The 60,948-nt window shown below is 49.5% G+C and overlaps 4 protein-coding genes across 13 annotated transcripts in view; 2 read left to right on the top strand and 2 right to left on the bottom strand.

Moving 5' to 3' along the window:
* Nucleotides 1–8,327: 8,327 nt before the first annotated feature.
* Znf615 (zinc finger protein 615) lies at nucleotides 8,328–22,362 on the top strand. 2 transcript variants are annotated; one of them, XM_070000828.1, is made up of 5 exons: nucleotides 8,328–8,399; nucleotides 10,952–11,049; nucleotides 11,753–11,873; nucleotides 13,044–13,172; nucleotides 14,253–22,362. In XM_070000828.1, exons 2-5 carry the CDS (start codon nucleotides 11,032–11,034, stop codon nucleotides 15,812–15,814), a joined length of 1,830 nt encoding a protein of 609 aa, XP_069856929.1. In that variant the 5' UTR covers nucleotides 8,328–8,399; nucleotides 10,952–11,031; the 3' UTR covers nucleotides 15,815–22,362. The 2 variants fall into 2 exon arrangements, with proteins under 2 accessions (XP_069856929.1, XP_069856930.1); XM_070000829.1 differs by lacking the exon at nucleotides 8,328–8,399 and having other exon boundaries at nucleotides 10,651–11,049.
* A 1,457-nt stretch (nucleotides 22,363–23,819) lies between these two features.
* Nucleotides 23,820–34,846, top strand: LOC138812720 (zinc finger protein 665-like). Its single transcript, XM_070000827.1, has 8 exons — nucleotides 23,820–23,872; nucleotides 24,979–25,025; nucleotides 25,921–26,048; nucleotides 26,125–26,207; nucleotides 26,902–27,022; nucleotides 28,506–28,634; nucleotides 30,520–30,648; nucleotides 31,014–34,846. Exons 4-8 carry the CDS (start codon nucleotides 26,190–26,192, stop codon nucleotides 32,003–32,005), a joined length of 1,389 nt encoding a protein of 462 aa, XP_069856928.1. The 5' UTR covers nucleotides 23,820–23,872; nucleotides 24,979–25,025; nucleotides 25,921–26,048; nucleotides 26,125–26,189; the 3' UTR covers nucleotides 32,006–34,846.
* A 3,972-nt stretch (nucleotides 34,847–38,818) lies between these two features.
* On the bottom strand, nucleotides 38,819–49,343 carry LOC138812717 (zinc finger protein 347-like). 7 transcript variants are annotated; one of them, XM_070000820.1, is made up of 7 exons: nucleotides 48,223–49,343; nucleotides 45,197–45,398; nucleotides 45,038–45,120; nucleotides 44,229–44,349; nucleotides 43,356–43,484; nucleotides 41,601–41,735; nucleotides 38,819–41,273 (listed from the first exon to the last, which is right to left on the bottom strand). In XM_070000820.1, the coding sequence occupies exons 1-7, from the start codon at nucleotides 48,433–48,435 to the stop codon at nucleotides 40,573–40,575; spliced, it is 1,584 nt and encodes a 527-aa protein (XP_069856921.1). In that variant the 5' UTR covers nucleotides 48,436–49,343; the 3' UTR covers nucleotides 38,819–40,572. The 7 variants fall into 7 exon arrangements, with proteins under 7 accessions (XP_069856921.1, XP_069856922.1, XP_069856918.1 ...); XM_070000821.1 differs by adding an exon at nucleotides 46,857–46,999 and having other exon boundaries at nucleotides 38,819–41,735; nucleotides 49,087–49,343; XM_070000817.1 differs by having other exon boundaries at nucleotides 38,819–41,735.
* Nucleotides 49,344–49,436: 93 nt separating this feature from the next.
* Nucleotides 49,437–60,948, bottom strand: part of LOC138812718 (zinc finger protein 665-like) — a 12,911-nt gene continuing 1,399 nt past the window's right edge. Inside the window, exons 1-6 of one of the 3 annotated variants that reach the window (XM_070000825.1) lie at nucleotides 57,094–57,691; nucleotides 55,957–56,055; nucleotides 54,908–55,028; nucleotides 53,911–54,039; nucleotides 51,566–51,694; nucleotides 49,437–51,200 (exon numbers count right to left, since the gene is read on the bottom strand). In XM_070000825.1, coding sequence (XP_069856926.1) covers nucleotides 50,218–51,200; nucleotides 51,566–51,694; nucleotides 53,911–54,039; nucleotides 54,908–55,028; nucleotides 55,957–55,974 — 1,380 coding nt within the window. In that variant the 5' untranslated portion in view covers nucleotides 55,975–56,055; nucleotides 57,094–57,691 and the 3' untranslated portion in view covers nucleotides 49,437–50,217. Of the gene's footprint in view, nucleotides 51,201–51,565; nucleotides 51,695–53,910; nucleotides 54,040–54,907; nucleotides 55,029–55,956; nucleotides 56,067–57,093; nucleotides 57,692–60,948 lie in introns of those variants that run through there. The other 2 variants (XM_070000824.1, XM_070000826.1) reach the window with 2 other exon arrangements.

The following is a 60,948-nucleotide window of genomic DNA, read 5'->3' as shown; positions in this document are numbered from 1 at the left end:
CTAGCCTTGAGCCAAAGAAGCTCAGGGACAGGCCCTGAGTTCAAGCCCAGGACTGGCACAAAAAAAAAAGTCTCAGCTATATACACTTTCTATATTTACCAAATGCTTACATCACATTGTTTCAGGACCCACCACGCCCACAAGTGCAGATAGAACCTAGCCTTCCTCATACTATTTCAAACAACCCTTATCCACCATTCTCCCTCAGATAAGCCCCCAGGCACAAAGCAGAGAAAAAGACTTCCTCAAATAAAAGGCAAGTACTTGCAGCCCTGAGGGTTGGAGCCAATGGCCAGAGCCTTTGCTCACACCTTGCTAGCTCCTGCCACCTTAGGGTCTGCAACATCTCCCCCTTTTTATTTTTTAAATTGAGCAAGTATCTGTCAGCCTGGACCTGGGCAAAGGAGTGGCCCATACATCTCAGGAAGAATGGCAGGGAAAGGAATAGCAAAACCACAAATAGCAAAATGTCCAAGAAATACCAAAAGGAATGCTGTCACACATTTCCTCAGTTGAATCCCTGCAGGGAATGGAGAACTAATGCAGCCTAGTCTTCAGGGTCTGTTATCTTTAGGATGGAGTGGCCAACAGCAAATATCTGTCCCTAAAGCTGCATCAAGGCAAAGCTCAAATTATCTGAGGACCAGAGTCCTTGAATATGTTGCTGGATATTGATCCAAGTCACATTTCCATTCTATTGAAGAAGGGCAGCACAGATGTATTGATAATTAGCATGACATGTTATTTTTAACTGAGTCTTTAGCAGTGTTACCTGGTTATTAACATACATCATTCCATAATTTTTATCCACTCCCACGTGGATCCCAAGGGCACTAGAAACATTTCAAGTTAAAGTAGGAACATGTTATATGTGTGTATGTATGTGTATATGTGTATATATGGTTTGGGTAAGGGCCACGGCAGAAGCAGTAGCACTGGCAATAAGTGATATGGTAGCAATAATGCTGGCAACCAATATTCCCCTCAATAGCAAAGTGAAGCCCCAAATCATTATACCATGGTTCCATCAACTTAACAGGCAAGATAAGGGAGTTCATAGTAACAAATGCTGTTCATGCTCCAAAATGTCCAGGATAACTTATACAGTTAGTAAGAACCACAATTGTTCCTGCAAGAGGCATGAAATGCCCCCCATCCTTAACCACACTCTGCCCAACTACCAACATGAATGGATGCATGACATAGGCTTGCACAATAAATGATACAAACCCATGGAGCAGGATAGGTCTCTGAATCAGCAGTACAGGAAGGTGAGAGGCATTAGTACAAGTGGGCCTTAAGGCAGCAGCCAGTCTCCAGATGTCAGGATGAGCTTGTGCATGTGGGCAGACCAAGATGGTGGCCCACAAGACACCATTGATCACTCCTCTGAGACCAGACCTTCAGTTCATGGTGTTGAACTTCCACCACTGGAACAGTAGACAAGATGTTGAATCCACAGGCTGTACAAGGTGGTTGATGATCAGCAGCTGCAAGACCCTCCTGGCATAGTGGAATCCATGCGGGGTGCACACCATCTCCTGCCAAAGCAACTCTAGAAGTGTTATGCATAAGCTCCATTTTTTTTCATCCATACACCTTTTCCTCCCAGAGGAACTCAGAGTCATAATCTATCCCTGAATACCTTACTACACGTGTACATTGCCCATGGATATGCAAATAGGTGGGCTAGCAGACAGCCCAGTCCATTCTATTGGCCTAGAATATAGCTCCAGAAATCCAGCACTCTCTCCCACAAAGAGCCCTGTGGTATTAGGATACATTCTCATGAATGGCTCCTCCCTTGACACTGGACAGGCAATTGGAGTCAGGCATGTAGGCCCAGTGTACCTCAGCTGAAACTTGGGCACAGGTTATTAATGCTAGCATAGCCACAAATAGGGTTTCAGGTGTGAGGGCCCTTCCTGCCCCAACAACTATCTCTTGACCCCTGGAGGTTAGAGCCCTCCCTCCGCCTGTGGGTCATTCTCTGGAGTGACCGAAGTAATCTCAGCATAGCAGACCAGCCAGCCTGGAATCCACCTCGGCGCTTCCACGTCCTGTGGAAAAACACAAGCAGACCTTCAGGAGATTGGGACCATTCCAGACTCCAGTCAAAGGATCCTTCCATAGCACCATTGCCGTGGGCATAGCAGCTCCCTCCCAATGGTGCTCCACAGCATTGAAGCCATCCTGTTGAGACATTTAAAACAAAAATGGATAAAGATACAAGGATACATGGTGAAATCTGGGTAGCTAATTCCCCATATATATATATTTAATTATTTTTTATTTTTTGTCAGTTGTGGAACTTGAGTTCTGGGCCTGGGCACGTCCCTCAGCAATTTAGCTCCAGGCTCGCATTCTACCACTTGAACCACAGCACCACTTCTGGTTTTCTGGTGGCAATTGAAGATGATAGTCTCACGGACTCTCCTGCCCAAGGGCTGGCTTTGAACCGCAATCCTCAGATCTCAGCCTCCTGAGTAGCTAGGATGAGCTGATGCCAGGCCTGATTTCTTTTTCTTTTCTTTCTCTCTCTCTCTTTTTTTTGTCAGTCATGGGGCCTGCACTCTGGGTCTGGGCGCAGTCCTTCAGCTCTTCAGCTCAAGGCTAGCACCCTACCCCTTGAGCCAAAGCGTCACTTCCAGCTTTTTCTGCTTATGCGGTGCTGAGGAATCGAACACAGGGCCTCATGTAAGGCAAGCACTCAACCATTGAGCCACCTTCCCAGTCCCCCTGATTTCTTTTTAATAACAAAAATAGTGGTGTTCTAGGAACTAGTGGAAGGCTTAATATGGCCTTGTGACAGTTGCCCAAGAATCAGATACTTGGCAGCTTCAAGTTTTTCCTTAGGCAAAAGCCACTGATCTACCCATATGGGTGTTGATGTCTTCCAACATATAGGTTCTGCGTGTCAAGCTGCCATTATCAGTGGCCCTGTAGAAAATCCAAGCCCTGTCTGTTTGGGTTTGCAATAGGCTGGTAAGGTTCCAACCTTCCTTTCCCTTGTAGTGCTAGACCTGACATCCCATCATGCCCTTGATGAAGCATTTGTTGAGTAACAATTGGGCTGGGACTGTGGACATAAGCACCCATCTGAGGCAACACATCACCACCCTACAGATTTACTGGAAGATCAGGCAAAACAAAAGGCTGAAAGATACCCAAATGACTTTCCTTGGTCAGCCACCATAACATGGCAGAACTTTTGTGAGTGACTTTGGACATGCCTGTACCCTGCAGCAGGGTGAGGCTACCTTCTTTTGGCCAGGAGGGAGGCCAGTATGGGCCAGATATAACAGAAACATCAGCTCCGGTGCCAACAGAGCCTGTAAAAATCTCCCCTCCTATGTAGAGTTCTAACTCAGGTCACTCTTGTCCAATTTCTAAGCTAAAAGGCCTTATCCGAGGAGCCAAAGCCTCGATTTTCCGGGTTAGGGTGAAGAGACTTATTAGGAAGAGGAACTAAAGAAAGCAGAATCAATTGCGCAGTGGGAGTATGGACAGGTACAAGAAAGGTTCCTTTTTTCAAGCCAGCCATAATTTGAATCTCTCCTGAGTAATCATTATCAATAACACCTGGGTAAACAATCAATCCTCTCATAGTCCAGCTGGACCTGCTCAACACCAACCCTACTGTCCCAGGTGGCAAAGGTCCCCAGACCTTGGCAACCAGAGGAAGATCTCCCTCCAAATATACCTAGACCGGTGCTCCCATTAGTCCCCTTCTTGAAGAAGCTGATTCTGGGCAGGTCAGCGGTGTTGTGCAGGACCCACTGCAAGGAAGGGGATCTCCCAGGGATGCCGCTATGGCTTGGGGGGGAGGGACAGGGCTGGCCTCTCATCCCATTTTCCTGCAGAGGTTTGCCATCCTTGTCCATTTTAGAGTGACATACATTGGCCCAATGTCTTCCCTTCTGACACCAAGGATAGACACCTGGGGAGTTGGCTTTTTTTTTTTTTTTTTTTTGGTCGGTCGTGGGGCTTGAACTCTGGGCCTGGGCGCTGTCCCTCAGCTCTTCAGCTCAAGGCAAGCGCTCTACCACTTGAGCTACAGTGCCACTTCCGGTTTTTCTGGTGGTTTATTGGAGATAGGAGTCTCACGGTCTCTCCTGCCCGGGCTGGCTTTGAACCGCGATCCTCAGATCTCAGCCTCCTGAGTAGCTAGGATTACAGGCGTGAGCCACCAGCGCCCGGCAAAACTTACTACATTTGTTTCTTTACCATTTCTTTTTTTTTCTTTTTCTTTTTTGTTTATGTGGTGTTGAGGAATCCAACCCAGGGCCTCAGGTATGCAAGGCAAGCACTCTACCACTGAGCCACCTTCCCAGCCCGGGAGTTGGCTTTTGGTGCCACATTTTGAGGGCATGATTTTGCAAAGTGCCCTTCTTGTTCATATCAGAAGCACCCCCTCTTAGCAGGGCCACTTCCTTTGGTCTCCTGAGGAGTCCAGATCTGCTGATGGAGATGGTGAGGTGGGACCCCCTGAAGGGCAGCAGCTAGAGTCACTCCCTGCACAGAGGAGGGCCCAATCTCAGCACAGGCAAATGGCATCCTCCACGGTCCCTGTTTCCTTCCAGGGCCTAATTGCCGCCTAACATGCAGAGTTGGCATTTTCAAAAGCTACTTGTTGGACCAGCATTGTGCCAGCTTCACCATCAACTACAATGCAGCCTTAAGAAGGCAGGAAATAAAATCTTGAAATGCCTCATGAGGCCCCTGTCTGATCTTAGACAGCTCCTCAGTCCAGGCCCCAGAAGTAGGGAGCTTTTTCCAGGCCCTGTTTGCATATTCATTCACCTGTCCATAAGCAACTCCAGGATAATTGATCTGTTGCTGAACATCAGCATACCCGCACCTACCAGTGTGTCAAATTATGGGGATGTTGGTGCAGTTATTATTTTGCCACCTGATCGGAACTTTCCATCCATTCTGCCTTCCATAACAAGTAATCCCCTCCCCTCCCCCCCTCCCCCCCCCTCCCCCACACACAATGAGGCAGGCCTGAGCAATTGTCTACCAACTCCCTGGGCATAATGCCTTACAGGCCAGATTATCAATCAGGGATAAAGGGAGCAGCTGCCCCATATTGATCAGTAGAAGTCTTGATTTCTTTTAATTCCTTAAAATTTAAAATACCATACTGCCAATTGCCTCCACTTGTAAGACAGGAAAGAGGTGGAAGTCCCCAGTATCCTTCCCCAACTCTGTAGTAGTCAATATAGCCTTTTGGACTGCAGACATAGGTGGCAGAGTCTGAATTAAGAGTGGGTGGTTAGCCGGGCGCTGGTGGATCATGCCTGTAATCCTAGCTACTCAGGAGGCTGAGATCTGAGGATCGTGGTTCAAAGCCAGCCTGGGCAGGAGAGACCGTGAGACTCCTATCTCCAATAAACCACCAGAAAACTGGAAGTGGCACTGTAGCTCAAGTGGTAGAGCTCTTGCCTTGAGCTGAAGAGCTGAGGGACAGCGCCCAGACCCAGAGTTCAAGTCCCATGACCGACCAAAAAACAAAACAAAAAAAAGAGTGGGTGGTTGGGGCTGGGAAGGTGGCTCAGTGGTAGAGTGCTTGCCTTGCATGCCTGAGGCCCTGGGTTCGATTCCTCAGCACCACATAAGCAAAAAGAAAAAAAGCTGGAAGTGGCACTGTGACTCAAGTGGTAGAGCGCTAGCCTTGAGCTGAAGAGCTGAGGGACAGCACCCAGGCCCAAAGTTCAGGCCCCACGACCCGACCCCCCCAAAAAAGAGCGGGTGGTATTGACTTCCCCTTTTATCACAGGGAAGGGGGCTCTACAGGGCTGGGCTTGGGGGTGGCCATGGCCTTGGAGGGTCTCTTTGTCTTCTTTACAGAGAGTGCCACAGACCTGACACAGACTTTCAGTGTGTAAGGTTTTAGACAAGGAAAGAACATGCAGGAGGAGGTAAAGGTAAAGAAATCAAAAGTTTATTGGGGTACACTCTGGGTGGATTCCCTGGTCAGGATCATAGAGGTCACACAGAATCCAGCCAAAAGACACTGAATCATCTTATCTCTATGTAAGCAGCCATCATGACCTTCATCTGTGTCTGATATTGCCAATGAGGGTCCTGTCTGGGAACTGCCTCAGTTCCCATGGGCATGGTTGTATCTGTAAGGTGGATCTTGTCCCAAGAGCCCGGGCAACCTGATAGACTCACTCACGCTCCTCCATGGTAAGAACAGAGGAAAGTATAACATGGAAGTAATGCCAGGTGAGATATTAGACCCTCGGCCCAGTGGGGTCAGATGGCGCATAGGGCGGTGGATGTGCCATAGGTGGGGAGGATAACAGAGTTGAGAGGGTCAGGAGAGAAAGAGAGGGGGGAGAGCTTTTGGAAGGATCTTGCCACATGAGCAAGATTTGAGATGGGGGCAGGAGAGCCAGAGAGAGAGAGATGGGATGGGAGAGTAAGTAGAAGAATCCCTGCACGTAAGGAATCTCAGCCACTTTCCTGTCCGCTCACAGAAATTGTGGAGATCAGTTAGTATTTTGAAATTGAAAGTCCCATTTTCAGGCCAGCACGACTGGGTATCAAGCTGGTACCTAGGCCATTCCCGGTTACAGAGGAAGATGGAGGTTGGGCCTTAGGCCTAGAGCTTCGAGATTAGCCAATAAGGAATCCAGAGGAGTATGTGGGTCTGGTTTGGAATTTTGTTTGGTTTCCCATGGTGCCCAGGCAGCCCAGGGTAAAACTGTTACAGAGAAGAGAGTCCCCCACGCACAGACAGCCTCAAGTAAACAGATGACTTTACTGGGGAGGTGGATAGGATAGCTGACTGGCCAGGGATGCAGCACAGACTCGGGAGCTGAAACTGCAACCCCGAAGAATCCTCAAGCTGGGGTTTTGAAGGGCAAAAGCCATGTGGTCCAGCCTGGCCACACACAGGTGGCCAACAGGATTGCAACACACAGAAAGATTACAGGAGCACACCAAAGCATCTACACCCTTGAAGCAGGAGGTGACCAGTCATGGGATAGTATGCACAATGTTGCAGGGCAGGCGCCATTCTATTTTAGGCAGGGTGTAAGATAAGACCAAAGTCCATGTGCAATATGTTTTAAGGTCTCCCTTTATAGCCTCTCCTCTTTCTCTTTCCTCTCCTCTCCTCTCTCCTCTCTCCAGGTCTGGATCCAGCCCCTGGAGGAGCACACAGACATATAAGAAGAACTTCCCAGCTCTGGGCCTAGCAGCATGGCCATGGCAGCCAGCTGCTGGGCTGTGGGAATCATCTACCTATCTCAGACCACAGGTGGAGTGGTGAGGAATTTCTGTCTTCTCTACCATCTTCTGCGCCTTTCCTTCTATTGGTGCCAGTTAAGACCCTCAGATGCGATCCTGCAGCACCAGCTTGTGGCCAACTCCCTGTTCCCCCTCTTTAGTGGGGTCCCACAGACCATTGCAGCCGTGGGGTTTGGACACTGGCCGAGGGACTTTGGAAGCCAGCTGGTTCTGTATGTGCAGAGGGGGGCAGGAGTGCGTCCATAAGCAGCACGTGCCTCCTGAGCGGGGTCCGGACCGTCAATAGCGCCCCAGAAGTGGTAGAGAGCTTGCTTTAAACTGAAGAGCTGAAGGACAGCGCCCAGGCCCTGGGTTCAGGGCCCACAAACGACCAAAAGAAAAGAACATTAAAAAAAAAATCTAAACACAAGCCAGGCACTAGCGGCTCACATCTGCCATCCTAGCTACTCAGGAGGCTGGGCCAGCCTGGGCAGAACAGTCCATAAAACTCACTTCTCCAATGAACTGCCAAAAAGCGGGAAAAGTGGATTTGTACAAGAGGTAGATGAACAAACTCATGGATCACATCCAGGCCCTGGGTTGAAGACCCTGGACCAGCACCCCCACCCCATACTCACATGCTGACGCCTAGCCACATCTGCTGACCAGGCTGCTGAGCTTGCGTCTCCTCCTTGGGAGGTCAGGCCTCCAGACCCAAGGAAAACACCCGGGGCAGGGAAGAAGCCTTGAGGAGAGAGAGGGCCTGGTTCCTGGCCCCGCCCCCACCATAGCCACACCCACCAACACCATGGACTCCCCTCAGCATCTGACCCCGCCCCTAGCTCCACCACTGCCACTGTCACTCTAAGAAGGGCTCCGCCCACTCCATCTTTCTTGCCTAGACCTGGCTCCGCCCCAAATCATTCTTTTCTGGCCTCGCTCAGTCCCCGCCCACTCCCCGTTTCCCGCCCAGGCCAGGCTCTCGTCCCCCCTCGCCACGCCCCCTTATGGCCCGGACCACCTGCTCAAGTCCTCTCTGGTGTTTGCCCCGCCCACTCTCACGTTTCTCTCTCGCTGCGCGCGCAACTCCCCTCAAAACAGGAAACACGTGGCGTAAGGGGAGATCGCGGTGCGGACCAGGAGTCTCTCAGGGAAGAGTAAGTCTGCGTCCCGGTGTCCGCAGCCCCCACGGCGGGGTCGGGGTCCCCGGAGTTCCCGCGCGGCCCTCCTGCCCGGCGGCCTGGCTCGCCGGCCGGTCCTCCCTGACGTCCGCCGGCCCTGGCGCGGCCCTGGAGCCGCCCCGGCGTCCGGACCCCGGCGTCCCCGCGTCGCTGTTCGAGGGGAGGGTGGGGTGGGCGTGGCCACCCGGCCCTCGGTCCCCGCTTCTGCTCCTCCTGGCCGCGGCCCCGCTCCGGCTCCGACCCGACGCGGGCCTCCGGTCTCTCGCCCCGGCGCCGGGCCCGATCCCCCCCTTCCGGGACCCCGTAACGAGCTGAGGGTCCCCGGGCGCAGACCCCCGGCGCACCCTCGAGGCTCGGGTCCGAGGTCCCTGGCAGGAAAACTTCCTCCGGGGCCCGCGGTGTCGGACCCGAAGCGGCCCCGCGTCGCGGCCGGCGGGGCTCGCGGACCCCACGCGGGCGGGCGCGGTGACTGGGGCTCCCCGGCTCCGCGGCTGGGTCGGCGGAGCGCGAACGGGCGCCGGCCGCTCCTTCCGCCCCGGGGTCTTCTAGGGACGTCTGGGAGCTTGCGCAGCAGGGACCGGCCAGGGCCCCTCCGAACTCTACCCACCTCACCCCTATCCACCTCACCTCACCCCTACCCACCCCACCTCACCCCCACCTACCTCACCCCAACCCTACCCACCTCACCCCTACTGTCCTAAGCTCATGCCTACCCACTGTAATGCCTACGCCGCAGGACCACCACCAAAAAGACCACCGAGAGTCAGACGTTCCGAAATGCAAAAGCAAGGCTTTATTCAGGCTGAGCTGCGGGCTGCAACTTGGGCCTCATCCTACCCACCAACACAGCTACCCACCAACACAGCGGAGCTTAGGAGGACAGCCCCGAGCTGAAATTTCACAGCGTGTTTTTTTTTTTAATCATCCTCACTTTTCTCCTTTATTGGTAGTGTCATAGATGTGAACATACGCATGTGTATACAAACGTGTGTATTTCTAGGTATTCCTGGGTCTCTCACAGAGCGTTTTCTTGGTTTTGGTTTTTTTGGGGGGGCGGGGGGTCCAGTCGTGGGGCCTGAACTCTGGGCCTGGGCACTGTCCCTCAGCTCTTCAGCTCAAGGCTAGCGCTCTACCACTTGAGCCACAGCACCACTTCCAGCTTTTTTGTTTTTGCTTATGTGGTGCTGAGGAATCGAACCCAGGACCTCATGCATGCAAGGAAAGTACTCTACCACTGAGCCACCTTCCCAGCCCTTCACAGGGCTTATAAAGGCAAAACCCACAAAGTTACACAACCAGATGTGTTAACAGGACATTCTAGGGTGATAGGGGGTTATCAGACCATTTGGGCCAGGGCAATAAAGGGCAGTAGGGGGGTTATCAGACCATTTGGGCTATCTGTGAAGTGAGGGAAGTTTGTGGCCACAGATAACTCTGTCCTTGGGATTTATGTGAGCTCTGGCTAACACAGACAGGTCATTTCCTGGAATTTGTTTTCTCTGGGTCACTCATAATTCAACATAAATGACAGAATGGCTCCTGCCTCAAAATGGAGTTACTTTAACTCTTCACCCACCTCACCCTTACTCACCCCTACCCACCCTACCTCACCACACCTTACCTCATCCCTACCCACCTCACCCCACCCCACCAGACCTCACCCTCTACCTGCCCTGTGCTACACTGCTACCCCTCCCCATCCTATCCCTGATGAGGGGTACAGGAAAACCTGAGGCCTGCCTCCTTGCACTTGACCTGTAGGAAGGCTGTGGGAAGGTGAGGGCAAAGGATCATCAGGAGAAAGACTGAGAGGAAATTCAGAAAACAGGAAGAGAAGAGAGTGCCCCCACAGCAGGGACAAAGTAGTAATGGGGTGCAGGCTTTGCATGTTCAATGGCATGAACAGAGAGGAAAGCAAATAGAGAAATGCAGAATGTCCTTCTCCAGAAGGATGCAAGACCTCACATTGGTGGCGGGGTGCAGGAAATGCGGGAGCACTTCCAGGTGGGAGGAGAGGAGAACTATTTGAAATTCTGCAAGCCATTGGCCTGAGGGAAAGAGAGGTCATGGGTTACAAGGAGAGTAGAGGGAGCAGGGTCCATGGTTGTAACCCTAGCCACTCAGGAGGCTGAGATGTGAGGATGGAGGTTAGTGAAGTCAGCCTGAACAGGAAAGATTGGTTTTTGTTTTGTTTTGTTTTGTTTTTTGGTCACAGATGGGACTCAAACTGTGTACTTGGTGCTTTTCCATTCAGTGACTTTGGCTCTTCAACCCTCCCTGAGACTCTTACTTCTAATTAACCAACAGAAATCCAGAGTGGATCTGTGGCTCAAGTGGTAGAGCACCAGCCTTGAGGAAACAAGCTCAGGCACAGAGCCCCGGTCCTGAGTTCCAGCCCCAGGACTGGCATTCCCTACCACCCCATGAGTGGGCAGCACAGGACCTTCATCCCACAGTGAGGTCCTCCCTGCCCAGCTGGGGCACAGGGAGTATGTGTTGGGTGTGAGCATTAAATGGGATATTTTCAGCACTCAGGACTGACTTCTGAAAGTGATATTACCTGCGGAGGAAGCCCAAGGACGAGGAAGAGGAAAGACAAGGAGCAGGGATGGTGGCTGTAACTCAGGTAAAGCCATGTGGCATCTCCTTCCTGTGTATAGAGCTGGCCCGGGTGCTGACTCTGCTGGTTCCTGCCTGCCACGTGTGCTCATGTCCCCCACGCCTTCCCTCAGCCATGTCCCCTCCACTGGGCGTGGGCACAGGAGGGCATCACCCACCAAGTATTCCTGTGTCCTTGCTGAAACCTCACTGCTGGTTTTGTTGTAAACTTTGGGATCTCTCTCTCTCTCTCCTCTCTCCTCCCCCCTGTTTCTCCCCCCCAACCCTGGGCTTGAATTCAGGACCTGGGTGCTGTCTTGAGCTGTTTTGCTCAAGCCTGGTGCTCTAATACTTCAGGTATAACTTAATTGGAGATAAGAGTCTCATACACTTTCAGTTGGCTTTGAACCTTGATCCTCAGATCTCAGCCTCCTGAGAGACTATGATTCTAGGCAAGAGCCCCTCATGTTTATCTGGGTCCTTTTAACACAGCTCCTCATATGTCATCACTTTTCTCAGAAGAATGCAGGGATGTACAATTTCACATAGTTGTTTTCCTTTTGGTGTCATATCAAAGACACCATTACAACCTAACATCCTGAAGCTTCCTTCTGTCCCTGGTGTGTTGATTGCTTTGTCATGGTAGGCATTGATTATAATTCCATGTAATACTTTTTCTGAGTCCATGCATGTGTATATGAAATGCTTTTGGATTTTCTCCTTGTGGACAGTTGACATTTGAGGATGTGGCGGTGGATTTCACCCGGGAGGAGTGGCGGTGCCTGACCCAGGCTCAGCGCACTCTGTACAGGGACGTCATGCTGGACACCTATGGCAACCTGGTCTCTGTGGGTGAGGAAAAGTTGGGAGTCTTTTCTTTCTTTTCCCCTGAATGACTAGAGAGACCCCAGTTCCATGACTAGATGTAAAGCTCTGTGGACTCCAAGACAGAAACGTACTAAAGTAGCCTAAGGACTTTCATACCCATCCTTTGTTCTGCTCCTGTGGTGCATTTCCGTGTACCACAGCTTAAGGAAGCTGATGTGCATGTCAGCTATGGCAGGCTTCTCTCTGCTCTTCTTTGTTCCTTTTTTCCCTTCCCCTTCTTTTTTTTTTTTGGCTGTAGGGCCTGAACTCTGGGTCTGGGTGCTGTCCCTCAGCTCTTCAGCTCAAGGCTAGTGCTCTACCACTTAAGCCACAGCGCCACTTCCAGCTTTTTCTGCTTATGTGGTGCTGAGGAATCGAACCCAGGGCCTCATGTATGCAAGACAAGCACTCTTCCACTGAGCCACCTTCCCAGCCCTCCCTTCCCCTTCTTCCCTTCCTTTTTCCACTCTTCCCTTTTTCCTTTGTACACGCTAGACAGGTCTTCTCATCACTGAGCTTCATTTCAACTACTATGGCAGACCCACACACCAACTGTTATCTTCTTCCTCTTTCTCATTTTTTTTTTCAAGAAAAGTTCCCACAGCCGGGCGCTGGTGGCTCACGCCTGTAATCCTAGCTACTCAGGAGGCTGAGATCTGAGGATCGCGGTTCAAAGCCAGCCCGGGCAGGAAAGACCTCGAGACTCCTATCTCCAGTAAACCACCAGAAAACCGGAAGTGGCGCTGTAGCTCAAGTGGTAGAGCACTCGCCTTGAGCTGAAGAGCTGAGGGACAGCGCCCAGGCCCAGAGTTCAAGCCCCACGACTGACAAAAAAAAAAAAAAAAAAAGAAAAGTTCCCACTTTGTAGCCCTGGGTGGCCTTGAACTTGCCCCTGAACTTCTAAGTGCTGGGATGACACACAGATGACACCACACTCAGCGCACGGCAGACTTTGTATCCATTTTCTCCTCCTTCTGACTCAGTAGTTGTTGTGTGCTGTCTGCACATTAAAGTGTACTCTGAAGTGTTCAGATGGAAGCAGTCTGCTGAATATGTGAACTGTATTTTGCATCCATGTGTGATGTCCCCTTTTCCCCTAAGCGTGGGACTGGGGATTCTGGAAAGGCCACAGCGCATTTGTCTTTCTATAAACAGGAGTCTCCCCTCCCAGCATGAGTGTGATTTTGCCATTGGAGTTTCAGGAAGATCCCTGGGTGGCAAAGAGCCATGTGACAACTCCAGGAGAGCTGAATGGTTGGGAAGGGGCCAAAGGTGTGAGTGCAGGTAAGAGCTCAGATGTGCAGAGAGGGAGCTGGGGAACCTGGGCACAAGTGGAAGTTTTCTGTAGGAAAACCAAAGTGTCTCTGCTGTGAGCCCTAAAGGACTTTAGAATGTCCCCATTTGTGCCCTGTCCTGCAGAGTAATATGCCATTCTGTGTCTCCACTACATTTCCTGTGTTCTTTGAAGCAGTCCCATGCTGACTTTCCAGCTAATGGTGGGTGTGCAGTACCCGGGTGTCTCTTCTGAGTAGTTTAATGGAGATAAGAGTCTCACAGACTTTCTTTCCTGGGCTGGCTTTTTTTTTTTTTTTTTTTTTAATTTTAAAGGGAATTACTTTTTCACTCTATCATGGCTTGCTCTTTTGTTTTTCTTTGAGGAATTTGACTAGCATCTAAATGTAGTCAGCATGCATTGTGCCACACATCTCCTGTTAAGGTTAAATTCTGTTTGCTGTGTGTGGGTGTAGGCAGCTTATTGTATATATTGCAGGTGTTTTTGTCGGGTTTTTTTCCTGGCATTGTTGTATTGTGTTCTTACCTTTTTCTCACCTCTGCTTTGCAATTCAAATTTACCTATTAATTCATTCTGTAAACCGCTTTTGGCTCTGAATCATTACAACATATTGTGTGATGTATGGCATTTATTTGTGCATAGTCAATATGTTGCAAATAGGCTTTTTTTCTGTTTGCTTATAATGTAACCATATGTCTTTTGGCAGTTAGGTGTGTTGGGTGGGGGTGGGAGTTCTGTCTTCTTGATGAGTTCTGTCTCCAGGATGCATGTTTTACTCATAGGTTGAAACAAGGCTTACCTTCTCTTAATAATCTACTTTCCAATGAAAAAGTCCTATTCCTTTTGTGTTCATAAATATTGTATTTTATGGTTCTCAGCATTCATATGGCTCAGGTGTGTGTGTGTGTGTGTGTGTGTGTGTGTGAGAGAGAGAGAGAGAGAGAGAGAGAGAGACAGAGACAGAGACAGAGAGAGAGAGAAAGAGAGAGAGAGAGCTTTGCCTGTGGTATTCTCTTTCAGGGTGAAATACTTAACTCTGATTAATTAGATGGGCATTTTATATCTTGCAGGTACCTCTCCTGGCTGTGTAATTAAAGAATTACCCCTAAAAGCAGGCAGCGGTCATGGAGAAATATCCGGAAGTCAGCCTTGTTCCCTGAAGCATCACAGGCGGATCCACACTGTGGAGAAGTTGCACTGCTGTGCTAAGTGCGGGAAGGCTTTCTGCATGTGTTCCCGTTTCCTGGATCACGAGCAACGGAGCCATAACAGCTCAAAGCCATACCTCTGCACACAGTGTGGGAAGGCTTTCTCCAGACGTTACCGTCTCTTGGATCATGAGCGATGCCATAGTGGCGAGAAGCCCTATGTCTGTGCAGAGTGTGGGAAGGAGTTCAGCCTCATGTCCAGCCTTGCTGTTCACTGCCGGATACACAGTGGGGAGAAGCCATACCGGTGTGGCGAGTGTGGCAAGACCTTTGTTGCGCTCTGTATGCTCACCAATCACCAGACCATGCACAGTGGGACGAAGCCCCACCACTGTGCTGAGTGTGGGAAGGCATTCAGCCAGGCCTCTGGTCTCACTGTGCACCGTAGGACACATACCGGGGAGAGGCCGTACTGCTGTGCCGACTGCGGGAAGGCATTCAGCCGGGCCTACAGCCTCACTGTGCACCGCAGGATGCATACTGGGGAGAGTCCGTTTGTGTGTGGTGTGTGTAGCAAGGCCTTCAACCTGCGCCGCAGTCTCTTGGCACACCAGGCGTTGCACACTGGCTGCAAGCCGTACAGCTGTGCTGAGTGTGGGAAGGGGTTCAGCCACGCTTCTGGCCTTGCCACGCACCGCAGGTTGCACACTGGGGAGAGGCCTCACCGCTGTGCTCAGTGTGGGAAGGGGTTCACGCATAAAACTGAGCTTGTGCGCCACAGCAGGAAGCACACTGGGGAGAGACCATACCACTGTGCCGAGTGTGGGAAGGTATTCAGCCAAGCCTCTGGCCTGGCCGTGCACTGCAGGACACACACTGGAGAGAGGCCGTTCGTGTGTGACGTGTGCAGCAAGGCCTTCAACCTGCGCTCCAGCCTCTCAGCACACCAGGCCTTGCACACTGGCTGCAAGCCATACAGCTGTGCTGAGTGTGGGAAGGCATTCAACCACGCCTCTGGCCTTGCCACACATCGCAGGCTGCACACCGGGGAGAGGCCTCACCGCTGTGCTCAGTGTGGGAAGAGGTTCCTGCAGAAAAGTGGCCTTGTGCGCCACAACAGGACCCACACTGGGGAGAGGCCATACCGCTGTGCCGAGTGCGGGAAGACGTTCACTGTGAAAAGCAACCTCACAGACCACAGCAGGACGCACACTGGGGAGAAGCCATATGCCTGCAGTGTGTGCGGCAAAGCCTTCAGCAAACGTACCTGCCTCAATGCACACCAGACTGTGCACACTGGACTCAAAGCGTACAGGTGTGACAAGTGTGTGAAGGCATATAAGAATGCCTCCGGTCTGGCAGCCCATCGCAGGACACACACCGGAGAGAAGCCATATGCCTGTGACATGTGCAGCAAGGCATTCAGCACACGACAGACCCTCACCAAACACCAGGCTGTGCACAACGGCCGCAAGCCTCATTAGTGTATGGAGTGCAGCAAGGAGATCCGCCGTGTTACCCACCTTGCGCACTGCAGGTCGCAGAGGCCATAGGTGTGCGGTGAGAGAGGCAAACCTGAAATTCCCACTCCCAACCACAGCGGCCACTGGGGTCCACACACCAGCCCTGCAACTGCCAAAATGTGGGAAGACATTTGTGCAGAACATGTGTCTTAGGTGGCACATGGAGTCAGATGTTCAGCTGAAGTTCCAAACTCAGCCATCGCAGGCTTCAGACCCAACAGAAACCTTGGGGTGAACACATCAGGGCAGGATCCATCCTTGTGCAGCCTCTGAGGACTCCTCAACAGAATATAAAAGCAAGGATGACAACTGCAGGCAGGGAGTTCTGCTGAGTGGGCTGTTTCCTGCTGTCACCCCAGAAGAGGATGGAGAGTTCCAGAGCAGCCTGAGCTATATAGCAAGATCCTGATTTTTCTAAACAGTTTGAGAATAGCTGTCACCAAGAGCAGAACACAGAAATTCTTGTCATGCACACAGTAGAAGCTCAAATATGCACCTCAATCAGACGAGAAAGACTTCTTGCTGAAACCATACAGGCCAAGAGCTTGCCTCTACACGGGACAACTGGGATCCATTGGCTCCCTCGTTCTCCACTGTGGACTTCTCTATTCTACCTGCCAGAGAATGCCAAGCTGAGAATAGGTCACAGTGAGATTATTCAAAGTGCAGGTAGGGGGGTGGCAAGTCGCCACTGTCCTTGGGTTTGTAGAACTTCTGTTGGGAGGGGCACTTTTGATTTCAACACCAAAACCGCTGTGGAACAATTCTCTGGGGGAAGGTGAGCTTTGAGCCATCTGGGGGATTCTTCCACCAAGTACCGCCAGGCTACTATATAGGACTGGTTCAGGATGCCCCTTGTGGCCAAAAATAACAGTCTGGGTGGCATAAATTTTACACAAGTTAAAAGTGCCTGTAGAAGGCCATCTGGTTCTAATTGTTGCCCATTGTAGGTGACAAAAAAGTTGTTAAGGGGCTGGGAAGGTGGCTCAGTGGTAGAGCACTTGCCTTGCATGCCTGAGGCCCTGGGTTTGATTCCTCAGCACCACATAAGCAAAAAGAAAAAAGCTGGAAGTGGCGCTTTGGTTCAAGTGGTAGAGGGCTAGCCTTGAGCTGAAGAGCTGAGGGACAGTGCCCAGGCCCAGAGTTCAGGCCCCACGACCAGAAAAAAATTAATTTACCAGGGAAAACATGATCTCCTGACTCCTCTGCCCTTTTCCTAAAGTCTAAAATGTTGCAGAACTAAATCCAGAGTGGAGTCTTAACATGTCTGTCCCGTGTTAAGAATTAAACCTGTCAACAAACCAGCAAGCAAAAGCAAAAACAAACACTGGCATAGAAATTACTAAAGTTTGTTCTCTGATTATATTCAAAAGTATTAGGATACCCTTGAAAATAATCTAGCCCTCCCAAAGAGGGCAATCAATAGAAGGTCAAGGCATCCCTTGACTACCCTGGTCTCAGAGAGTAATACTGGGTCCAGTTTCTCTCTGCTCTAGGCCTCTCAACCAGGAAGTGCACCCCAAACACACAAACTCACCTCTGGAGGCTTTCCCAGGAGATTCTTCTTTATGGGGCCCATTCTGTGGGACTGGAACCCACAGTCTGCTGCCCCAAATGGTTAAGGGCTCTATCCCGGACGAGCCCCCAGCTAAATGTGGGGTCAAGAGAAAGAGTCCACCACTTAAAGCTCAACGATCAGAATTAAGCTTTATTACAGCGGAGCTCTACTGACCAGCCAGGGACGCAGTAAAGACTCGGAACTGCAACTGTGACCCTGCCCTGCCAGAAGGTAGGAGTTTTAAAGAAAAAAAAAAAAATCAAGTGTTGTTTTACAAGGCAAGCAAGTTTCCAAGAATAAACGCAGGTTTTTTGTTTTAAGATTTACAGCACAAAAAACATGATCTTTACACAGACATCTGGGTATTTCTGAGCCAAACAGGACATGGCTCTTGCCCCAATCAGACTGCAGTTTAGCAGAATATTTTTCTCTTATGCAGCAACTTCAGGGAGGAGGGGAAGAGTGAAGTGAGCTCCTGGTCAAGATGGTGTTACTTTGGTCAAGCAAGGCCTCAATAGGGACAGTAAGAGGACATGGAGGAACAAAAGGTGAACAAATGCAGCAGTGTTCCTCACTGGACACTGGAAAATGAACTCTACAACTTGTGGTTGAGGATAGGAGGCAAAACCTGGGAGAGAGTGAGGGAAAGGTAACAATCTACTCATTACCTGACTTGCTTATTTAACTGTAAATCCTCTGAATATCCCCTTCATAATAATTTTTTTCTAAAACCACCGGGTTCTGGTGGCTCACGCCTGTAATCCTAACTACTTAGGAGGCTGAGATCTGAGGATTTCGGTTTAAAGCCAGCCAGGGTAGGAAAGTCCATGAGATGTAATCTCTAATAAACCACTAGAAAACTAGAAGTGGTGCTGTGGCTGAAGTGGCAGAGTGCTTGCCTTCAGCTGAAGAGCTCAGGGACAGCGCCCAGGCCCAGAGTTCAGGCCCCATGACCAAAAAATATTTAAAAAGAAAAGTCAGGAATAGTACCCAGGCACTGAGTTTAAATTCTAAGATGGACACCAGAACAGCAGAAGAACAAACCAGTAACTTCTGTGGTATGATTCATGTGATAAGGAAACCAGAGGGTCATGGTACTTGGCTGCTGAAATTCTGAAAATCTGTTTGGTCTGCTTTTGATAATTGTTTTAAAACAGATTCTGAAATAAGAACTCAGGTACCAGACCCTGTCCCTGATCTTTATTGCTCAAGGCTAGTTAGTGCTTTACCATAGCAGCCACAGCTGGCCTTTTGGTGGTCAATTGGAGATAAGAAGCTCATGCCTTTACTGCATAGGCCGCCTCTGGAACTCAATCTCCAGATCTCTGCCTCCTGAGTAGCTAGGATTACAGGTGAGAGCCTGGCTAAAATCATGTTTTTTTTTCTTAGAATATTAAGAGGTACACCTCCAGGTAATACAGCATTTTTGTTATTGTTTTTGGTCGATCTTGGGGCCCGAACTCTGGGAGTAGGTGCTATCCCTCAGCTCTTCACTCGAGGCTAGCACTCTACCACTTAAGCCACAGCACCACTTTGGCTTTTTCTGTTTATGTGGTGCTGAGGAATTGAACCCAGGGCCTCATGCATGTGAGGCAAGCACTCTACCATTGAGCCACCTTCCAAGCCAGTAATAGAGTTTTATAATCTATTCTTACCAGAACTATTCTTGTACCAAAGACCAGAGTAATTCTCCCTGACATATTTAATGCTTTGGAGAATCGGTGTGTCTGAATTTCAGTTGCTATAATGGGGATTTCTTCTCACACTCTGCTGGATAGGCTCGTGTCAGGGCCTCGGGCAAGTCCCTCTGTGACCCAGTCAGGCCATGTATGACTCTCCCACTTCAAGTTAAGGAGCATTCAGAGAAGAGGTAGTAGTCCATTTGAATAGTAGTTTTCAGCCCAGAATACCTCTGAGACGTTGTTAGCTGCTTTGTAAACAACTATCAGGCTCTCTTAGAATGACAAACTCCTGAGAGAATGCGTATGTTAGGTAAACTCAACACCTTTTTAATAAGGCAGGCATAGTTCAGAATGTCACATATTCCCTGTAACATAAAATTGTCATTCATCAAAAGGCATTTAATGGAAAAATACAAAATCTAATATCAAGTGTCAAACCTTTTTTTTGTTAGTGGTGGTGGGGCTTTAACTTAGGGTCTGGGTACTGTCTCTCAGCTCTATGGCTCAAGGCTAGTGCTCTTTGAACCACAGCTCTACTTCCGGTTATCTGGTGGTTAATTGGAGAGAAGAGTCTCAAGGACTGTCCTGTCCTGGCTGGCTTTGAACCATAATCCTCAGATCTCAGCCTCCTGAGTAGCAAGGATTACAGGCGTTTGCCACCAGTGTCTGGCAATACTTGAAGTCTTATAGTGCAATTGTTACATGTTAACTTCTCAGATATGCAAAGTTCTTTTTTTTTGGGTGGGGGGAGGGAGGTCCGGTTGTGGGGCCTGAACTCTGGGCCTGTGCACTGTACCTCAGCTCTTCAGCTCAAGGCTAGTGCTCTACCACTTGAGCCACAGTGCCACTTCTGGCTTTTTTTTCTTCTGCTTATGTGGTGCTGAGGAATTAAACCCAGGGCATCATGCATGCAAGGCAAGTGCTCTACCACTGAGCCACCTTCCCAGCCCTGCAAAGTTCATTTATAAACTGGGTGTGGTATCGCAATTCCAGGCCAGCCTGGGGAGATAAATCTGAGACACTCTTATCTCCATTTAATAAGGAAAAGAGCCAGAGATGTGTAATGGAGTAAGACAAAGAATCCACCACAGAGAACAAAGTTGGGAGCAGAAGTTTTATTAGAGTGCAGCACAGCCTCGGGAGCTGTAACTGACCTGGAACCAGGGATAAGGCATAGTTTATAAAGGCACAAACTGTAAGCAAGTCAGGGTTGTACATTCCAGAAACAACATATGCACCTGCATCCTTGAAGCAGGGGACAGTTAATCATGGGGAGACACAGTGTCACACACAGCAGGCACAATTTTAATTAGGCGAATGAGATAGGCCCAAAGTGCCTGTGAAATACGTTTTATGGTTTCCCATTACTGCATCTCTCTTTTATTTTCAGTAAGGGGTCAATTTCTTGGCTCAGTTTAATCACGCAGTCTAGGAGACCCTTCCCCCCTACAGGTGGAACGTTGTCTCAAGTGGTAGAGCACCAGCCTTGAGTGAAAAAGCACTGGGACAGAATCCTGAGTTCAAGCTCCAGGACTGGTAGAAAGAGAGAGAGAGAGAAAAAGAAACTATTCATAATGCATATGGGCTATGGAATATTTATTTTTACATTAATGGAAACTTAGACCAAAGTTAAGAAATTATATGGAATCATTTGTAGGGAAATGGATGGACCTAGAACAAACAATGTTAAGTGAGGTAAGCCAAGCTCAGAGACAAACAGCACATATTTTCTCATTTGTGGAAGCTAGAGCTAAGATACATGGGGACATGATAACTCATACGGGTCTCTAGACATCCACACTCAGTGAGACCAAAGGAGGAGACTCAGGAGAACAGAATGCTCAATGCCTATGAGCATATGAAATATTTATCAAGGGTAGGAAATGTGGCTCAGGGGTAGAGTGTTTGCCTAGCATGCATGAAGTCCCGGGTTTGATTCCTTAGTAACACAAACAGAAAAAGCCAGAGGTGGTACTGTGGCTCAAGTGGTAGAACACTAGCCTTGAGCAAAAGAAGTGCAGGAATAGTGCTCAGGCCCTGAGTTCAAGCTCCAGGACTGGCAAAAAAGAAAAAAGGAAATAATATTTATTAAAATGAATTCCAGGTGAAGAGCTAAAGTAACTCCATTTTGAGATTAACCCACCATCTTGTGCTGGGCTGCCCTCAGAGTAACCCCAAGAGGGAGAAAAAAACAGTTCTCGGGAAAACCGCAGGTTGCCACCAACCCTGTCCACCCTTAAGAAACAGAACAATTGCCCAAGTATTCCAGGAACAGAACAGAACAGAATGGTTTTGCAACCATCGAACCATCAAACGTGGACCAATAGTTCAGAAAAAGGGCAGTGCGGTTAGGGTGGACTCAAACCTCGGTACATGGGCCAATAAAAAATGACTATGCAATCTTTATAAATGTTCACCAATCGTGTAACTGCTTGTGTGGAAATCCCCTAAATTTGTTAAATGCTATAAAAGGTTGTGCTGATTTTGTGCTCAGGACCTCTTAGCATCACCCGTTACCAAGTGCGTGGGGGACCAAGCTCAAGCTTGCAAATAAACGACTCTTTTGCTGTTTGCATTGGTTGTGGTGATCCTTCGGGGGTCCCGAGTCCGTGTACAACACAGGAAATGACGAGGTTTTTCTTTTTTTGTCAGTTGTGGGTCTTGAACTCTTGGTTTGGGCGCTGTTCTCAGCTCTTCAGCTCAAGGCTACCCTCTACCACTTGAGCCACAGTATCACTTCTGGTTTTCTGGTGGTTTATTGGAGATGAGTCTCATGAACTTTCCTGCCCAGGCTCGCTTTGAACTGCGATCCTCAGATCTGAGCCTCCTGAGTGTAGAGGCCTAGCTTGACCAAAGTAGTGCCACCTTGACCTAGAGCTCAATTCACTCCTCCCTGAGGTTGCTGCATAAGGGAAAAATATTCTGCTAAATCCCAGTCAGACTGGGGCTAAGGGCCATGTCCTGTTTGGCCAGAAATACCAAATGCTGTCTGTGTCTGGATCCTGTTTTTGTATAGTGAGCCTGTATCATGTTTTTGTACTGTAAATCTTAAAAAAAAATTAACTGCTGCGTTTTATCCCTGGAAATGTACTTGCCTTGCAAAATAACACTTGATGGTGGGGGTTTTTTGCTTTAAAATCCCTGCCTTCTGGCAGCACAGGGTCACAGTCTCAGCTCCCGAGTCTGTGCTGTGTCCCTGGCTGGTCAATTGAGCTCCTCTAAAATAAAGCTTAATTCTTATCTTTGAGCTAATGTGGTAGACTTTTTCCCAACCCATTAACGACGTGAAGCTAGGATTACAGGCATAAGCCACCGCGCCCAGGGAGAAATTTTTTGCTGTTTGTTTTCTTTCCTTTTTGTTCTACTTGTTTATCTGTCTTTGAGAGAGTAAGGGGAGGCACAGAAATGGAGGGACACAGGGTGAACAAAGGCAGCAGTGGTCCTCATTGCACACTATGTGGAAAATGAAGTCTAGAACTTGTGGGTGGGGATGGGAGGCAACATCTGGGAAGAAGGAGGGAAGGGTGGCATTCAACAAGCAATGTCCTTGCCTGACTTCCTCATTGTAACCCTACTGTACATCACCGTTATAGTAACAATTTTTTTTTAAGAACTGTAAAATGAAATCACAGGGTGTAAAATATAAGTGACCTGTGTGCCAGGATTCCTGGCAGCTGGCAGCTAGCTCAGGTTGAGGATAGCGGGCAGTTGCGGCAGAGGAGGAGATCAGAACCTCGCACCTCGCCAGGGTAGGCTTGAAAGACCCCAGACTCCTGGGATACTTTCGTCTGCGGGAAGGTGCCCCAGAAACCAAGACTCCAAACCAGCAGATGCAACAAGCAAGAGGAATTTATTCAGTGTTTGCGCAAACGGACTCTCTGCCCCGTCAGTCAGAGAGCCCCAAGCAGCGGTTGCAAGCATTTTTAAAGGCAAAAACCACAGGATTGGCATAAGACACCAGGTGCTCCGGGATTGGCCCAATTTAAAAATCACCATGTACTCCAGCAATCATTTTGCTAAGTGGGAAATAGCGGGAAATTTGTAACACTCTTCATAAAATGGTTGGCTCAGGGCAAATCTAGGGGGAGCGGTCATCCTGGAGGGGAGTTCACATAGTTACAGGCTTGTGATTGGTTGACATTTGACCTAGTTTGCTGGACTCGCCAGATGGTCCTTATCTTGCGTCCCATTTGGGGAATTTCCAAACAGGAACTTAGAAGAACATACTCGTTTGTTCTTTATCTACGACTACAGACCTTGTCCCAGGGCCAGCATCTGGACTCTGAAACTTTTTACTTATTTCCAGGGAGAGGAAGGGTCAGTACTAGCTCAAGCAAGTTTACAGAAGCAAAATCAGCAGTTAGCAATTGTAAAATGTAACTCTAATTTTTAATCTTTCAGGTTCACCACAGCCACTAACTTATGTCCTGTGATTTTCACTCCTTGTAATAGACATGCTACAGGAAAACTCACCAGAGCTGAGAATGGTCTGCTCAGCACCAGGCTTCCGCCCCTCGCCCTGACTGGGCTCCTCTGCTCCTGACGCTCCTGGCAGGCCCCTTCCACCCGGTCTTTTCTGGCTCCGCCCTTCCCCGCCCACTCGCCCTGTCCCGGTGCAGTCTCATCGCGCCCCGCCCCTGCTGGCCGCGCCCCCACCGTCGTTTGCTCCGCCCATGCCCGCGGTTCTCCCTGGCTGCGCGCGCAGCTCCCCTCAGACCAGGAAGTTCAGTCCGCGGAGAGGAGCTAACTGTCGGGACCACGAGTTTCCTTAAGTGCAGAGTAAGTGCGTTCCGGGTGTGCGGGGCCCCGCGTGGCCCTCCTGCCCGGCGGTCTGGGTCGGCGGCCGGTCCTCACTGACCTCCGCCGGCCCTGGCGCGGCCGTGGCGCCCGGACCCCGGCGGCCCCCCGGCGGCGGGTGCGGCCCAGCTCCGACTCCGACCTGGCGCTGGCCTCCGGTTTCCCGCCCCGGCCTCCGGGCCCGATCCCCCCTTCCGGGACCCCGTAACGAGCTGAGGGGCCCCGGGCGCAGACCCCCGGCGCACCCCCGAGGCTCGGGTCCGAGGTCCCCGGCAGGAGAACTTCCTCCGGGGCCCGCGGTGCCGGGCCCGAAGCGGCCCCGCGTCGCGGCCAACGGGCCGCAGACCCCACGCGGGTGGGCGCTGTGAACGGGGCTCCGGGGCTGTGCGGGCGGCGCCGAGCGCGGACCGCGGAACCTGGGGTCCGCGGAACCCGAGCGGGCGCCGGCTGCTCCTCCCGCCCCGGGATCTTCTAGGGGTTTCTGGAAGCTCGCGCAACGGCGGGGACCGGCCAGGGCCCACCCCGCGACTCTACCCACCTCACCCCTACCCACCTCACCTCTACCCACTGAACCTCACTCCACCCCATCTGACCTCACCCCACCCCATCTGACCTCACTTCATCCCTACCTACGTCCACCACACCTCACCTCACCTCTACCCACCTTACCTCACCCCTACCCACCTTGCCTCACCTCACCCCTACCCACCTCACCCCAACTCACCTCTACTCCACCCGCCTCACCCCTACTGTCCTCACCTCTCCCCTACCCACCTCACCTCACCTTATTGGGGTCCTTGATCAGAGAAACCAGACTGATACAAAGGGAAAGTCAGAGATTTATTTCTCACCAAGCATGGAAAGCTGCACGGACCAGGCAGGGCTGGTTCTGTGGAGAGAGCCACCTGCCCAATCTCACTGGTGGCTTTTATAGGGCAGAACGCACACCACAAGCTGACCATGAGCAGAGCTGCCAGGAGCTGATGTTCATCTTTATTGGTCAGAAATGGGGAGGTTCCGTATGTGCTTTTCACTGATTAGGCATCTCTACTGTTCTGACAGCCCTGTTTTCTGCTCTCCGTTCTCAGGAGCTAGCTGACCAAATCTTATTGGTTTCCTGCACTCCTTTTTCAAAGTAAGTTCCTCTAGGCTGAGTGAGTTCCTTTAAGGGCAGGGTTAGCTTGTGTTTACTGAAAAAAACAACAGAATGGCTGTTTGCACAAAATGAAGACCTTTAGGCTAAGCAGGTCCTAACAACCTCAACTCACCTCACCTCACCCCTACCCACCTCACATCACCCCTACGCACCTCACCAAACCTCTACCCACCTCAACCATACCCAACTCACCTCACCCCTACCCACTTCAGCTTACCCCAACTCACCCTCTAGGCTACCCTGTGCTGCACTGCCACCCCTCCCCATCCTTTCCCTCACTGATGAGGGGTACAGGAGAACCTGGGACCTGCCTCCTTACACTTGAACTGTAGGTGGGGCTGTATGAAGGTGAGGGCAAAGGATCATCAGGAGAAAGACTGAAAGAAAATCAGGAAAACAGGAAGAGAAGAGAGAGCCCCAATAGCAGGTGACAAAGTAGTACCGGGGTGCAGTCTTTGCAAAGATTCAGTGACATGAGCAGAGAGGAAAGCAAATGGAGAAAGGCAGAATCTCCATCTCCAGAAAGATCCAAGACATCACATAGGTAACAGGGTGTAGGAAACCAGAGATTACTTCCAGGAGGGAGGAGAGAACAATTTGAAATTGGGCAGAGCCATTTGGTCCATGGGAAAGAGGAGTCTCTAGTTACAAGGAGAATAGAGGGAGCAGGGCTCAGGGTTGTAACCCTTGCCACTCAGGAGGCTGAGATGTGAGGTTGGAGGGGTTTGACGTCAGCCTGAACAGGAAAGATTGTTTTTTGTTTTTGTTTTGTTTTTTGGTCACAGACTGGGACTCAAACTGTGTACTTGGTGCTTTTTCATTCAGTGACTTTGGCTCTTCAACCCTCCCTGAGACTCTTCTAATTAACCAACAGAAAGCAAGAGTGGAGCTATGCCTCAGGTGGTAGAGCACCAGCCTTGAGGAAACAAGCTCAGGCACAGGGCCCAGGTCCTGAGTTCCAGCCCCAGGACCAGCATTCCCCACCACCCCATCTTCCCCACGGTGAGGTCCTCCCTGGGCTAGGGCTGGAACGCAAGGAGTGCATGTTGGATGTGAGCATTAAACAGCATATTTTCAGCACTCAGGACTGACTTCTGGAAAGTGATATTACCTGAGGAGGAGGAGGAAGGACAAGGAGCAGGGATGGCAGCTGTGACTCAGGTAAAGCCGTGTGGCGTCTCCTTCCTGTGCACAGAGCTGGCCTGGGTGCTGCAAGCCACGTGTGCTCACATCCCCCACGCCTTCCCTCATCCCTGTCCCCTCCACTGGGCATGGGCACAGGAGGGCATCACCTACCAAGTTTTCCTGTGTTCTTGCTGAAACCTCTCTGCTGTTCTTTTCAGCTTTGGGTTCTCTCTTTTCTTCCCCAGTCCTGGGTCTTGAATTCAGGGCCTGGGTGCTGTCCTGAGCTCTTTTGCCCAAAGCTGCTATTCTACCACTTGAGTCCCATTCCCACTTCTGTCTTTTTTGGTAGTTCAGTTAATTGGAGATCAGAGTCTCTTAGACTTTTCTGCTCTACTTGGCTTTGAACTGTGATCCTCAGATCTCAGCCTCCTGAGTGACTAAGATTCTAGGTGTGAGCCACTGGTGCCTGGATGGGTTCTTTTTAACCCAGTGGGTCATATTTCTTCACTTTCTCAGAAGAATGTTTGGATGAGCAATTCCATGTAGGTTTTCCCATTCCATGCCCTATCAAAGACAGCATTATAAACTGTAACATCCTGAAGCTTCCTTCTGTCCCTGGTATGTTGATTGCTGTGTCATGGCAGGCATCTGATTATAATTCCATATAATTCTTTGAGTCTATGGGAGTGTGTGTGTGTGATATGCTTTTGGATTTTCTCCTTGGGGACAGGTGACATTTGAAGACGTGGTGGTGGATTTCACCCGGGGGGAATGGCGGTGCCTGACCCCGGCTCAGCGCGCTCTGTACAGGGACGTCATGCTGGACACCTACAGGAACCTGGTCTTTGTGGGTGAGCACCCCTCCCTTCCTTGCACAAGTCAGGAATTTTACTCTTGGCCTTGGTTTCCCCTGAATGCCTGGACAGTCCCCAGTCTCCATGACTAGATGTAAAACCTCTGTGGACTCAGAGATGGGAACGTGCTAACGTCACCTCCAGACTTTCACACCCTTCCTTTGTCCTGCTCCTGTGATGCATCTCTGTGTCCCACAGCCTAAGTGAGCTCATGTGCATGTCAGCTATGGCAGGCTTCTCTCTCTTCTACTTTGTTTCTTTTTTCCATTCCCCTTCTTCTCTTCCTTTCTCCACTCCTCTTCTTTTTCTTTCCTTTCCCTCTATGGGACTTTGTACATCTAGACAGGACCTCTGTACAGATCCTAGGCAGGTCCTGAGCTACAGCTCAGGCACTAGGGCAAACCCTCCCTTCCTCCATTCTTCCCTCTTTCTTTCCCTCCCTCCCTTCCTTCCTTTCTTCCCCTCCACCTCTTCTTTTTTTTTTTTTTTTTTTAAGAAAAGGTCCCACTTGGGAGCCATGGGTGGCCTTCAACTTGCCCTGAACTTCTTTTTCATTTTTTTTTGGGGGGGGAGGGTCTGGTCGTGGGGCCTGAACTCTGGGCCTGAGCGCTGTCCCTCAGCTCTTCAGCTCAAGGCTAGCGCTCTACCACTTGAGCCACAGCGCCACTTCCGGCTTTTTTCTTTTTGTTTATGTGGTGCTGAGGAATCGAACCCAGGGCTCGGGCATACAAGGCAAGCGCTCTACCACTGAGCCACCTTCCCAGCCCCTCCCCTGAAGTTCTGAATGCTAGGATTACACACAGGTGACATCACACTCATCCCACAGCCGACTTTCAATGGATGGATTTCCTTGTTCTTCTGACTCAGTAGTAAAAAGCTAAAGTAACTCCATTTTAAGATTAACCCCACCAACCTATAGCTGTGCTGCCCTCAGAATAACCCCCAAAGAGGAAGAGTTCTCGAAAAAAAACACAGGTTGCCACCAACCCTGCCCACCTTTAAGAAACAGAGCAATTGCCTGAGTGTTCCAGCAGAAAAAGGGAAGTGTGGTCAAGGTGGACTCAAACCTCAGTATTATGCAATTTTTAACCAATTATGTAACTGCTTGTGTGGAAACCCCCTGAACTTGTGAGCTTGTTTGTTCAATACTATAAAAGCTATGCTAATTTTGTGCTCGGGGCCTCTTAGTGTCACCGGTTACCAAGTGTTTATTGCAGGCTCGAGCTTGCAATAAATGACTCTTTGATGTTTGCATTGATCGTGGTCCCTGGTGGTCTGTGAGGGGGCATCTGAAACTGGGTACTTCAGTAGTTCTAGCATTGCTGTCTGCACATTAAAGTGTGCTCTGAAGTGTTCAGATGGAGGCAGTCTGCTGAATGTGTGAACTATCCTTTGTATCCATGTGTGATGTCCCTTTTTCCTGTAAGCATGGGACTGGGGATTCCAGCAAGACCACAGTGCATTGTTTTTCTATAAACAGGAGTCTCCCCTCCCAGCGTGAGTGTGCTTTCGCTGTTGGAGCTCAGGAAAAAGCCCTGGATGGCACAGAGCCACGTGACAACTCCTAGAGAGCTGAGTGGTTGGGAACGAGCCAAACGTGTGTGCGCAGGTAAGAGCTCAGATGTGCAGCAAAAATGGAGCTGGGGAACCTGGGCACAAGTGGAAGTTTTGTGTAGGAGAACCAAAGTGTCACTGCTGTGAGCCCTAAAGGACTTTAGAATGTCCCCACTTGTGCCCTGTTCTGCAGAGTAATATGCCATTCTGTATCTCCACTGCATTTGATGTGTGCTTTGAAGCGGTCCCAGGCTAGCTCTCAAGCTAATAGTGGGTGTGCAGTACCCTGACATCTCCTATATTCTCTGACTTCATTTCCTTCAGAGCTATGGCTGGACATTCCACTTCATATATTCTGTGCTTTCTCCAACACAAGTTGTTGGGGTTTTGTCTGTCTGTCGTGGGGCTTGAACTCTGGGCCTGGTTGATGTCCCTGAGCTCTTTAGCTCAGATGAGCACTCTGCTGTTTGAGCCACAGCGCCACTTCTGGTTTTCTAGTGGTTTATTGAAGATAGGAGTCTCACAGACTTTTCTGCCCGGGCTGGCTTTGAACCGTGATCCTCAGATCTCAGCCTCCCAAGTAGCTAGGATTTCAGGCATGAGCCACCATTGCCCAGCTTTCCTGAGCTTCTTTTGCTCAAAGCTACCACTCTACTAGTTGAGCCACAGTGCCACCTCTGGCTTTTTCATATGTTACTGAGCAATCAAACCTAGGACTTTGTGAATGCTAGGCAAGCACACTACCACTAAGCCATATTCCCAGCTCTTGTTTTTTTTTTTTTTTTGGCTCCGGTCATGGGGCCTGAATTCTGGGCCTGGGCGCTGTCCCTCAGCTCTTCAGCTCAAGGCTAGCACTCTACCACTTGAGCCACAGCGCCACTTCCGGCTCTTTTCTTTTTGCTTATGTGGTGCTGAGGAATCGAACCCAGGGCCTCAGGCATGCAAGGCAAGGGCTCTACCACTGAGCCACCTTCCCAGCCCTCTTGTTTTCTTTTTTAAAGGGGAAAGGATTTGTTTACTTTATCATGGGTTACTGTTTCTTTTTTTGGTAACTTGCCTAGTACCAAAATGTAATCAGCCTATATTGTGTAATATAAGTGCTAGATATCTCCTGTTCATATTACAGTCTGCTGTGAGTGCCTGTAGGCAATTTAAAACACATATTCCATTGTTTTTGTTTCTTTTCTTTGATTGTACTGAATTACCCACCTCTGCTTTGCAATTGGATATTGCCTGTTAATTTGGCTGTAATGTGCTGTGGGCTGTGAATCATTACAATATACTGGGTGATACGTGTCGTTTATTTGTACATAGTGTGGTATAGATAGCATTTCTTTTCTCTTTGGTTATGATAATCACCATATAGTTTTTGGTAGTGAGGTGTTCCGTGGGTCCCAAGGAAGAATGTCCTGTGTTCCTCTCTGCTCAACTTGATTAGGATGCATGTTTGAAATGAAGCTTATCTTCTCTTTGTTTGTTTGGGTTTTTTTTGGGGGGGGGGTCGGTCATGGGGCTTGAACTCTGGGCCTGGATTGTGTCCTTGAGCTCATTCACTCAAGGCTAGTACTCTACCAGTTTGAGGCATAACTGCACTTCTGGCTTTCTGGTGATTTATTGAGCTAAGAGTCTCACGGACTTTCTTGCCCAGGCTGGCTTTGAACTGTGATCCTCAGATGTCAGGTACCTGAGTAGCTAGGTTTACAGCTCTGAGCCACCATTGCCCAGCTTACCTTCTCTTAATTTGGATTCCATATGATTGACTTTCCAATGAAAGAATCCTCTTCCTTTTGTGTTCCTAAATGTTGGATTTTATGTTTCTCAGAGTTCAAAGGGCTCCTCAGTGTGTGTCTACTATTTGCTATGTGTCTAATATTTGTTCTCTCTCAGTGTGAAATGCTTAACTGTCTGATTAATCAGATGGGAACTTTGTATCTTTGCAGATACCTCTCCTAGATATGTAATTAAAGAATTACCACCCAGTGCGGGCAGCGGTAGGGGAGAAATATCCCAAAGTCATGATGACGGAGGCACTGACGAGTTTTCCTGGGAAGAAGTCCAGAAAGCTCCGCGTGAGTGGGAGTGGGAGTGGGAGTGGAGCGGCACTGAAGGGGTGGACTTACAGAATGTCTTCTGCTAAAGGGGTGCTTGTGGTCGACAGAGAAGAGGCAGTAGTGGGGGAGAGCAGGAGGGTGGGGGTCATGCGGGGAAGCAGCCCACCAGCCTGTGCCTGAACGGCCCCTCCAGGAGCACCTGCGCGGGCTCCCGCCCTACCTGTGTGAAGGGCCAGGGGTGAAGACTGAGGTGGAGAAATCCGCCCTGGCAGAGGCCCCCATGTCTCGCCCTTGGGAGAGCCCCTCCAGTGGGAACATGCACATCGTCCCTGCAGGTGATAATGCCTCCATTTGTTCTTTCTTGCCCTCGCAAACACCTAAAGCACGCACTCGGAGAAAGCGTCACAAATGTGGGGAGTGTGGCAAAGTGTTCCGATACCCCTCAGTCCTGGAGCGGCACCGGCTGAGCCACACTGGGGAGAAGCTGTACCACTGCACCATGTGCTGGAAGGCTTTCTCCACACATTCTCGTCTCTTGGTTCACAAGCAAAGCCATAGTGATGTGAAGCCATATTCTTGTTTGGAGTGCGGGAAGACGTTCTGCAAGGCCAACAGGCTCACTGTGCACCGCATGATGCACACTGGGGAGAAGCCATATGTGTGTGAAAAGTGTGGCAAGGCCTTCCGAGTGCCTGCTACTCTCGCAGCACACCAGGCTATGCACACTGGACACAAGCCCCAGAAGTGCGCCAAGTCTGGGAAGGGGTTCAGCTACGGCTCCAGTCGCTTCCGGCATAGCAGGATGCACACTGGAGACAAGCCATTCCGGAGTGTGTGTGGCCAGGCCTTCATGCGTGGATCCCGTGAAGCACACAAGGCTGTTCACATTGGATGCAAGCCACATAAGTGTGAGGATTGTGGGAAGGTGTTTGGCTACCCTGGCGCCCTACTCCTGCACCGCAGGACACACACTGGGGAGAAGCCGCACCGCTGCACCCAGTGCGGGAAGGCATTTGCACAGAAAAATGACCTGGCGCGCCACCAGAGGACACACACCGGGGAGAGACCGTTCGTGTGCAGTGAGTGTGGGAAAGCCTTTAAATCCCAGACAGAACGCCGCAGCCACCTTGCCATCCACACAGGACATAAGCCCCACCAGTGTACAGAGTGCGGGAAGGCATTTTCCCGGAAGACGAATCTGGTGCGCCACCAACAGATCCACATCAGCGAGGGCCCGTATGAGTGTGACATATGCGGCATGGTGTGCAGCCGGCGCTCCAACTTCACGTGCCATCGTAGGCTTCACACCCAAAAGAAGCCCTGCCAGACAGCAGCAAGGCGTGAGCCATCCAGGCGTAGCCTGCGTAGCCGTTAAAGACTTATTCTCCATGGATTATGAACACAAGGAAGACTGGATGTGACCAAGGTGATGCAGAATGGCGGTCCCTGCCCACAATGACAGTGGCTGTTGTGTAGCAAAGACTACTGACCGGTCTTCTAAGAAGACGAATTCATCTTGATTTTGACATGAAACAAGTATTTCAAAAGTAGAGAATTTGGGGCTGGGAATGTCATTTAGTGGTAGAGGGCTCGCCTAGCATGCATGAAGCCCTGGGTTCGATTCCTCGCTACCACATACACAGAAAAAAATGGAACTGGTTCCTCTGGCTCAAGTGGTAGACCGCTACACTTGAACACAAGAATCTCAAGGACAGTGCCTAGGCCCTGAGTTCAAGCCTAGGACTGGCAAAAAAAAAAAAAAAAGTAGAGAATGTAAGTGAGAGGCCAAAATAAGTTGGCAGTGATTTCAGAAACTCTAAGGAAAACATCTGTTATCTGGAAAACGAGTGTTAGTTCATGTTCCAAGAAAATGTAACAGTAAAAATAACTAAGAAATCAGACCATCCTGATCTGCCCAGGAATTTCAGACCGCCCTGACCAGTTACCTCCCAACTCTGTCAGGACGCAATTTAGGACAGGAAATAGTCCAGGAATAGCACCTTCAGCATTCCTGCGATTGGCCCCATCTACCCCAACCTATAATATGCTTGCTATGTATGATTTATCCTATCCTATAACCGCTAATGACTATACATAGGCGACGGCTCCCTGGTGGTCTTTGGGATGTCTACGGCCTGTTACTTCAGTAATCTGATGTGGAACAAGAACTTTAGGGTCACTCAGTGTTGGAGACTTTCCCAGCAGCTGCCAGGCTCTTGAGTTTAAACCTCAGGACACACACGAGCAGAATAGCATTTTCTTGAGGATGGTTATACAGAACTGCTCCAGTTAAACTTTGCTGCTGCTCTTTTCACAGTGTGTCCATGCTTCAGTCCATAAAATAACCTTTTAAAAAGAAAAGAATTACTGAGCAATTGATGATTTCTATCCAGATGAGTTTTATTTCTTTTCTATCAAATTTTTCCCAACAGAAATTCTTCGTCCCCAGTGCTCTTCTCCACACCGTTAGGGTCCGTGTAGATAAAATAGCAATGGCACATGTGAAACCAGAGCCCAGAACAGGTTTTTATATTGCAAGATGTGGTTGCATAGGAATATTAAACATGACAATGAAGTGCAATTTCAGAATCATGCTGTGCTTCATGAGGCAAAGACATTGAAGACTATATGGGGGAAATGTCCACAAATACCAACCCCACCAGAAAAAAATTCTATTACTTTATTCTCTTATTTGATATTTCTACCTTCATTGCATCCTGGATAGGGAATGTTTCTTCAGTGCTTGATTGGATGTAGTCACATTTTATCTTCAAGATGTTGTCCCATGGAAGTATTTTCTCCATCCATCTGTTTTGGTGTCCATACTTTGTGTCCCTGTGTCTTGTGACTCAATGCTGCGATGAAGATGTAAGTTCAGCTGGGTGCCTGTAATCCTAGCTACTCTGGAGGCTGAGATCTGAGAATCCCAGTTCAAAGCCAGCCTGCAAAGGAAAGTCTGTGAGATTCTTATCTCCAGTTAATTACTCAGAAATATCCGTAAGTGCTGGGAAGGTGGCCCAGTGGTAGAGTGCTTGCCTTGCATGCATGAGGCCCTGGGTTTGATTCCTGAGCACCACATAAGCAGAAAAAGTCAGAAGTGGCTCTGTGGCTCAAGTGGTAGAGCGCTAGCCTTGTGCTGAAGAGCTGAGGGACAGCGCCCAGGCCCAGAGTTCAGGGTGCAGGGTGCGGTGGGAGCTAACTTCCTCTCCTCTTGCCTGTACTGGCAACGTGCAGACTTCAGGAGCCCAGAACTTTCTGGAAGTCTTTTCCCAGGTGACAATTAAGAAGTAAACCTGCTAGCATCTGTGAGGTGATTACTGCGGACTTTGTGCAGCTCCTGTCCAGGATCCCTGGGGCACCAGCGTCCCACACAGGGAGCAGGAAGCCCTGTGGGTGACCCCATGCGGCACTGGCACGACCCATGCAGTCACTGCTTCCCAGAGGAAGCCACAGCTCAGATAGCTGCAACCTCCTGACCTTTCTAGAAAAGAAATGGGGCCACACTAAATATGGGGAGAGGATTTCCAAGACATGCAGGAGGAGGAAGATGCTAGTGACTGCCCTTGGACATGGCTACAATCTCTGCAAAAACACAGGTGACTAGTTGGGACTCAGGTTACAATAAATGGCAACTGGTATGGAGATTTTATATAATGTATAAAGTAAATTATATTACATTGTATTCTCCAGATTACATATGTATATGAATAGAGTAGAGAGAAGAGAGTTGCAGAACAATAATCAAACAGAAAGCTCTAAAACTGATCAAAACAGCCCATGATTGAAAATGACCACAGTCATCCAGCTGCTTCACAGACTGAAACTTACAATTGTGTCATTATCCATTTCTTCTGTGATCAGGGTTTTATTCCATCTTGTTTTATTTGCTGTCCATGTGCTTGAGTAATTTCTGCAGTATATTTTGTTGTTGAGAATGAGTTTCATTCCACTGCAGTCAGGTAGTATGCAAGGAATTGTGTCAATCCTCTTATATTTGTTTGGGTTCGTGTGTCCTATGATATGATCTGTTTTGAAGAATGTTTCATGGGCTGCTGAGAAGAATGTGAATTGGGCCCTCATTGGGTGGAGAACTCTGTAGATGTCTCTTAAGTCTATTTGGGTTATGATGTCATTTAGTTCACAGACTCCTTTGCTTATCTTTTGTTTGGTTGACCTGTCCTTTGGTGAGAGTGGGGTATTAAAATCTCTTGGTCTATTCTGTTCTGGAAGTCCAAAGTTATTTTTTAGAGGTATTTAGGTTCCCCATTATTTGGTGCATAGATATTGACCTCTGTGATTGACTCTTTTTTTTTTTTTTGGGTCCAGTTGTGGGGCCTGAACTCTGGGCCTGGGCACTGTCCCTCAGCTCTTCAGCTCAAGGCTAGCGCTCTACCACTTGAGCCACAGCGCCACTTCCAGCTTTTTTCTTTTTTTTGCTTATGTGGTGCTGGGGAATTGAACCCAGGGCCTCACGCATTGCAAGGCAAGCGCTCTACCACTGAGCCACCTTCCTAGCCCTGACTTTTTTGGGGGGGAGATGGGGGAGCCGGTCGTGGGGCCTGAACTCTGCGCCTGGGCGCTGTCCCTCAGCTCTTCAGCTCTTCAGCTCAAGGCTAGAGCTCTACCACAGCACCACTTCTGGCTTTTTTCTTTTAGCTTATGTGGTGCTGAGGAATTGAACCCAGGGCCTCATGCATGCAAGGCAAGCGCTCTATCACTGAGCCTCCTTCCTCTGTAATTGACTCTTGATGGATCATTTCCTTTATTAATATGTCATGACCTCTTTGTCTCTCAGTACTGATTTTAATAAAAGCTCTATTTTATCAGATTTCATTATGGCTCTCCTGCCTTGTTGCAGATACATTTGCATGGAAGCTCATTTTCCATCCTTCACTTGGAGGTTGATGGATCTGAATGTCTTGGAGAATATAAATGGATGGATATTGTTTTGTTTTTTGTTTGATCACTCTCCTCTTTTTATATTGATTGGGGATTGGAATCCATTAATGTTTAATTATTATAGAGATATGTGTCATGTTTCCTGCCTTTTCATTTCTTGTATTTTGCTACTTTTCCTATCCTTACTAAATAGGTCTTCTATGGGCTTTTGATAAGTTTCCTGGACTTTGGATGCTTTTTTCAGATTGTATACTTTCCTTTAGTATTCTTTGTTATGCTGGTTTAATGTTGATGAATTCCTTTAAGTTTTATCATGGGCAGTTTTAGTTTCGCCATCAAATATAAATGATAGCTTCAGTAGATACACCAGCTCTGTTGGGTCTTCGTCCGTCTTTGGACAGACGAGGTCCAAGGAAAGGTAAGTGCGAAGTGCGGCCGCTGGCCCGTTCCCCAGCCTCCGTTAGCCCAGGAGACAATCAGATGCAGCGGGAAGTCAAGTCAAGCAGGAACTGGTTTATTAACAGGGAGCATCCCCTTTTAAAGCAAAAGACTGCATGGGAGGGGAGGAAATGGAACCAACCAATCACTGAAAGGCCACACGTTATCATGCACCTAAGCTTCCATGAGTTGTTTACACACTGAACCTAAACAAATCCGGCTCTACCCACTCAACTTCCTCTCAGGGATCTTTGCTACCTGTGTTCCCCACAGATTTCCCCACACAGCTCGAGTTGGTACTTCAGGGCTTGAATTATCCCAGTCCATGCTCTCCCTGCATTGAGAGTTTGTGTGGAGAGATCTGCAGTGATTCTGATTATCTTTCCATTGTAATGTATCTCCTTCTCTGATTTATTGGCATTTAAAATCAGTTCCTTGGGCTGGGAAGGTGGCTCAGTGGCTCAAGTGGTAGAGCACTAGCCTTGAGCTGAAGAGCTGAGGGACAGTGCCCAGGCCCAGAGTTCAGGCCCCACGACCGGAAAAAGAAAAAAAAATTCCTTGCTTATTGAATCTAATCTTTTTATGTGGATGTCTAAAAGGGTTTCTTCTCTCTACTAGGGATCCTTTCCACTAGGGGCTCTGTGTGTTTCACTCAGGTGGATGGGATTTTCTCTCCAGATTGAGGAACTTCTTTTCTTTTTTTTCTTTTTTGGTTGGTCATGGGGCTTGAACTCTAGATCTGAGCGCTGTCCCTCAGCTCTTCACCTCAAGGCTAGCGCTCTACCTCTTGAGCCACAGCTCCATTTCCAGTTTCCTGAGTGGTTTATTGGAGATAAGAGTCTCACAAACTTTCTTGCCAGGCCGGCTTTAAACTGTGATTCTCAGAGCTGAGACTCCTGAGTAGCTAGGATTACAGTCGTGAGCCACCAGCACTCGGCTCTTGCAATCTTTCATTGTGATTTATGCATCTGGGCTCAGGGATTGCCAGAGCTGTGTTGTGAACTTGGCATGCTAGCATTTGACAGGTGGCGGCCCATGCATGGCCTGGGCTCCCCCCCCCCCCCCCGCCCCGGGTGAACTAGCACACTGGGTCCCCCAGCCACCAAGCACTTGCAGAAATATGCTGGCCTTGTCCCAGGCCAATGAGCTCTCCGCTGCCAGGTGAGCACTCGGTCCAGTCTTGGGGAGGAAGAGGATGGAGGGTAGGATTCAGGCCTCTGGGTTGGGCATGGAGCTTTTGGGAGGGGTAGGCTTCCGAAGCAGCACGGGTTTGTGTTAACTTCAAACTCGTAATTTTGGTGCTGCCAATAGCCAGTGCTGTGGATGACCCAGGGTCTTAGTGCCTTTCACTGTGAGTCCTGGTGGTCTTTCACTGTAAGCCAACAGGTGGCAGGGGACGGAGGAAGGGGGAGAGCTCTGGCCTCTCTGTATTCTTCCAAGTGTGGTATCCCTTCTTGGGTGGGAAAGAAGGGTCCAAGCCCAAATCTCAGGGTTGCCACTAGCAGTGGTCTTCCATGGGGAAGGGGTCTCCGGCAAGGTACTCAGTGATCTGGAGGTGGTTGTGGGCTGATGGCAGTGATATGAAAGTTCTCTGGTTCTGGACATCCCAGTCACACATTGCTGGTCTGTGTCACCTGGCCAGGTGCCAGGTCTGGGGAAGTTTTCTCTGTCTGGATGCTGCAGTCTCACTGCTTAGGTCCAGGGGTCCCAGTCAGCCATGGTGCTGCTCTTGTGGCCTAGCAGCCTTGTTGGCACTGAATGAGGGGTTAGGGGAAGGTGCTTTGTGGTTTTCCAACCTTGTAGCATACCAGTTGTGAGCGATTTTTCTTTTCTGTTCCTGTTTCTCTATTTGTATACACATTTTTTTTGGGGGGGGGGGGTCCAGTCGTGGGGCCTGAACTCTGGGCCTGGGCGCTGTCCCTCAGCTCTTCAGCTCAAGGCTAGCGCTCTACCACTTGAGCCACAGCGCCACTTCTGGCTCTTTTCTTTTTGCTTATGTGGTGCTGAGGAATCGAACCCAGGGCCTTGAGCATGCAAGGCAAGCGCTCTGCCACTGAGACACCTTCCCAGCCCTGTATGCACATTTTTTTGTTCTCAATCTTGTGGGGAAAAGTATACGTTAAGACCCTAAATCTCTGGATATAGACAGCTAGGGTTTTTCCCTATCACTTCTCTGCCATATTGGCTCCAAGGAGGTACTTTTCAAAAGTATGCCTTAAATTTCAGTTAAGGCCGGTACTGGTGTTTAGCATGTTTTCTTCTCAGGAAGTTGGGGTTTGAGAACCATGGTTCCTGAGCAATCTGAATCTTTTCTCTCACCAGCAAGAACTAGTAGTGGAGGTGTGACTCAAGAGGAAGGGCACCAGCCTTGAGCAAAATAGCTAAGGGATAACATCCAGGCACTCACAAACTCTCCTGCCTGGGTTGGCTTCAAACCACAGCCCTCAGATCTCAGCCTCCTGAGTAACTCTGATGACAGACGTGAGCCACCAGCACCCAAAAATTGTTCTAGTTATTATTAGAAATATCTATAAATTGTATTTCTTATGTAGTATGTTGAATACTGCTTCATGGGAAACATTAGATATGCAACCACACATATTTCAATATAGAAATATGTGCTGGGTGCTGGTTTTACCACTTGTGTGGCATTGCTGTTTTACTACATTGTACCCTCAGTGTGGACAGCACTGGGACAGAGTTTAGAAGTTCCTAAAGCTATGTCAGGTATGATTTCAAATGAACATTCTGGATCCTCAACCTTTATAGAGCCTGTGTCATTGCTTTCGTCAGGAAGAATTAGACAAAAATGAAGGAAAATTTATCTAAAAAAAAATCAGGAATCGTTCAGTACTTTTTTAAAGAAGGTATTTTATTTACTAACACAGGAATACGTTCTGAATAGAGAAGTAGCAAAATTAAATAGCAGCAGTTCTATCTAATCATCCTTGAGAAAATGCTATTCTGTTTTGTGTTCTTGAAGTTTGAACTCAGAGTCTGACACCTGCTAGGGAAGTGCTTGACACTGAGCTACCCCAAAGTTTTCATTCAAGATCTGATGAAATTCCCCACACTAGAAACCGTTTTCTCTTTCATCTCAAGAAGCAAGTAAATTCACCTTATTGGAAAACGGGTCAGCAGTCTTTGCTACAGACAGCCATGGTCGTTTAGTGCAGAGGCCGCCATTCTCCTACATCACTTATGTCACATCTCCAGTCTCCAGTAGCCTAGTGCTCACTTTTCCCACGAACACCGTGCTGTGCTGTTCTCTCTGGCCCCTGTTCAGTCAGTGCGGTGCATTCTTCTAAAGAGCAGTATCAGGGTGGACACACAATGATGGGCGACATCATGCCCCAGCTCCACACCATTCCCGCCCCTCTGCTGTGCACAGCCTTTCATTGATTTCAGAAGGAAGATTCACCTTTCCCTGAGTGTGCATAGAAATAATCCTCACAAGATGGTAGGACCAGCCTTTCAAAAGCCCCACACAGGAAAACCTGCAAGGTGGGCATTTCATCAGCAGAGCTCAGCCCTAAAGGCTGAGAATCTCAGACTTTGGTGAACTCCTTGATTCTGGATGGTCCTGCCCCCTTTACAAATATCTCGTATTCTCGGCTTGGAATTCTTTTGCTGATAGATTGGGAAGAGTCCACAGTGAACAAGAGAGCAGATGGATCCCCTGGTCATCACAAGTAGGTCAGTGTGCTCAGCCTGTACGGGTTCCTCAGAGAAATCTGATGTCCACTGAGTGAGGCTTGCATTTGAGCCTCTGCTGTGTACATGTCACAATTTCCTGTGTTCTGCTCTTGGTGGAAGAAGCATTTTTGTTTTTGTTGCTGTTGTTTGTGGGGCTTGATCTTGGATCCTTGAGCTTTTCTGCTCAAGGCTAGTGCTCTATTGCTTGATCAGCAGCGCCACTTCCGGTTTTCTGGTGGTTAATTAGAGATGAGTCTCACAGATTTTCCTGGCCTGGGTTGGCTTTGAACCGTGATCCTCAGATCTCAGCCTCCTGAGTAGGTAGAATTACAGGTGTGAGCCACTGGCACATGGCTGTGACAGCAATTCTTATAAACTATTAACAAAAGAGTCATGATTCTGGGTGTCAGTGGCTTCATGCCTGTAATCCTAGCTACTGAAGAGTCGGAGATCCGAGGACAGAGGTTCAAAGCCAACCCAGAAAGTGTATGAGACATCTCCAATAAACCACTCAGAAAACCAGAAGTGGTACTGTGGCTCAAGTAGTAGAGCGCTCACCTTGAGCTGAGACAGCACCCAGACCCAAATTCAAGTCCCCAAACCACCACCACCAACAACAAAAAGTCATGATCATGATATACAGCTCAGGCTGCCCTGAAACTCACTATCTACTGGAATTACAGCAGGAAGCACTGCACTTGAAAGCAGGCCTGAACCCCTTGGGAGCAATTTCATGTCACCCTCATGCTTACATTCAGTGGGGACTGACTGAGCCCTGAAGGCCATTCCTAGATTGATGGCACCCTGTTACACTCCCTGGCAGGCCTTCTTTTGTGAGTGAAGCCTATGATGGATAGTCAAGGTGGAACTTCAGCTGGATATCTTGCTACATTTATCACACACATCCCATTATCCACATTCTGCCTCTCCTTGGTGTGTCTTGAGGTGGCGCACAAGGTGCTTGTTCTGTCTGAATACCTTCCCACACTCAGTGCACTGGTAGGGCTTCAAATCCATGTGGATGGTGCGGTGGACTATGAGGTTGGAGTGGGAAGCAAAGGCTTTGCCACAGTCTGGGCACACGTATGGCTTCTCCCCAGTGTGCGTCCTGCGGTGGCGCACGAGCGTTGCTTTCTGCGTGAATGTTTTGCCACACTGGGTGCAGCAGTATGGCCTCGCCCCAGTGTGTACCACCTGGTGCTTAGTGAGGTCCTTGCGACTGGTGAACGCCTTTCCACACGTGTCACACACAAATGGCCTCTCCCCGGTGTGTGTCCTGCGATGTATGACAAGGCTGGAGGACTGACGGTACGCCTTCCCACACACAGAGCACCTGTAAGGCTTCTGGTCGCTGTGCACTGTCTGGTGTTTGCTCAGCTCACCACGCGTGCAGAAGGCCTTGGCACACAAGCCACACACATATGGCCTCTCCACAGTGTGTGTCCTCTTGTGGCACACGAGGCCAGATTTCTGAAGGAATGCCTTCCCGCACGTGGCACAGCAATACGGCCTTGCCCTAGCATGCGTCCTCCAATGCATGGTGAGGCTGGAGTCCTGGCTGAACGACTTGCCACACTCTCGGCACTTGTAAGGCTTTTCCTGAATACGTGCTTTGGGTGTACATGTGCGTAAGGGAGAACATATCAGAACATCATCACAAGCATGGGCAATGTGAGTGTTCCCACTGGAGGGGCTTCCCTGAGGGCAGGACATGGGGGCCCCTGCGAGGGCGGACTTCTCCAGCTCAGTCCTCACCCCTGGCCCTTCACACAGGTACGGTGGGAGCCTGCGCAGGTGCTTCTGGAGGGGCCGTCCCAGCCACGGGCTTGTGGGCTGCTTCCCTGCGTGACCCCCACCCTCCTGCACTCCTCTGCCACTGCCCTCTTTGTGGACCACAAGCACCTCTTTAGCAAGGCCTTGAGCACCACTCCACTCACACTCACGTGGAGCCTTCTGGATTTCCTCGCAGGAAAACTCATCAGTGCCTCCGTCCTCACGACTTTGGGCTATTTTTCCTCTATAGCTGCCGGCATGAGGTAGTAATTCTTTAACTATATATTTAGGAGAGGTACCTGGAAGATACAAAGTTCCATTCTGATTACTCACATAGTTAAGTATTTCATGCTAAAGGAGAGAATGCTATAGAAAATAATTACACAGGCACAGAAAAGCCATGAGAACTCTGAGCACAGAAAATCCAATATGTAGGAACTCAAAAGGATTAGGATTAGCTGGGCTCCCTGGCTCACGCCTCTAATCCTAACTACTCAGAAGTCTGAGATCTAAGGATCACTGTTCCAAGCCAGCCCAAGCAGAACACTCCCTGAGACTCTTATCTCCAATAAACCATTAGAAAACCAAAAGTGGTGCTGTGGCTCAAGTGATAGAGCGCTGGCCTTGAGCTGAAAAGTTCAGGGAAAGCCCCAGGCCCAGAGTTCAAACCCCACCACCAACAAAAAAAAAAGGGTGGGGGGTAAAGATGGCTCAGTTGTAGAGTGCTTGCCTTGTATGCATGAAGCCCTGAGTTCCTCAGCACCACATAAGCAGAAAAAGCTGGAAGTGGCGCTGTGGGTCAAGTGATAGAGCACTAGCCTTGAGCTGAAGAGCTAAGGGACAGCACCCAGGACAAACTTCAGGCCCCAGGACCAAAAAAAAAAAAAAAAAAAAAAAAACTGGGGCTGGAAGGTGGCTCAGTGGTAGAGTGCTTGCCTTGCTTGCATGAAGCCCTGCTTGCATTCCTCAGTACCACATAAGAAGAAAAAGCCAAAAGTGGTGCTGTGTCTCAAGTGGTAGAGTACTAACCTTGAGCTGAAGAGCTCAAGGACAGCCACCAGGCCCAGAATTCAGCCCCACAACCAATCAAAGAAAAAAATTACAGCTGGGCATTGGCAGCTCACACCTGTAATCCTAGTTACTCAGGAGGCTGAAATGTGAGGATCAGGGTTCAAAGCCAGCCTGGGCAGGAAAGTACGTGAGACTCTTATTTCTAATATTTCACCAGAAAACTGGAAATGGCACTGTGGCTAAAGTGGTAGAGTGCTGGCCTTGAGCTGCAGAGCTTAACGACATCAACCAGGCCAAGTTCAAGCCCCACGACCAAAACAAACAAACAAAAACATCTGTTTTTAAAAAGGCACAAAATATAAGAAGTGGAATGTTCAGCCATAGCTCTAGGGGGTGCATCTGAAGGAAATGAAGTCAGAGAATAAAAGAGACACTTCGTTACTGCACACCCACAATTAGCTGGAGAGCCAGCCTAGAGCATGTCAATGGACACAGGAAATGCAGTGGAGACACAGAATGGCATATTACTCTGCAGGACAGCGCACAAGTGGGGACATTCTAAAGTCCTTTAGGGCTCACAGCAGAGACACTTTGGTTTTCCACAGAAAACTTCCACTCAGGTGCTAGAAAGATGGCTCAGTGGTAGAGCTCTTGCCTTGCATGCATGAGGCCCTGGGTTCGATTCCTCAGCACCACATAAGAAAAAAGAAAAAAGCCGAAGTGGTGCTGTGGCTCAAGTGGTAGAGTGCTAGCCTTGAGCTGAAGAGCTGAGGAACAGCGCCCAGGCCCAGAGTTCAGGCCCCACAACTGGACCTTCCCCCCCCCCCAAAAAAAAAGAAAAAGAAAAAAGAAAACTTCCACTCATGCCCAAGTTCCCCAGCTCCAACTCTGCACATCTGAGCTCTTACCTGTGTTCTCACCTTTGGTGCCTTCCCAACCACTCGGCTCTCCTGGAGTTTTCACATGGTTCTGTGCTACCCAGGGCTCCTCCTCGAGCTCCAATGGCAAAATCACACTCACGTTGGGAGGAGAGACTCCTGTTTATAGAAAGACAATGTGCTGTGGCCTTTCCAGAATCCCCAGTTCCACACTCATGGGAAAAGGGAGCATCACACATGGATGCAAAATACAGTTCACACATTCAGCAGACTGCCTCCATCTGAACACTTCAGAGAACACTTTAATGTGCAGACCACACACAACAACTACTGAGTCAGAAGAACTAATAAATGGATACAAAGTCTGCCGTGGGCTGAGTGTGTGGGATCTGTGTATAATCCCAGCACTTAGAGGATCAGTGGCAAGTTCAAGCACAGCCAGGGCTACAAAGAGGGAACTTTTCTCAAAAAAAAATTATGAGGAAGAGAAAGAGGAATAGGGGAGGAGGGGAAGAAAGGAAGGACTGCCATAGTGCTTGATATGTAGCTCAGTGATAATTGGACCTGCCTAGCAGGTACAAAGATCTAGAGAGAGAGGGAAAGGAAAATGAGAAGAGTGGAGAAAAGGAGAGAAGAAGGTGAAGGGAAAAAAGGAACAAAGGAGAACAGTAGACAAGCCTGCAAAAGCTAACATGCACAGGTGCTCACTTAAGCTGTGGGACACAGGATGCAGGACAAAAGAAGGTTATTAAAGTCCGGAGGCCACGTTAGCATGTTTCTGTCCCTGAGTTGGTGGAGCTTTAGGTCTAGTCAAGGAACATGGGGCTCTCCAGGCAGCACTCAGGGGAAACCAAGGCCAAGAGTAAAACTCCCGACTTGTGCAAGGAAGGGAGGGGTGCTCACCCACAAACACCAGGTTCCTGTAGGTGTCCAGCATGACGTCCCTGTACAGACCGCGCTGAGCCGGGGTCAGGCATCGCCACTCCTTCCAGGTGAAATCCACCGCCACATCCTCAAATGTCAACTGTCCACAAGGAGAAAATCCAAAAGCATTTCATACACATCCATACTCAGAAAAAGTATTACATGGAATTATAATCAATGCCTACCATGACAAAGCATCAACACACCAGGGAAACTTCAGGATTTTACAATTTGTAAAAGTTCTTTGATTTGACACCCAAAGCAAAAAAAAAAATCAATCAAACAAACAAAAACGACATGGAATTGTACATCCCAGCATTCTTCAGAGTTAGTGGGGAAGTATGATGAGCACGCCTAGAATCCTAACCAGTCCAGGAGCCCAAGATCTTAGGATCAGGGTTCAAAGCCTACTGGAACAGAAAAGTTCATGAGCATCTTTCCTCCAATGGACTACCAAAAAGGCCAGAAGTGGAGCTGTGACTCAAGTGGTAGAACAGCAGCCTTGGGCAAAAGTGCTCAGGACAGCACCTAGGCCCTGAATTCAAGATGCAGGACTGGGTGCTTGGTGAAGAGGGGGACCAAAAGCTGAAAAGAAAACCAGCAGAGAGATTTCAGCAAGCACACAGAAACACTTGGTGGGTGATGCTGTTCTGTGCCCACACCCAGTGGAGGGGACAGGGCTGAGGGAAGGCGTGGGGGACATGAACACACATGGCAGGCAGGCAAGCACCAGCACACTCAGCCCAGGCCAGCTCTGTGCACAGGAAGGAGACAGCACACAGCTTTACCTGAGTCACAGCCGCCATCCCTGCTCCTTGTCTTTCCTCTTCCTCCTCAGGTAATACCACTTTCCAGAAGTCAGTCCTGAGTGCTGAAAATATCCAGTTTAGTGCTCACACCCAACATGCACTCCTTGTGTTCCAGCCCTAGCCCAGGGAGGACCTCACCGTGGGGAAGATGGTCCTGTTCTCCCCACTCATGGGGTGATGGGGAATGCTGGTCCTGGGAATGGAACTCAGGAACTGGGCCCTGTGCCTGAGCTTGTTTATTCAAGGCTGGTGCTCTACCACTTGAGCCACAGCTCCACTCTTGTTTTTGGCGGTTAATTGAAGCTAAGATTCTCCTGGAGGGGTTGAAGCACCACAGCTCCTGAGCAAAAAAAACATCAGATACCAAGTTTGAGTCCCAGTCTATAATCTAAAAACAACAACAAATGTATGGGACTTTCCTGTCCAGGCTGACTTCAAACCTCCATCCACATATCTCAGCCTCCTGAGTGGCTAGGCTTACAACCATGGGCCCTGCTCCTCTCCTTGTAACCCATGACCCCTCTTTCCCATAGACCAAATAAATGCCTTTGCACACTGCAAATCTTTCTCCTCTCCTTCTATTCAGAAGTGCTCCCACATTTCCTGCACCGCACCACCTATGTGATGTCTTGGATCCTAGAGATGGAGATTCTGAACTTGTCTCTCTGCTTTCCTCTCTGCTGTTCCCTTTGTGGCTTTTGCTCCTTCCACAGATTCTTTGCAAGGCCTTCAGCGCACTCTCTACTTTGCCACCAGCTGTGGGGGCTCGCTCTCCTTTTCCTGTTTTCCTGATTTCTTGTCATTCTTTCCTCCTGATGATCTTTTGCCATTCCCACAGCCCCAGGTACAGGTCTGGTGTAAGGAGGCAGGCCCCAGGTTGCCACTTCCCCACTCCGAGGCTGGCCTGGGGTAGGCTGAGGAAGGGCCAACGCAGGGGAGGGTGGGCCGGGTCTTAGGACCACAGAGATCAGCGATGGGGGAGCTTGGCCAGGGACCGAGCCAGGCCCGCCGGGACCCGGGGCCGGCCTGAGATGGGGACCAGGGGTCGGGGCCCGATGTGGGGGTGGAGCCGACGGTCGGGGCCGCGGGGGTCGCCGCGTGGGCAAGGCTGGGAGTTGGGGCCAGGCCGGGGGTTGAGGAAGGGACAGTGCAGGTACAGGGGGTTCGCGGATGGTACGGGGATGGAAATTCGGGGCTGGAGGGCCGTGGCTGGGACCTTTGTCTGGATGTCTTGGCCTGGGGCCTGGAGGCCGGGGTCTGGGGCTGGAGCGGGTCCCAGAACCCGGGCCGGGCCCCGAAGGTCTAGACGTGGGGCCAAGGGTAGGGGTCGAACAGGAGCTGAGAGGAGCTGGGACCGCGCCCACCCCGCCCTCGCCCCGCGGTGCGCAGGGTCCCGGGGACGCCGTGGTCCGGGCGCCACGGCCGGCGGTCAGCGAGGACCGGCCGGCGACCCAGGCCGCTGGGCAGGAGGGCCGCGCGGGGCCTCCGGGACCCCACCCAGTCGTGGGGGCTGCGGACACTGGGACGCAGACTTACTCTTGCCAGAGGGATTTGTGAACTCCCTGTCATGCCAGCAGCTTTCTGGTCTGAGGGAAGCTGCGCGCGCAGCGAGCCAGGAGGGCGGGCTCGGAGGGCGTGGCAATCGGGGTGAGGCTAGGAAGGGCCAATGGAAAAGTGGGAATAGGTGCCGCCAGAAGGAAACCCAACCCACTGGACCAGTGCTGGGAGGGGTGGGGGACGGGAAGGCGGGGCGATAACAAGACTGGTCTGGGCCAGAGAGCGAGTGGGCGGGGCCTACCTGGAGTGACAGTGGTAAAGAGCTGGAGCCAGGGGAGACTCCAGGCCTCTGAAGAGGCTACTAAGGCAGGGGCTGGGTGCAGAGGCCGGGGGCTGAGTCAAGAGTGCTGAGGCGGCCGGTTGCTGGGGTGCAGAGTCAGTGTGCTGAAGAGAGAAGAGTTGATGGGAGAGAGGAGATAAGCTGAAGGAGGGAGAAAAGAAAGGGAAAGAGAAGCAGATGGGGAGGAGAGCAGAAGGGAGGGGCGCGAGGGATAGACGAGATGATAGAGGTAAGATCAAAGGGAGCAGAACAGAGAGGGAAGAAGAGAGAAGAGAGAAAAAGGACCAGAAAGGGTGTGAGAGGAGAGCTGCTACAGGGGAGAGGAGAAAGAAGGAAAGAGACAGAAGAGACAAGAGGGGAGAGGAGGAAGAGAAAAGTGAGCAAAGAAGAGAGAGGACAGAAGGTGGCAGCAGAGAGAGAGAACAGAGGTGACAGAGCAGGACATAGAGAGGAGAGGAGCCAGGAGAGAGGGAAGAGAAAAGGGAGAGAGGAGGGAGCAGAGAGAGTGGGGAGGAAAAGGGAATGGAAGGAGTAAGAACAGAAGGGAGAGAAAAAGCAGAGCAGGTCCATACGCATCTGCAGGACACGGGCCCAGTGGGGTTCTGAGATTAGAGATGAATGTGAACAATTCCGTTGTTTAGACGTCATTTGCACAGAATGCCATGGGCCTAGAAGGGACCATGTCTCATGAGGAAATCCAAGCACAGAGATAGGGTGCACATCCAGTCTATGTGGAAGTTAGATCAACAGTACAAGTGGACATGGTAAATTACACAGGATGCCAGACATCATCCACACACCCCAACTCAGACTAAAGGAGGATCCCCTTAGGGGAGGAAATCAATGGTGGAGCTTGTTTATTTTTTGGTCAGTCATGGGGCTTAAACTCTGATCCTGGGCACCACTTTTGGTTTTCTGGTGGTTTATTGGACATAAAGAGTCCCAGACTTTCCTGCTTGGGCTTTTTTTTTTTTTTTTTTTTTGGTTGATCGTGGGGCTTGAACTCTGGGCTTGGGCACTGTCCCTTAGCTCTTCAGCTCAAGGCTAGGTAGGGCACTACGGCCTGAGCCACAGCACCACTTCCTGTTTTCTGGTGGTTTATTGGAGATAACTCTCATGGTCTTTCCTGCCCGGGCTGGCTTTGAACTGTGATCCTCAGATCTCAGCCTCCTGAGTAGCTAGGATTACAGGCGTGAGGCCACCAGTGCCTGGCTTGGGCCAACTTTCAACTGCAATCATATCCCAGCCTGCTTGAGTAGCTAACATTATAGGCATCAACTACTGGTCTGGTGCCCATCTTTCTCTGGACATTTAAATTTATATTTACCAAAATGAATTCCAAAGGGCTGGGAAGGTGGCTCAGTGGTTGAGTGCTTGCCTCACATGCAAGTCCTGGGTTTGATTGCTCAGGACCACATAAGCAGAAAAGCCGCCAGAAGTGGTGCTGTAGATCAAGTGGTAGAGCACTAGCCTTGAGCTGAACAGCTGAGGGGACAGCGCCCAGGCCAATTTCATGCCCCCTGATGGACAAAAAAAACATGGAGAGACAATCACTTTATGCAACAGGGTTACTGTAGCATATACAATGAGAGCCCCAGGGCTGGGAAGGTGGCTTAGTGGTAGAGCGCTTGCCTTGCATGCATGAGGCCCTGGGTTCGATTCCTCAGCACCACATAAGAAAAAAGAAAAAAGCCGGAAGTGACGCTGTGGCTCAAGTGGTAGAGCGCTAGCCTTGAGCTGAAGAGCTGAGGGACAGCGCCCAGGCCCAGAGTTCAGGCCCCACGACCGGACGCAAAAAAAACAAAAAACAAAAAAAACAATGAGAGCCCCAACAGTAGCTGAACTAATATCATTTCTGGTTCAGTCCAAGGGCTTGAACTCAAGAGCGTGGGAACTGTCCCTGAGCTTCTTTGGCTCAAGGCAACTGCCCTACCACCACAACTGCACTTTATGGATATTTCTTTTTTTTTGTTGGTCATGGTCCTGAACTCTGGGTCTGGGCACTGTCCCTCAGCTCAAGGCGAGCACTCTACCACTTGAGCCACAGCACCACTTCTGACTTTTTCTGCTTATATGGTGCTCAGGAATCAAACCAGGGCCGCATGCACACAAGGCAAGCACTCTACCACTGGGCCACCTTCCCAGCACTTATGGCTATTTCTGAGTAATTAATTGGAGATAAGAGTCTTACAGACAGGCTGGCTTTGAACTGGGATCCTCAGATCTCAGCCTCCAGAGTAGCTAGGATTACAGGCACCCAGCTGAACTTATATCTTCATTGCAGCATTGAATCACAAGACACAGGGACACACACCAAAACAGATAGATGGAGAAAACACTTCCATGGGACAACATCTTGAAGATAAAATGTGACTACATCCAATCAAGCACTGAAGAAACATTCCCTATCCAGGATGCAATGAAGGTAGAAATATCAAATAAGAGAATAGAATTTTTTTCTGGTGGGGTTGGTATTTGTGGACATTTTCCCCATATAGTCTTCAATGTCTTTGCCTCACGAAGCATAACGTGATTCTGAAATTGCGCTTCATTGTCATGTTTAATATTCCTATGCAACCACATCTTGCAATATAAAAACCTGTGCTGGACTCTGGTTTCACCACATGTGCCATTACTATTTTTATCTACATGGACTCTAACGGTGTGGAGAACAGCACCGGGGACAGAGTTTCTGTTAGGAAAAATTTGATAGAAATAAAATAAAATTCATCTGGATAGAAACCATCAATTGCTCAGTAATTCTTTTCTTTTTAAAAGGTTATTTTATGGACTAAAGCATGGACACATTGTGAACAGAGCAGCAGCAAAGTTTAACAGCAGCAGTTCTGTATAACCATCCTCAAGAAAATGCTATTCTGCTCGTATGTGTCCTGAGGTTTAAACTCAAGAGCCTGGCTGCTAGGAAAGTCCTCATTCCATATCTGATTACATTCTTGCCTTTTTTTTTTTTCCAGTCCTAGGCTTGAACTCAGGGCCTAGGCACTGTCCCTGAGCTTCTTGTGTTGAAGTTTAGCACTCTACCACTAGAGCCATAGCGCCAGTTCCATTTTTTTTATGTGTATGTGGTAATGAGGAATCCAACTCAGGACTTCATGCATGCTAGGCGAGCCCTCTACCACTAGGCCACATTCCCAGCCCCAAATTCTCTACTTTTGATATACTTGTTTCATCTCAAAAGCATATGGATATGTCTTCTTAGAAGACCGGTCAGTACTCTTTGCTACATGACAGCTAGGGTCATTGTGTGCAGGGACCGCCATTCTGCATCACCTCGGTCACATGATCTGTGGAAAATAAGTCTTTAACGTCCATGCATGGATGGCTCACGCCTTGCTGCCCTCTGGCAGGGCTTCTTTTGGGTGTGAAGCCTGCGATGGCACGTGAAGTTGGAGCGCCTCCTGCACACCATGCCGCATATGTCACACTCGTATGGGCCCTCACTGATGTGGATCTGTTGGTGGCGCACCAGATTTGTCTTCCGGAAAAATGCCTTCCCGCACTCTGTGCACTGGTGGGGCTTATGTCCTGTGTGGATGGCAAGATGGCTGCGGCGTTCTGTCTGGGATTTAAACGCTTTCCCGCACTCACTGCACACGAACGGTCTCTCCCCGGTGTGTGTCCTCTGGTGGCGCGCCAGGTCATTTTTCTGTGCAAATGCCTTCCCGCACTGGGTGCAGGGGTGTGGCTTCTCCCCAGTATGTGTCCTGCGGTGCATGAGTAGGGCGCCAGGGTAGTCAAACACCTTCCCACAATCTTCACACTTATGTGGCTTGCATCCAATGTGAACAGCCTTGTGTGCTTCACGGGATCCACGCATGAAGGCCTGGCCACACACACTCCGGAATGGCTTGTCTCCAGTGTGCATCCTGCTGTGCCGGAGAAGGCTGGAGCTGTAGCTGAACGCCTTGCCACACGTGGCGCACCTATGGGGCTTGTGTCCAGTGTGCATAGCCTGGTGTGCTGCGAGAGTAGCAGGCACTCGGAAGGCCTTGCCACACTTTTCACACACATATGGCTTCTCCCCAGTGTGCATCATGCGGTGCACAGTGAGCCTGTTGGCCCTGCAGAACGTCTTCCCGCACTCCAAACAAGAATATGGCTTCACATCACTATGGGTTCGCTTGTGAACCAAGAGACGAAAAAGTGTGGAGAAAGCCTTCCAGCACATGGTGCAGTGGTGCAGCTTCTCCCTAGTGTGGCTCAGCCGGTGCCGCTCCAGGACGGAGGGGTATCTGAATACCTTGCCACACTCCCCACATTTGTGATGCTTTCTCCAAGTGCGTGCTTTAGGTGTTTGCGAGGGCAAGAAAGAACAAATGGAGGCGTTATCACCTGTGGGGATGATGTGTGTGTTCCCACTGGAGGGGCTATCCCAAGGGTGAGACATGGGGGCCTCTGCCAGGGCAGACTTCTCCACCTTGATCCTCACCCCAAGCCTTTCACACAGGTACGGTGGGAGCCTGCTCAGGTGCTGCTGGAGGGACTGTCCAGGCACAGGCTGGTGGGCTGCTTCCCCGCATGATCCCCACCCTCCTGCTCTCCTCCGCCACTGCCTCTTCTCTGTCGACCACAAGCACCCCTTTAGCAGAAGACATTCTGTAAGTCCACCCCTTCAGTGCCGCTCCACTCCCACTCCCACTCCCACTCACGCGGAGCTTTCTGGACTTCTTCCCAGGAAAACTCGTTAGTGCCTTCGTAGTCATGACTTTGGGATATTTCTCCCCTACCGCTGCCCGCGCTGGGTAGTAATTCTTTAATTACATATCTAGGAGAGGTATCTGCAAAGATACAAAGTTCCCATCTGATTAATCACACAGTTAAGCATTTCACACTGAGAGAGATAATACCACAGCAAATATCAGACATACACTAAGGAGCCATATGAACTCTGAGACACATAAAATCCAACATTTAGGAACACAAAAGGAAGAGGATTCTTTCATTGGAAAGTCGATCATATGGAATCCAAATTAAGAGAAGATAAGCTGGGCACTGGTGGCTCATGCCTGTAATCCTAGCTACTCAGGTACCTGACATCTGAGGATAGCAGTTCAAAGCCAGCCTGGGCAAGAAAGTCTGTGAGACCCTTAGCTCAATAAATCACCAGAAAGCCGGGCGCTGGTGGCTCATGCCTGTAATCCTAGCTACTCAGGAGGCTGAGATCTGAGGATCACGGTTCAAAGCCAGCCCGGGCAGGAAAGACCGTGAGACTCCTATCTCCAATAAACCACCAGAAAACCGGAAGTGGCGCTGTAGCTCAAGTGGTAGAGCGCTCGCCTTGAGCTGAAGAGCTGAGGGACAGCGCCCAGGCCCAGAGTTCAAGCCTCACGACCGACAAAAAAAAAAAAAAAAAAAAATCACCAGAAAGCCAGAAGTGCAGTTATGCCTCAAACTGGCAGAGTACTAGCCTTGAGTGAATGAGCTCAAGGACACAATCCAGGCCCAGAGTTCAAGCCCCATGACCGACACCTTCCACCCCCTCCTCCCCAAAAAAAGAAAACAAAGAAAGAGAAAGTAAGCTTTATCTCAAACAAGGAAAACATGCATCCTGATCAAGTTGAGCAGAGAGGAACGCAGGACATTCTTCCTTGGGACCCATGGAAAACCTCACTACCAAAAACCATATGGTGCTTATCATAATCAAAGAGAAAAAAAATGCTATCTACACCACACTAACTATGCACAAAGAAACGCCACCTATCACACAATATACTGTAATGATTCACAGCCCACAGCACATTACAGCCTGAATTAACAGGCATTACCCAACTGCAAAGCAGAAGTGGGAAAAAGGCTTTGAATTCAGTACAATGAAAGAAAAGAAACAAAAGACAATTAACACCTGTAATATGTGCTCCAAATTGCCTACAGGCACTCACAGCAGATTGTAATATGAACAGGAGATATCTAGCACTTATGTTACAAAATACAGACTGACTACATTTTGATACTAGGCAAGTTACCAAAAAGAGAAACAGTAACCCAGAATAAAATAAACAAGTCCTTTCCCTTTAAAAAGAAAACAAGGGCTGGGAAGTTGGCTCAGTGGTAGAGCGCTTGCCTTGCATGCCTGAGGCCCTGGGTTCGATTCCTCAGCACCATATAAGCAAAAAGAAAAAAGCCGGAAGTGGTGCTGTGACTTAAGTGGTAGAGCGCTAGCCTTGAGCTGAAGAGCTGAGGGACAAGTGCTCAGGCCCAGAGTTCAGGCCCCATGACCGGCCCCCCCAAAAAAAGAAAACAAGAGCTGGAAATATAGCTTAGTGGTAGTGTGCTTGCCTAGCATTCATAAAGTCCTGGGTTTGATTGCTCAGTAACATGTGAAAAAGCCAGAGGTAGCACTGTGGCTCAACTAGTAGAGTGGTAGCCTTGTGCAAAAGAAGCTCAGGAAACCTGGGCGATGGTGGCTCATGCCTGTAATCCTAGCTATTCAGGAGGCTGAGATCTGAGGATCACAGTTTAAAGCCAGCAGGGACAGAAAAGTCTGTGAGACTCTTATCTACCATAAACCACTAGAAAACTGGAAGTGGCGCTATGGCTCAAGCAGTAGAGTGCTCACCTTTGGGCGAAGAGCTCAGGGACAGCACCCAGGCCCAGAGTTGAAGCCCCACGATGGACAAAAATAACAAAAAAACAAAAACAAAAACAAAAAAAAACACCAACTTTTGTTGGAGAAAAAGCACAGAATATATGAAGTGGAATGTCCAGCCATAGCTCTAGGTGTGCATCTGAAGGAAATGAAGTCAGAAAATATAGGAGATGTCAGGGTACTGCACACCCACTATTAGCTGGAGAGCTAGCCTGGGACCGCTTCAAAGCACACATTAAATGCAGTAGAGATACAGAATGGCATATTACTCTGCAGGACAGGGCACAAGTGGGGACATTCTAAAGTCCTTTAAGGCTCACAGCAGTGACACTTTGGTTCTCCTACACAAAACTTCCACTTGTGCCCAGGTTCCCCAGCTCCATTTTTGCTGCACATCTGAGCTCTTACCTGCGCACACACGTTTGGCTCGTTCCCAACCACTTAGCTCTCTAGGAGTTGTCATGTGGCTCTGTGCCATCCAGGACTCTTTCCTGAGCTCCAACAGCGAAAGTACACTCACGTTGGGAGGGGAGACTCCTGTTTATAGAAAGACAATACCTTGTGGCCTTTCCGGAGTCCCCAGTCCCATGATCACAGTAAAAAGGACATCACACATGGATGCAAAGGTCAGTTCACACATTCAGCAGACTGCCTCCATCTGAACACTTCAGAGCACACTTTAATGTGTAGACAGCAATTCTAGAACTACTCAGTCAGAAGGACAAGGAAATCCATCTATTCAAAGTCTTCTGTGGGCTGACTGTGGTGTCACTGTGTGTAATCCCAGCACTCAGAAGTTTAGGGGAAAGTTGAAGACCACCCAGGACTACAAAGTGGGACCTTTTCTTAAAAAAAAAAAAAAAAAAAAAAAAAAAAGAGGAGGTGGAGGGGAAGGAAGGAAGGAAGGAAGAAGGAAGGAAGGTGGGTGGGTGGAGGGGGGAGGAGGGGAGGGGAAGGGAAGGGAGGGGAGGGGAGGAGGAAAGAAGGGAGGAAGGGAGGGTTTGTCATAGTGCCTGAGCTGTAGCTCAGGACCTGCCTAGGATCTGTACAGAGGTCCTGTCTAGATGTACAAAGTCCCATAGAGGGAAAGGAAAGGAAAAGAAGAGGAGCGGAGAAAGGAAGAGAAGAAGGGGAATGGAAAAAAGAAACAAAGTAGAAGAGAGAGAAGCCTGCCATAGCTGACATGCACATGAGCTCACTTAAGCTGTTGGACACAGAGATGCATCACAGGAGCAGGACAAAGGAAGGGTGTGAAAGTCTGGAGGTGACGTTAGCACGTTCCCATCTCTGAGTCCACAGAGGTTTTACATCTAGTCATGGAGACTGGGGACTGTCCAGGCATTCAGGGGAAACCAAGGCCAAGAGTAAAACTCCCGACTTGTGCAAGGAAGGGAGGGGTGCTCACCCACAAAGACCAGGTTCCTGTAGGTGTCCAGCATGACGTCCCTGTACAGAGCACGCTGAGCCGGGGTCAGGCACCGCCACTCCTCCCGGGTGAAATCCACCGCCACATCCTCAAATGTCAACTGTCCCCAAGGAGAAAATCCAAAAGCATTTCACACACACACACACTGCCATAGACTCAAAGAATTATATGGAATTATAATCAGATGCCTGCCATGACACAGCAATCAACATACCAGGGACAGAAGGAAGCTTCAGGATATTACAGTTTATAATGCTGTCTTTGATAGGGCATGGAATGGGAAAACCTACATGGAATTGCACATCTAAACATTCTTCTGAGAAAGTGAAGAAATATGATCTACTGTGTTAAAAGGAACCCAGCCAGGCACCAGTGGCTCACACCTAAAATCCTAGTCACTCAGGATGCTGAGATCTGAGGATCATGGTTCAAAGCCAGCCTAGGCAGAGAAGTCTGGGAGACTCTGATCTCCAAAACCACTAGAAAACCCGAAGTAGCACTGTGTGCTCACCTTGAGCTAAAGTGCTCACGGACAGCGCCCAGGCCTGAATTCAAGTCCCACAACCAAGAAAAAAAAAAAAAACCCAGCCAGGCACCAGTGGCTCATACCTAGAATCTTAGTCACTCAGGAGGCTGAGATCTGAGGATCACAGTTCAAAGCCAAGTAGAGCAGAAAAGTCTGAGACTCTGATCTCCAATTAACTGAACTACCAAAAAAGACAGAAGTGGGAATGGGACTCAAGTGGTAGAGCATTAGCTTTGGGCAAAAGAGCTCAGGACAGCACCCAGGCCCTGAATTCAAGACCCAGGACTGGGGAAGAAATAAAAAGAGAGAACCCAAAGCTGAAAAGAATAACAGCAGAGAGGTTTCAGCAAGGACATAGCAACACTTGGTGGGTGATGCCCTCCTGTGCCCATGCCCAATGGAGGGGACAGGGATGAGGGAAGGCGTGGGGGATGTGAGCACACGTGGCTTGCAGCACCCAGGCCAGCTCTGTGCACAGGAAGGAGACGCCACACGGCTTTACCTGAGTCACAACCGCCATCCCTGCTCCTTGTCTTTCCTCTTCCTCCTCCCTGGGCTTCCTCCTTAGGTGATATCACTTTCCAGAAGACAGTCCTGAGTGCTGAAAATATCCTGTTTAATGCTCACACCCAACACCCACTCCCTGTGTCCCAGCCCCACCCCAGGGAGGACCTCATCATGGGGAAGATGTTCCTTCGCTGCCCACTCATTGGGTTGTGGGGAATGCCAGTCCTGGGAATGAAACTCAGGACCTGGGCCCTGTGTCTGAACTTGTTTCCTCAAGGCTGGTGCTCTACCACTTGAGGCATAGCTCCACTCTTGCTTTCTGTTGGTTAATTAGAAGAGTCTCAGGGAGGGTTGAAGAGCCAAAGTCACTGAATGAAAAATCACCAAGTACACAGTTTGAATCCCAGTCTGTGACCAAAAAACAAAACAAAACAAAAACAAAACAGGGCTGGGAAGTTGGCTCAGTGGTAGAGCCCTTGCCTTGCATGCATGAGGCTCTGGGTTCGATTCCTCAGTACCACATAAGCAAAAAAAAAAAGCCGGAAGTGGCACTGTGGCTCAAGTGGTAGAGTGCTAGCCTTGAGCTGAAGAGCTGAGGGACAGCGCCCAGGCCCAGAGTTCAGGCCCCACGACAGGATCAAAAAACAAAAAACAAAAAAACACTCTTTCCTGTTCTGGCTGACGTCAAACCCCTCCATCCTCACATCTCAGCCTCCTGAGTAGTTAGGGTTACAACCATGGGCCCTGCTCCCTCTACTTTCCTTGTAACCAGAGACCCACCCCTTTTCCCCAAGGACCAATGGCTCTGCACAATTTCAAACTGTTCTCTCCTCCCATTCAGAAGTGCTGCCATGTTTCCTGCACCACACCACTTATGTCCATTCTGGAGATGAACATTCTGCATTTGTCTATTTGCTTTCCTCTCTGCTCATGTCATTGTGAAGGGTTAAAGTAAATCCATTTTTGAGGCAGTGACCATTTGTTGCTTGTTTATCTCAGCTAGCAGAGTAACACCTTTTTATTTGCCTTTATAAGCCCTGCAAATCTTTAGCTTAGGGCTCTCTTCCTAGGCTCTGCTGTGTCAGAATGTAGGATGAGGCCCGAGCTGCAGCCTGTCTAAATAAAACCTTACTTTTGCATTTCGGAACGTCTGACTCTTGGTGGTCTTCTTGGTGGAGGTCCTGCAACGTGGGCACTACATATTAGTGGGGGCTCGTCTGGGATACCCCAAGAGGCCCCTGAGACCCCAGACTCCAAAGGTAAGAAAAAAGCGCTGTCAATTGTCTCTGTTAATTTGTCTTGTCCTGTCCTTTGTCTGTTTTACTCTCGTTTTCCTTTGTGAGGACGGCCACTCAGATTCATATTGTGTAAAGGGTTGTTGAAGCAGACATGCTTGCATGACAACCCTGGAGGAACTGGGGAACGTCCCAGATCCTCTTGTGGGGGGGGGTCCTTGGAACCCCGCTGTGAGAATTGTGGGGTGTGAATCGGTTCGGTGTTGGGCTGGAACTAACCAAGAGGGCCTCCTAACCGAGGCCCAACTCGCCCACTATGGGTCGGCTCCTTTTGCTTCCCCATGACAGAAGTCAGCGGACCAATTCGGGAGATCTCCACTTTGTAAACTATTTTTTTAACTGTCAGGCCTGCGGGGTTTTTTTTGTACTGTTTATTGTTTTTTGGGCTGTACGACTGACAGGACTGGAAACCATGGGCAACACTTCATCTAGCCCCCTAGACTTACAAAAAGAAACTAAGAAAGAGGAAAAGAAATTGTACTCCGCCCCCCCCCCATTTTTCAGGGAGATAACTTGGAAGAAATGTTTCCTCCCCCCTACTCCCCTTCCCAGGTTCCTTATCAAGGAGGAGGGAGATACAGAACCAGCAGCTGAACCCTTGGCACCTGCCCCTAAAGTTTCTGAGGAGCCAGTCACTCCACAACGCTGTGGGATCAACCCCCCTTCTAATGCAGCTGTTTTCCCCTTCCATGCTGTAGGTCCTGTGGATGCTGATGGTTGACAGCAATTCCACTATTGGCCATTTTCTACCAGTGATCTATAAAACTGGCGCACCCAAAATGCCCCCTTTTCTGAGAAACCCCAGGATTTAATTCATTTGCTTGAAACTATTCTCTTTACTCATCAGACCACTTGGGATGATTGTAGTCAACTTTTGCAGGTCCTTTTTACCACTGAGGAGACTGTATCCAAGAGGCAGCCCGGAAACATGTCCCTGGCCCCAGGAGTGCCCATCACGGATCCTGCCCAGATCGTTGTCTATTTTCCCGAGACCCAACCAACATGGGACTACAACAAGGCTGAAGGTAGGGAGTGACTCCTTGTCTATCGCCAGGTTCTGCTAGCAGGTCTCAAGGCGCCGGCTCACCGACCTACTATACTCCATATGATCTTGAGACCCAGGAGTTGGCTCAGATGATTGTTTGCCTATATAAATCAAGCTGCACCAGACATAAAGCGAAAGTTGCAGGCTCTAGACAAATTTGGTGAAGTCTATTAGGGATCTAGTAGCCCCGGTGGAGAAAGTTTACAATAAGAGAGACAGAGGAACAAAGACAGGAAAGGAAGGACAGAGAACGTGAAATTGAATGTGAAAAGAGAGACCAGGCCAAGGCTCCACACACTCTCTAGAGGGGGTGCTAAAACAACCGCCCAACCAGTTGATAAGCAATGCCCGCATGGTCCATTACCAGACCTTGTTATTTAACCCTGCGCAGATCAGCTTTTGCGTACCTATAGCATTAAACCGTTACTCTGCTGCTGGATTCAGATCTGGAAGCACCCCTGCATGACAGTGAGCAGATCCTGGCCCAAGTATATAGTCTCACGCCAGACTTGTTGGACTCGCCACTATCGCATGCTGAGCATACCTGGTTCACAGATGTCAGCAGTTTCATTTGAGATGGAAAAAGGTACACGGGTGCAGCAGTCACCAGAGACACTGAGATAGTATGGGCAGAAGCCCTCCCCCAGGGAAAGTCTGCACAAAGAGCAAAACTAGTGGCACCAACAAAAGCCCTACAGATGGGAAAAGGGAACAGACTAAACATTTACACGACAATCGGTATGCTTTGGCCACCGTGCATGTCCTTGGAGCCATTTACCAAGAGAGGGGGCTGTTGACAGCTGAAGGAATGGCTATCAAAAACAAACAAGAAATTTTAAGCTTCATCCGGGCCTTATGGGAACCAGCAAGTATTGCCATTATGCACTGTCCCGGCCATCAAAAGGGAACTGATTCTATAACCAAAGGAAATAACTTGGCCTATCAGGCAGCTAGAAGCGGCCCTCTAGCCCAGAGCAGAAGTACTGGTAGACCCAGGGCCACAAGCTTTGCCTCCTGAGCCTCAGTACTTGGAGTGGATAAAGAAAATTCCCATGGCCTATAAACCTCCAGAAGAAAATAAAGACTGGTGGAAAACTGGTGAGGGGAAACTTATCTTGCCACAAAGATTGGGCAAGGGGATTCTTAAGAGAATCCATGGGAGGGTGGGGGCTGGGAAGGTGGCTCAGTGGTAGAGCGCTTGCCTTGCATGCATGAGGCCCTGGGTTCGATTCCTCAGCACCACATAAGCAAAAGAAAAAAGCCGGAAGTGGCGCTGTGGCTCAAGTGGTAGAGCGCCAGCCTTGAGCTGAAGAGCTGAGGGACAGCGCCCAGGCCCAGAGTTCAGGCCCCATGACCGGACCCAAAAACAAAAACAAAAAAACAAAAAGAGAATCCATCGGGCCTCTCACATGGGAACCTGAAGAATGCAGGACTTGCTCTGACACTCAGAAGTAAAAATTAGGCAAGGAAATCAGCTCATTGAGGACATGGTTTAAAATTGTAAAGCCTGTCAGCTCATCAATGCCCTCAATCAACCGGTTACAAAAGGAGCTCGCCTTCATGGAGATAGGCCAGGTGTGTATTGGGAAGTAGACTTCACAGAAATTAAAACTGGAAAATTTGGACATAAATATTTGAGTTTTTTTTTTTTTTGCATCCAGTCGTGGTGCCTCAACTCTGGGCCTGGGTGCTGTCCCTCAGCTCTTCAGCTCAAGGCTAGCGCTCTACCACTTGAGACACAGCGCCACTTCCGGCTTTTTTCTGTTTGCTTATGTGGTGCTGAGGAATTGAACCCAGGGCCTCATGCATGCAAGGCAAGCGCTCTACCACTGAGCCACCTTCCCAGCCCTATTTGCTAGTTTTTGTAGACAACTTTTCAGGATGTGTTGAAGCCTACCCAACAAAGCATGAGACCACAAACGTCATGGCTAAGAAGATCCTAGAAGAAATCCTACCCAGGTATGCTTGCCATCCACCATCGGGTCAGACAATGGACCGGCCTTCGTCTCAAAAGTAAGTCAGGGAATAGCCGCAGCACTGGGGACGGATTGGAAATTGCACTGTGCTTATAGACCCCAGAGTTCAGGGCAAGTAGAAAGAATGAATTGGACTCTAGAAGAGATCTTAACTAAATTGGCTTTGGAGACTGGCGCAGACTGGGTATCGCTCATTACTTTTGCCCTGTTTAGAGTAGAGTAAGAAATTCATCTTATCAGCTTGGCTTTACTCCTTTTGGAATAATGTATAGACAACACTCCCACCCCGCCCCCATTATCCCTAGCCTCCAGACTGAATTGTTTGCTGACTTGGATGATACTGAATTTCTGTGTAAGCTTGACTATTTACAGCTGGTGCATAAGAGTATGTGGCCCCAGCTTAGAGCATTATGATTCTGCTTTTATTCCTACCTCCCCATTTGTTTAAACCAGGGGACTGGGTGTTTGTTCAAAGGCACAACTTGAGATCTCTGGAACCACGGTGGAAGGGCCCTTACATGGTGCTACTGGCTACACCTACTGCCCTTAAGTTGGACATCATTGCTGCTTGGATCCGCTGCTCCCATGCCAGACCGGCTGACCCCTATGCCCTGGACAACCATGGGGAAACATGGGAAGTCTCCAAGCATCCTACCCAACCACTCCTCATA

Source organism: Dipodomys merriami, unplaced genomic scaffold (assembly GCF_024711535.1).
Source record: "Dipodomys merriami isolate MVZ:Mamm:240054 unplaced genomic scaffold, mDipMer1.0.p SCAF_57, whole genome shotgun sequence".
In the NCBI taxonomy this organism is placed as follows: Eukaryota; Metazoa; Chordata; class Mammalia; order Rodentia; family Heteromyidae; genus Dipodomys; species Dipodomys merriami.
Note: the sequence above shows the minus strand (reverse complement) of the source record. Positions and strands in the feature narration are given on the sequence as shown.

Coding starts and splice junctions, on each gene's coding strand:
- LOC138812720 (XM_070000827.1), top strand. Junction 27,023..28,505: donor CAGGAACCTGGTCTTTGTGG/GTGAGCACCCCT, acceptor TTCTATAAACAG/GAGTCTCCCCTCCCAGCGTG. Junction 28,635..30,519: donor AGCCAAACGTGTGTGCGCAG/GTAAGAGCTCAG, acceptor GTATCTTTGCAG/ATACCTCTCCTAGATATGTA.
- Znf615 (XM_070000828.1), top strand. Junction 11,874..13,043: donor TGGCAACCTGGTCTCTGTGG/GTGAGGAAAAGT, acceptor TTCTATAAACAG/GAGTCTCCCCTCCCAGCATG. Junction 13,173..14,252: donor GGCCAAAGGTGTGAGTGCAG/GTAAGAGCTCAG, acceptor TATATCTTGCAG/GTACCTCTCCTGGCTGTGTA.
- LOC138812717 (XM_070000817.1), bottom strand. CDS start 48,435: ATGTTTTTTTTGTCCATCAGGGGGCATGAAATTGGCCTGGGCGCTGTC. Junction 45,121..45,196: donor ACAGGACCATCTTCCCCACG/GTGAGGTCCTCC, acceptor GGATATTTTCAG/CACTCAGGACTGACTTCTGG. Junction 44,350..45,037: donor GGATGGCGGCTGTGACTCAG/GTAAAGCTGTGT, acceptor CCTTGTGGACAG/TTGACATTTGAGGATGTGGC.